Source organism: Gigantopelta aegis, chromosome 8, assembly GCF_016097555.1.
Source record: "Gigantopelta aegis isolate Gae_Host chromosome 8, Gae_host_genome, whole genome shotgun sequence".
In the NCBI taxonomy this organism is placed as follows: Eukaryota; Metazoa; Mollusca; class Gastropoda; order Neomphalida; family Peltospiridae; genus Gigantopelta; species Gigantopelta aegis.
This window is the reverse complement of record NC_054706.1, coordinates 80,718,854-80,790,942: the sequence shown is the minus strand read 5'-3', so window position 1 is coordinate 80,790,942 and position 72,089 is coordinate 80,718,854. Positions and strand designations below refer to the sequence as shown.

At 37.8% G+C, this 72,089-nt stretch overlaps 1 protein-coding gene across 1 annotated transcript; it reads right to left on the bottom strand.

Annotated features, from left to right (window-relative positions):
- Positions 1–20,544: 20,544 nt before the first annotated feature.
- LOC121379135 lies at positions 20,545–70,458 on the bottom strand. The gene is made up of 2 exons (XM_041507620.1): positions 69,000–70,458; positions 20,545–24,284 (listed from the first exon to the last, which is right to left on the bottom strand). Exons 1-2 carry the CDS (start codon positions 69,198–69,200, stop codon positions 23,610–23,612), a joined length of 876 nt encoding a protein of 291 aa, XP_041363554.1. The 5' UTR covers positions 69,201–70,458; the 3' UTR covers positions 20,545–23,609.
- Positions 70,459–72,089: the final 1,631 nt, after the last annotated feature.

Here is a 72,089-nt window from a genome sequence, read left to right as displayed (position 1 = left end):
TTTTGTTTATGTGCGGGTTTTCTTTTTAATTTTCTTTTTTAATTAATATAAATGTTAGTACATAATCTTTATGCTTTGTCTGATATGTGTGTGTGTGTATGTATGGGTGTGCGTCTCTGTGAGTGTGTGTATGTATGTATGTATGTGTGTGTCCTTATGTGTATGTGTGTATGTTGGATCTACTGCTAAAGTATGTCACTGTGTGTATTAGTTATGCTTATGTTACTCTCAGTGTATATTACGGTACTTTAAGTTGGTTGTGTTTAGCCTGGCTTAGTAATAATATCAATACCACTAAATGTACTACTGCTACTATTATTTCTCTCTTTTATTTCATCATTCTTCATTTAATATAAATTATAACAAAAGTGGGGTAAGGGCAAAATAGACATTGCAACGTTTCCCTCTGACCCTGTAGGGTTGTTTTTATTTTTAATACATGTTTATGTATTTGTAATCTATATCTGTATGGCGTGTGAATGTATGTGTAGGCAATTGTATTGTGAGGTAATTGTTTATATACTCCTGTTCAGTGGTCTGTGTAATGTATACGGAATAGTATATTTAATTAATGTGCATCTCCTATGGACCAAATTCAGACAGTCCTAACTTTTACAAGCAAGTTCTACAAGAAGTAAAGGCTCTTAAAAATAAATATTATATTTTTGGTGGAGATTGGAATCTTGTTCTAAACCCACAGATTGATATGGATAACTACATAAATGTAAACAATCCAAAAGCTCGCGATGAAGTGTTAGACATAATAGGTGAATTAGATCTTGTGGACATCTGGAGAGATCATAATCCCGAACTACGTAATTACACATGTAGGAAGAATAACCCAACAAAACAAGGTCGATTAGATTTTTTTCTAATATCAGAAATGTTGTATTCTTATGTCCTTAACTCCAATATACATTGTGGATATAGAACTGATCATTCTATTATAAGTCTAAATCTCGAATTCAGTGAAAACGAAAGGCACAACACCTATTGGAAATTTAATAATTCACTCTTAAAAAATAAATCTTATATATCAATAATAAAAAAAGTTATTTCTGATGTTAAGAGACAATATGCCGTGTCTGTCTATAACTTGGATACTGTTGATGCTATACCCCTATCTGAGATAAATTTTACAATTAATGATCAATTATTCCTAGAAGTATTACTTATGGAAATTAGAGGAAAGACAATTTCATACTCATCGTATTTGAAAAAAGAAAACTGTAAACTAGAAAAACAGCTGATTGAAGAAATAGAGAACAATTAGATTTTGAAATTATACAGACAAAAAGAAAAGACTTAGAAAGCCTGCGTGAAAAGACAATGGAGGGTGTCTACATCAGATCTAGAGCCAAATGGATAGATGAAGGTGAACGAATTTCTAACTATTTTTGTAACTTAGAAAATATGAACTTTATTAACTCAAATTGAGAAAAATGATGGTTCTATCGTTACAAATAAAAATGAACTTATGCATGAGACAAACGACTTTTATGAAAACCTCTATTCTTCAAAAGAAGATACGATATCTGATACTGACCTACATGACTTATTTTTAGGTCAAGATATAAATAAACTTAACAGAGAACAAGCAGACTCTTTAGAGGGTTTATTGACATATGAAGAATTATCAAATGCTTTAAAACGTACAAAGAACAATAAAAGTCCAGTGTCTGACGGTTTATCTGCCGAATTTTAAAAACGATTTTGGAAAGATATTGGTTGTTTTGTTCTTAGATCTGTGACTTATGCTTTTATTAATGGTGAATTATCTATAACACAGAAACTTGGAATAATTACCTGCATACCCAAAGGCGATAAACCCAAACGTCTTCTAACTAACTGGCGTCCCATTTCACTCTTAAATATTGTTTATAAATTAGCATCAGCCTGCATATCAGAAAGACTAAAAGGGGTACTCCATATTCTCATAAGTGAAGATCAAACTGGGTTTATGTCAAATAGATTCATCGGTGACAATATAAGGATCCTGTATGATATTTTGTATTGTACTGAATCTCAAAATATTCCAGGAATGTTTCTAAGAGTAGATTTTGAAAAGGCATTTGATACGATCTCTTGGTCATTTTTACATAAAACTCTTGATTTCTTTGGATTTGGAGAAGATATTAAACGATGGATTTTTGTGTTCTATAAAAATATTCAATCCAGTGTTATAGTCAACGGAAATAAATCATCATCCTTTAACTTTTACAGAGGATGCAGACAAGGAGACCCATTATCTCCGTATATATTCCTCCTCTGTGTAGAAATTCTTGCAGAGCTTATTCGTAAAAATAAGAATATTAAAGGCATTTCAATAAACAGCAAAGAATATCTTATTTCACAATACGCTGATGATACAGATTTTATACTTAATGGTTGCAGAACATCATTTGAAGAAACTATAGCAACTTTAAATAGATTTGCGAATTTATCAGGACTAAAAATGAATTATGATAAATCTGAAGTTATTTGGATTGGTTCCCAAAAGAATAGTTCAGTAAGATATTTACAACATTTAAATCTTAAATGGAATCCTCCAACTTTTAAAGCACTTGGAATTATCTTTAGTACTGATATTTCTGAAATAACTAAACTTAATTACAACTCTAAACTGTTTGAAATTAAACAGATTATAAATAGATGGATGAGAAGATTTGTAACACCACTTGGCAGAATAGCTATAATAAAAGCCTTATTAATATCTAAACTCAACTATTTACTCTTAACTTTACCAAACCCCACTAAGTCGTTTCAGTGTGAATTAAACAAAATATTATTCAGGTTTGTATGGAACCAAAAACCAGATAGGATAAAAAGAATAACTGTATGTAAACCTGTTAAAGAAGGAGGCCACGGTATGATAGATATATTTAATTATATCAAGGCTTTAAAGATTACCTGGATTCAAAAATTGGAAACGAAAGATTCAAAATGGAAACCTATTTTATTTGCTTGTTTTCCTCAATTTCGTAATATTTCTGTATTTGGTAACGACTTCCCCTCAAAATGTTTCAAAAATGTAAATAACCTGTTTTGGAAGGACTGTATTCAGGCTTTTTACGACTTCTCGACAGCAATAAAAGTAACATCCTTTGAAGATTTCTTATCTGAACCAATTTTTTATAATTCCCAAATAAAAATTGATAGGAAAACCTTTTTGAAAAAGAAATGGCTTGAGAAAGGCATTTCTCGGATTTGCGATCTTGTTAATGAGCGAGGAGATTTTTTGACTTTAGATGAATTAATGATATATACGAGTTAGATGTTTCTTTTCTAGAATACCATGGCGTCGTTAATTCCGTTAAGTCATATTTTAGGAAAACAAATATTAAAAAAGTTGAAACAAATATCTCCTTGGACGATTCTCCGGTTCAACGGACACTTTGCTATATTAGAAAAGGCTCAAAATTATATTATTATACATTAACGTTGTCGAAAGTTCCATATATTGCCATACTAAAATGGCAACTTCATTTCACTTCCAACATAAAGTGGTCTGTTATCTATTTAAAGCCATTTATAACCACTCAAGAAATAAAATTAAGATGGTTCCAATATAGAATTTTACACAGGATACTGACTACCAACACGTTTGCTTATAAACTAAAACTTATTGACAGTGAAATGTGTACTTTTTGTTATGAAATGCGAGAATCTATAGAACATCTATTTTGGGAATGTAAAGTTGTTCAGCTTTTTTGGAACAATTTTTTTAATTGGTTATTAAAATCTTGTAATCATATATTTAACCTAAATTTATCATTTGAACTTAAAAGTAATACTAAAACATAATATGTTCGATTTTTTATTATTGTTAGCTAAGTATTTTATATATAAATGCAAAGTGCAAAATGTACAGTTAAACATTACTCATTTCCAAAACGAAGTTAAACAAAGATATCTGATTGAGAAACATATTCACTACAGTAAAAACTGCTTTAATAAATTCGTTACCAAGTGGGCAATGTACCATTCTCTATTTGATATATAATCTTAAAATTACTTTTGTTCATTCATTTGTTTTCATCAGCCCCAACAGGTCACGTAAAATTGATGTAAAGTAAAACACCTTCATATCTGTATGCCTATTGTATATCCTACTTCTTTTTACAGACCACTGAAATGTTGTTATAAATAATGATAAATATGTACATAATCAAAATACGTGCGTGTGTGTGTATGTGTGTGCATATTTGTTCCCCCTCTCTCTCTCTCTCTCTCTCTCTCTCTCTCTCTCTCTCTCTCTCTCTCTCTCTCTCTCTCTCTCTCTCTCTCTCTCTCTCTCTCTCTCTCTCTCTCTCATTTTCATATATCATTATATACTTTCATTTACTCTAGATACTTGTTAAAATCCAGGTCCTTGTGAATAAATTGTTTTAATTAAGTCTGCCTATAAAGTAGTGACTACATTGTGTGTGTATAAATTATATATAAAATTACTGTAACAACCCATGTCTTCTCCCTTTGCATGGGTTGATACTTGTCAACAAGGGAATGGTCAAGAAAAATAAACAGTTATTTAATTTCCAAAAAAACTGCTTCTTTTATTATGACGCGTAACTTGGCCACAAATTCTTCTATGCATAAATTTTCTTGAGATTATATGATGCAGTGCCCAAAAGGTCATTAACTCATTTGACTGAGGCTTTGCGAAAATTTCGAACCCTGCCCAGTAGTTTGCTAGTAATTTCTCATCTTCGTTGGACATCCCCCAACTATTGAAAAGTTCTAAACCTTGTTCAATCTAACAATGTGGCGTTGCCAGTCATTCGACGTTTCGCGTTTTACGTCAAACTTACAATGTCACTTACAACAGTGGAACATTCGTTGACTTGGCGATCACTTTCAGTTTACTTCTGATACCATGTATGAAGCTAACTAATGGTGTAGCATGTGTAATTTGTTTACTTTCTCTTGTTACATTGTGCCAGAGACCATGCCGGATCGGGCCGGTAGTCTCGACTGCGCATGTGTAGCGCGCACTTGTTAGTACCGTAGCTCTTACAATTAATGCACTTCACAACAACAAATGGAGAGAGGTACCTAAATATATTTTTAAAAATGGAACTTCGATAAAGCAGATTGGCAACTGTTTCATAACTTGTGTAAACAAATTAAAATTAAAGATATTAAATCAAATAATATAGATAAATTTAATGACGAATTAATCAATAAAATAATTAATATAGCAGAAAAATCTATCCCAATTTCCACCATGGGGTCTAGAAAACATACAGTCCCTTGGTGGAATAGTAATATAGGAGATTTAATAAAATTACGCAATAAAAATAGAGCAATCATGAAAAACAAAATCTAAGGATAACATTTCCAGTTATAAACGTAGCAAATACTTAGTCACTCAAGCAGTACTAGCTGCCAAAAAAACAATCGTGGGAAAAATTTTGTTCATCTATTTCCCAGGAAACTAATAGTAAAGAGGTCTGGTCCAAAATTAAATGCATACAAGGAAAAAAATATAGTAACCAAATCCCTTTAGCTAACAATAAAGAATTCAGAACCAACCAACAAAAAGCTAATATATTTGCTAAAACATTCGCTCATAATTCAAGTAATAATAACTTTTCCAAACAATTTCAAAAAGGTAGAATTGATAAAGAAAAGAAAAAAAAAATCCATCAGATGCTAAATTTAATACAAAAAATGTAGATATTAATAATAAATTTAATAAACAAGAATTCATCGAGGACTTCATTCATAAGAAAGGTACCGCTACCGGGCCGGACAATTTCAGCTATGTCTTTTTTAAACACATGCCTGATGAAATGTATTCTTAGAACTTTTTAATCAAGTCTGGAGTCAGGGCTATATACCATTAAGCTGGAAGGTGGCTACTGTCTTCAGTTTACATAAAAAAGGTAAATATGCTAGCAAACCTAACAACTATAGACCTATATCTCTGACTTCTAACGTGTGCAAAACCATGGAGGCCATGGTCAACAATAGACTAACGCTTTATCTAGAAAAACATGGGTTAATCACTAAATTTCAAAGTGGGTTCCGTAACAATCATTCTACTATCGATCACCTTGTGCGACTTCAATCAGAAATAAATAGAACATTTTCTAAAAGGCACAAGGTAGCAGCAGTCTTTGTTGACATAGAAAAGGCCTATGATATGGTTTGGCGCCATGGTTTACTTGAACAAGTATACAAAATGGGTATAAAAGGTAATTTATTCAATTTTATTGATACATTAATTTCTAACCGTTCTTTCAAGGTTAATGTTGATGGGTAGTTTTCTCCACTAACCACTCTGGAAAACAGTATTCCACAAGGCTCAGTCATTGCCCCAACTTTATTCAGTATTTTCATCACCAAATACAAAAGTGCAAAATGTAGCATCGGACTATTTGCAGATGATACTGCTTTTTGGCGTTGAGATATGGATCCTAATAATCTTAAAAAAGCAATCCAATCTGATATTGACAAATTGGTAAAATGGTCCGAATCTTGTGGAATCAAACTTTCCGAATCTAAAACTGTGTGTATCTTCTTCAAGCATAAATCTAGAGGTTCAAGCTATAGGCTTAATTTAACCTTAAACAATAAACATTTAACACAAGTTAATAAAGTCAAATTTTTAGGCATAATTTTTGACCAGGCCCTCACTTTTAAAAATCACATAGAAGATATAGTAGCACATAGTGGGTCCTATATTATTATTCTCAGAATCCTATCTGGAACAAATTGGGGCGCAGATAGGAAAACTAATAATGCTATACAACGTTTTTATAGTTTCTAAATTACAATATGGTGCCCAAGCCTTCTGTTGTGCGGATCCCAATATTCTAAATGCTCTAGATTTAGTCCAAAATAAAGCCCTAAGAATTATTTCTAAAGCCTGCATAACCACCCCTACAGTTAATATCCAAGCAGAACTTGGGATTCCCCCCTGACTCAAATTAGAAATAAACTCTGTTTCAAATACTGGATGAAATGTAAATATTTAACGCCCCATAAACCAGTTAATCAAATTGATACTCAACCAGCTAATAAAATTGGATTGGGCTTCAAATCAACGGAAGGAGTGGGTGATTCCTTTGGCATACTAATGGACAAACTATGTAAGGCCCTTAAGATAAATAATCTCCCAATCAGTAATGATTTTTATAAAAAAAAATTCACCTTGGCTACAAAATAGACCGCTAGTACCCCTTCTCATAAGGGAAAAATTACTAACAAATGACTATGAGCCCTTCAAAAACGTAATATTTAGAGCTAATGCTGAAGAAATTTATTCTAACTATATCCATATTTATACCGATGGCTCCAAGGATCCGGTTACTGGAAGAACTGCCATGGCTTTCTATGTTCAACCTAGTCCCCCTCTCAAGCAATTTGTGGGGAGGGCTAGGTTGTCAGACTATGTTTCAGTATACACTGCTGAACTCATGGCAATCTTCCACGCCATTCTTTGGATCAATTCTAACTTTAATGCTAATAACCAAAACAATTATGTTATCTTTTCTGACAGTCTTAGCTCTCTTTTGGCTATAAGGGGAGCTGACTCTGCCAGAAAAGACCTTATCCATAAAATCTATGCCCCCAATGGCTTCCTGGTGGGTAAAGGCATTACCATCACTCTGGAATGCGTACCGGCCCACGTGGGAATCTGGGTCTGGCATTTAACCCAACTAATATACTAAACTCTAACAAACACAATTTTAATAAGGTTTTATCCCTCTTGGGAGAATATGTTATGGACTCTGGGCTGGATATTTAGATGAATTGGTTTGTTTTAGAGGAGATATGGAGGAGGTTCAACCCAGGATGAACCGACACACCGTGCCCAGCCTCTGGCAGGGTTGTCCCGGAGGTTAGACGGGACATGCAGATCAGCCTACAGACCTTTTCTTCTGTTTTAGAGGAGATATGGAGGAGGTTCAACCCAGGATGAACCGACACACCGGGCCCAGCCTCTGGCAGGGCTGTCCGGAAGTTAGACGGGACATGCAGATCAGCCTACAGACCGTTTCTTCTGTTTTAGAGGAGATATAGAGGAGGTTCAACCCAGGATGAACCGACACACTGGGTCCAGCCTCTGGCAGGGCTGTCCCAGAGGTTAGACGGGACATGCAGATCAGCCTACAGACCGTTTCTTCTGTTTTAGAGGAAATATGGAGGAGGTTCAACCCAGGATGAACCGACACACCGGGCCCAGCCTCTGGCAGGGCTGTCCCGGAGGTTAGACGGGACATGCAGATCAGCCTACAGACCTTTTCTTCTGTTTTAGAGGAGATATGGAGGAGGTTCAACCCAGGATGAACCGACACACCGGGCCCAGCCTCTGGCAGGGCTGTCCGGAAGTTAGACGGGACATGCAGATCAGCCTACAGACCGTTTCTTCTGTTTTAGAGGAGATATGGAGGAGGTTCAACCCAAGATGAACCGACACACTGGGTCCAGCCTCTGGCAGGGCTGCCCTGGAGGTTAGACGGGACATGCAGATCAGCCTACAGACCGTTTCTTCTGTTTTAGAGGAAATATGGAGGAGGTTCAACCCAGGATGAACCGACACACCGGGCCCAGTCTCTGGCAGGGCTGTCTGGAGGTTAGACGGGACATGCAGATCAGCCTACAGACCTTTTCTTCTGTTTTAGAGGAGATATGGAGGAGGTTCAACCCAGGATGAACCGACACACCGTGCCCAGCCTCTGGCAGGGCTGTCCCGGAGGTTAGACGGGACATGCAGATCAGCCTACAGACCGTTTCTTCTGTTTTAGAGGAAATATGGAGGAGGTTCAACCCAGGATGAACCGACACACCGGGCCCAGTCTCTGGCAGGGCTGTCTGGAGGTTAGACGGGACATGCAGATCAGCCTACAGACCTTTTCTTCTGTTTTAGAGGAGATATGGAGGAGGTTCAACCCAGGATGAACCGACACACCGTGCCCAGCCTCTGGCAGGGCTGTCCCGGAGGTTAGACGAGACATGCAGATCAGCCTACAGACCTTTTCTTCTGTTTTAGAGGAGATATGGAGGAGGTTCAACCCAGGATGAACCGACACACCGGGCCCAGCCTCTGGCAGGGCTGTCCCGGAGGTTAGACGGGACATGCAGATCAGCTTACAGACCTTTTCTTCTGTTTTAGAGGAGATATGGAGGAGGTTCAACCCAGGATGAACCGACACACCGGGCCCAGCCTCTGGCAGGGCTGTCTGGAGGTTAGACGGGACATGCAGATCAGCCTACAGACCGTTTCTTCTGTTTTAGAGGAGATATGGAGGAGGTTCAACCCAGGATGAACCGACACACTGGGTCCAGCCTCTTGCAGGGCTGTCCCGGAGGTTAGACGGGACATGCAGATCAGCCTACAGACCGTTTCTTCTGTTTTAGAGGAAATATGGAGGAGGTTCAACCCAGGATGAACCGACAGACCGGGCCCAGTCTCTGGCAGGGCTGTCCGGAGGTTAGACGGGACTTGCAGATCAGCCTACAGACCTTTTCTTCTGTTTTAGAGGAGATATGGAGGAGGTTCAACCCAGGATGAACCGACACACCGTGCCCAGCCTCTGGCAGGGCTGTCCCGGAGGTTAGACGGGACATGCAGATCACCCTACAGACCTTTTCTTCTGTTTTAGAGGAGATATGGAGGAGGTTCAACCCAGGATGAACCGACACACCGGGCCCAGCCTCTGGCAGGGCTGTCCGGAAGTTAGACGGGACATGCAGATCAGCCTACAGACCTTTTCTTCTGTTTTAGAGGAGATATGGAGGAGGTTCAACCCTGGATGAACCGACACACCGGGCCCAGCCTCTGGCAGGGCTGTCCCGGAGGTTAGACGGGACATACAGATCACCCTACAGACCTTTTCTTCTGTTTTAGAGGAGATATGGAGGAGGTTCAACCCTGGATGAACCGACACACCGGGTCCAGCCTCTGGCAGGGCTGTCCCGGAGGTTAGACGGGACATACAGATCACCCTACAGACCTTTTCTTCTGTTTTAGAGGAGATATGGAGGAGGTTCAACCCTGGATGAACCGACACACCGGGTCCAGCCTCTGGCAGGGCTGTCCCGGAGGTTAGACGGGACATACAGATCAGCCTACAGACCTTTTCTTCTGTTTCTGATGACCATTTATTCCTTTTTATTTCAGCTTACCACCCATACATTACCTGAAAATTAATAACTCTTTGTTTTGTTTCCGCTGTTCATTTAGGTTACTCTGGACTCTGGTAATCTAATATCATCTTAGCATGATTTTAATATATTGTCCATTTGTAAGTAATGGACAATATCCCTTTTCGTTTAGCCACATAGGAAGGCTTTATATGTTCATATGCTAGCTTGTCCTAATGCTTTGTTTTAATTAACCTGCGTTTTATGTTATGCTTTGCTTTCTTTTTATTTTCTATATAGCTACTGCAAGTCACTTATGGTCTCCTGGCAGAGGCCCTCTGGTGCAGCAATTGCTTATTTTAGCTAGTTTAAACTATGTTTATTTCATAATTACTTATTTCATATTATATATATATATATATATTAAGGCCTTTGGTAAGATTAGGCCCTATTTTTAATGATTAATGTTTAATTAATGACCGACTTGCTTTTTACTAGCGTTCACTACTTAGTGAAGTGATTCCTGGCAGGATCCTTCTCCAGTAAGGCTTTTTATTGTATTATGTGTGTTTTAATTATTTTATGTTGTGCTAATTTTAGCATGTTATTTTTAGTAGAGACATTTTTAACATATTACTAATGTTTTATATGAATTATAAACTATTATGTTATCTTTTAACTAACTGCATAACATGTTTTTGTTTTTACAATTAAAGCGGTCATAGGTTCAGATCGCTCCCCTATCTGCTTGTGTTACTGTATAGTTCCGACGTGCAGACAGGGCATTTGTACATTAATAGCTTGTCAGGGCCATCCGTATATGTGACTCGTAGTACAATGGTAATCTGTACTTGCGGCGAATGTTGAGGAACTCTTTGAGGACTACCCACTCAAAATTACCAACTAGATTGCGTTTTAGTGGTTCTTGGCTTCTATTTTTAACATTTTCTTTTAACTATAGGCAGGAACTACTCACTCCACGACACGAGCTCGGCGGCCGGAATAACAAGGCCATCACCTTATGACCAACCCTTACCAGCCATCACCTTATGGCTAGATAGCAGATGGTGGTTCTCTAACCACCCTTCCTTCCAAAACACACCTAGGTGTTTTAACAGAGCCTCCAAGGCTCACCATATCAACACTGATCACCACTTGCCGGAATGGCCTCCCATGGCCTGGGGTGAGGTGGGGTGGGGGGGGGGGGGGGGGGGCGGCTGGGTATGCCAGAAATAGGGCGGTAGGGCGTTGGTGATTGGGTGTTAGGGTTAGGGCTAGGATTGTCTGGCCTCCCCTGCCCACCTGCCTATCGCCGTGGGCGTCCGGCCCGGTGGGGTGGTGAAAACTCACCCGGGTGTTGGACCGCAAATCTGGATTGGTCGCAAAGCCCACCCCGATCGTTAACCTTTCCTCCAGGGCTAAATTTAATATAATATATTAAGTATATTATAACTTTAGGACGCCCGATCAAAAACAGTGTCTACTAAATGTTTCAAATACCAATAACCTATATATCCTTTTAGAACGACTCATCTAAATTAATTTTAAAAAAACATGTTTAGTATAAAGTCAAAAATATCCCCCCTTTTTCCAACCCTGGCCAGCGATTCGACCGGGGGGGGGGGGGACATGCCTGGACCCCAGCGGATATAGACATGTTAAAACTGGTTTGAAGTTTGAAGTTCTCAGGGTGGAAATGATAACCGGCCTTGGTGGCGCAGTGGTTAAGCCATCGGACTACAGGCTGGTAGGTACAGGGTTCTCAGCCCGGTACCGGCTCCAACCCAGAGCGAGTTCTTAAGGGCTCAATGGGTAGGTGTAAGGCCACTACACCCTCTTCTCTCTCACTAACCACTAACCAACTAACAACTAACCCACTGTCCTGGACAGACAGCCCAGATAGCTAAGGTATGTGCCCAGGACAGCGTACTTGAACCTTAATTGGACATAAGCACGAACATAAGTTGAAATGAAATGAATGAAATGAAAGGAAATTATATTGTCACTGTTGCTGTGATGTCGTATTCTTAGAGGATTACCGGCCAATTGTTACAACCTTAGTTACACACACTTGGAATGTAAATGACTGTGTTATTATATGTGTATATTTTTTTTATGACGTTGTAATGCATATGAATGTATTAAACATTAGTAGTGAATGTATTAGTAAAGTATGGATTGTATAATTGTTTTAAGGATTAACATATGGTGTTGCGTAATGTGCATTGTGAATGTATTGTTTGGTAGGAACCATGTATTAGTAATATGTGATTCGATATATATGTTTGTCATAGTAGTCTAGGAAATGCCATATGTCGAATATATGTATTTATTATCGTAATGTCATGTACTCTATTCTCGTTATATTTTAATTTATTGTTTTGATTGTTTCAGGGTTTTAAAATACTTTGTGTACGATGTTGAATAAAATGCCATTGTCCTGAACCTGCAGCTGTTTGTCAACTGTTTGTCGTCTTTTTGGAACACAAACTTAATGCTGTTACATATGTATGTATGTATGCATGTATGTATGTATGTGTGTATGTATGTATGAACGCACTGGCTCAGGAATTTTTTAAAAACTAAAAAATATTATTTTCTAATTTTGCCCCAGGGATTCGAAATTGACGTTAAATTGACCGTTGTGATATACAACCTATAACTGTTTTTCGGTCAGTCTTGTTTTAAATTTATTTGTCTAGTACTATGTTTTGTTTATCAGTCGAATACGATGCATTTGTTTTTAGAAGATTGTTAGGAAAAGGGATAACAAACAAACCGACCGCTGAAAAATGGACTGGTTTAGAGGCTTAGACGCAGGCTTAGGCGGTGGGTAGTCGTGTGGAGACTAAGATATGCTTGGATTTTTTCTGTATGCAATAACCGGACGTGCTGTAATAGGGGTTTTCATAAGTTTGCAGATTTAGAAACTCCTCCTTAATAAGTTTACCAATATCAACGCTACGTCGACTGTAAATTATTGGAAAAATTATTTTATCTCTTTCTACAGTTTTACCAAATTCAACATTGATTCCAAATGGCTGTTTGTTTGTAATGTACGAATGCAGAAGGCCTCTCGTTCAAGTCTCAAGAGGACTGTTTCGTATTTTGAACCAAGTATCAGGGGTTGTTCAATTGGAATTATTTTAAAATTTTCATTTAACGAATAATCAGGTAGATTGAAGTGATAATTTTGAAAGTCGACTGCATTTTAAGTAAGTTGTGAAGTGTACACCTGGTGTGTTTTGTCACAAGTAGCAGAGGAGCCAGTGCTTATTTGAGGTGATTGGTTATGCTGAAGTTTGTATGGTTTATAGTCTTCAGTTGCCCTAAGGGGATTTTCTAATTCTCGAAAAATTTCAGATTTAATTTTTCTTAAAAACCGTTTTGAATATCCCCAAGGTTTTAAAGCACTAAATAAAAGTGAACAAGCCTCATTGAAATTGTGGCCTTAAGTTTGATATTGTCATCCTGTTGATTTAATAGCTAAAGATGTTCCAAACGATTCTTAACTGAATCAATGCCCGCATCAATACCTATGTTGGTGTACATGGAGTCGATATCAAGGGTAACCAAAAATGAATCTTTTGGGATTTTTGTTTTTGATAATTTTGATAGAAGATCTTCAGTGTTTTTCACAAAACGTTCATGTCTATTTGCAATTGATTTTAAGTGAAAGTCTATGCATTCTGAAATATTGTACGATTCTGATCCACAGTCTGAAATGATTGGACGAGCGGGTGGTGTGTTAATATCGGTACATGTATCGACTGGCTTGTGGATTTTTGAAAGTAAATAAAATTTCCGAGTTTGTGGTTGTGACCTGGCTTCTAAATATTTTACTTATTTTTATTAATATGTCCCTGATCTTTTACACATTGAATAATTGTATTGAACGTTTTACAATTCTCAGGCCAAATAGCTTTGTCTAATTTTTTGTAGTACTTTGAATTATTAAGCTGTCGATGGGCTTCCCGGATATAGTTCTTAATTGATAGAATTACAGTAGCTGACCCTTTATTTGCAGGTTTTATAACAATTTTGCGGTTTTTGCGTAGTTTGGTGAGAGCACGACGTTCCATGATGGAAAGCTTTTGCTGATTTATGTAAACTGTCATATCACCCACTTTTTCCACTATCCTTTTATGAGCTTTAATGATTTCAGGATCTACTCTTGAATGCCGAAAATAGTCGGCCAGTTTCATTCTTAATTTCAGGAAGGCGCCATTGAGATTTGTCCGAAACGTTATGCCGAAATTGATAGAATTTTGTTTGCCGAAAATTTGTATCCCGCCCCGAGTTGCAATTCGGGGCGGTGGGAGACTTTAATGCGTCAGCAAAAGAAGTTCCCAGACGAGGTACTGAACTACATGAGTTAGATAGGATAGGTGGGGTGGGTGGTGGGTTAGCTAGTGGTGTTAGGTGAGGTGCAGTGGACCGTTTGGCAATGGGCGGTGTTGCCTTACGGTCAGGACGTTTGAAAGGGGTATTAACACGTGGGGATTGTGCTCGTTTTTGTCTTTGTGGCAGCGGAGTAGTAGTTTGACAAGAACTACCCACATTATGTATGTATGTATGTATGTATGTATGTATATCTATATATTGTATCTATGTCGAGGTTGACTGTTACATACATAGATATTAACGCACTGGCGCAGGGGATAATTAAATCCTTGCTGGCCTCACAAATTGTCCCGTGCCGTTGCTGGGACTCGAACCTATGGCACCAAATCGCCCGTAACTTTGTAGACTTGCCACAATACCTTTTGAGCTATTGAGGCATCCATAAAAAGGATGCTCTTTAACTCAACTATATGCATGGGGTCTACAAGTTACGCGGTCGATCCCGCTTACGTACATGAAACATTGGGCAGACCTGGCACTGGCTAGCATGTATTGATGTATGAATATCTATATATTGTATGCATGTCGAGGTTGACTGTTACATACATAGATATTAACGCACTGGCGCAGGGGATAATTAAATCCTTTCTGGCCTCACAAATTGTCCCGTGCCGTTGATGGGACTCGAACCTATGGCACCGAATCGTCCGCAACTTTGCAGACTTGCCACGATACCTTTTGAGCTATTGAGGCATTCATGTATGTATGTATGTATGTATGTATGTATGTATGTATGTATGTATCTATCTATCTATCTATCTATCTATATACATACATATGTCTTTGTAGTAGCCTAACCAGTGCAACACAACTGGTTAAAGGCCATGGTATGTGCTTTCCTGTCTGTGGTAAAGTGCATACATAAAAGATCCATACTGCATTAGAACATGATTAATTAATGAATGTGCTCTAGTGGTATCGTTAAAGAAAAAAATAAAGAAAAACGAACATGTATCTCACCAGACCGATCTTGCGTGCTCTAGTGGTATCGTTAAAGAAAAAAATAAAGCAAAACGAACATGTATCTCACCAGACCGATCTTGCCAATGCATCGTTTTATTTTATAAAATAAATAATTTGTAATGTAAAATTGAAGTTTGATTTAGTTCTTTAAAAATAAATTAAACACCTGGGGCGGAATTCACTAAACTCTCTCAACTGTGCGATCTCGAAGTGCAATGCTAAAAGACTTTCAAAGAGTATGCTTTGTTGTCAAGCAGAGCGTAAGAGACCTTTGTGAATTAGGCCCCTGGAGTTATATATATATTGCAGTTGAGCAGTCGCGTAACCCGGTGTCACATATAATTTGCACTCACCTGAATTTGCATTCCCCAGTCAAGATTATACGTAGCATAAGCACTCCCCAGTGCATAGTGCTCGCTTGATGCGCGGTCTTTTTGGGATCGATCCCCGTCAGTGGGTCCATTGGGCTATTTCTCGATCCAGCCAGTTCACCACGACTGGTATATCAAAGGCCGTGGTATGTGCTATCCTGTGTATGGGATGGTTCACATAAAAGATCACTTGCTGCTAGTCGAAAAGAGTAGCCCATGAAGTGGCGACAGCGGGTTTCCTCCCTCAATATATGTGTGGTCCTTAACCATATGTCCGACGCCATATAACCGTAAATAAAATGTGTTGAGTACGTCGTTAAATAAACCATTTCCTTCCTTCCCCAGTGCATATTATACCTGTAATATACACTCCACCAGTCTATATTATATGTACAATATGCACTCCCTCTGTATAATATGCACTCCCCCAGTTTATATTACACGTAGGCTATACTACTTTTTAAGCACTCACATATATTAATTCTATTTGGAGTGTTTTTTATTTTTGTATGGCCAGTGCACATTGTAAAAGTTGGTATAAATCTTAGTGACGAATCTAGAGGGTGTTGGGTATATGAATCAGGGGCGGACCATAGCGGCCAAAACGTTCCTGGATCCGCCCTTCCAAATTTGCAGAATAAAAATAATAACTCATCATGTGTGATGATCGGATGGGTCCCAGAATGTCATGCTTCCCTTACTTCCGGTTAATATGACAGGAATTATGTTGGGATAACATTGCAAAGCTTTGTCTTAAACAGGTTCATATTTTAGAACAGAAAAATAATTATTTCAGACCCATCCTACCCCAGTTAAGTGCCACCTTGTATGCCCATCATCATTGTGTTTGGTCGATATTTAAATTATTATTTACAGACGAACTGACACCTGAACATGGGAGTCCACACAATGCTGTTAGTTAAATCTACTGGTAGACCAGTACAGCTAATTTTAATCAGATTGATAGCACCATAACCTAATCTTTTGATGTGCTAGCTTTATGTATTGCGAACAGAAATAACTCTCATTTAAAGCACAGATTTGTTTCAAATTGAAATAATTAAACTTCGTGACTTTTAGGCCTATATATGAAATTGATTGGGGTTTGGGTTTGTTTTCACACTGAATATGAATATTAGCAAACTACCCCTTAGGCTGTAAACATTTGAGTAGGACTTGCTCTTAGCAAGAAAATAAATTGGAACTTAATTAAAAATCGCTTGGTATTAACAGTAAATGTGAAGTAAATCACAAATTCTGCTGAGTTTTGTAACTGCAAACCCGGAAACACACCACAACGTCTACTTGCTAACTACTTCCTCGTCAATACGGCGCATGTGCGGTCACGTGGTGTCTCCGTTTACTTTTTTACCTGCTGTGTTTGTCTGACGATGTCCTGCATTTCCGTGTTAGTTGTCAATATTTTATCAATCCATGTAGGCAACCAGCCGTTCGCCGTTTTAACGATCGTGTGTTGTGTTAAAGGGAGGTTTCCCAGTTTCATCAGCACTGTCCCGACGTTAATATCTACACAAGCAAGAATCACAAGTTTTCACTTGAACATTGACAATTTGCTACAAAGTTTTATTGATTTTTTTTTACTAACTGTTCAAAAACATTTTTAACCTAATTCACAAATTTGAATATTTCAATTGTTTTTTTATAACTAAAAAAAACAATGTAGCCATAGTAGTGTAACTTTTTAAAATTCAAAAGTACATACACCAACATGTGTCTGTCTGTCTGTCCGTTTACATGCAGATCGAAATACAGACCACGCAACACAACATAATTATGAAAAAGTGAATAACAGTTTTAATTAATCGTAGATGGTTTACATATAATATTAATAGTAAGAAAGGAAACAGTAAATACGTGCACATATATCTGACTAAATGTGTTGGTCGTGTTGGTTTCGCATACCGAGAACAGTACCAGTAGACTGCGGCGCGCTAACCTCGCTGTAGGAAACACGACATATATCTGACTAAATGTGTCGGTCGTGTTGGTTCTCGCATACCGAGAACAGTGCCAGTAGACTGCGGCGCGCTAACCTCGCTGTGGGAAACACGACATATAGCTGACTAAATGTGTCGGTCGTGTTGGTTTCGCATACCGAGAACAGTGCCAGTAGACTGCGGCGCGCTAATCTCGCTGTGGGAAACACGACAGGTAGGGGACATCTACAGGTAATTCAAGTTACGACCACCACCGTACATGATGTGATGGGGGTGGCGGGGGCATTAGGGGACACCATTGCTCTCTGGCCTGTTTGAAACAGCTACATTTTTCTTGTTTAACCTTTTCTTTATTTCATAAGGAGTCATTTTAAAATTTAAAAAGAACAACAGTGCCTCGATAGGAAATGTTTAAACATCCCAGAAGTTCAACTAATGCTACAGACACGGCCAGCATTTTGTATGGGGACAGACATATGTCTACGAAAACCACGAATCCGTTCTTGACACATTTGGCTTGACTTAAAAATCTAGGTTTGGTGACAGGACATATAACCAGGAAGTAGGTATCTCCATGGGCACCAACTGTGCTCCCAGTCGTTTCTCTATGCATATGTATAAGATTTTCAAACTAATCTGGCCAAATCAAAACAAAGGGGTCTGGCGAATTTTTTTTTTAATTACACCTTTCGATATATTGCTGGTCTTGTATCATTCAATAAGAATAAACTCACAGATTACCTTCTATTGATTTACCCACCAGGGTTAGAAATAAAGGAAGGTACGTAAAGTATAAAACCTGTTTCATACCTTAACCTACGTATACCTCTCGTACACACACAGATTCCGAACAAAACTGTATGATACAAGAGATGACTTCAGCTTTGCAATAGTACATTCTTCCTTCATGTCGAGCAATAGTCCTTCTGCTCCAGCTTTATATTTCGCAACTTCTGAGATACAAGAGGGCATGCTCATCATATGCCGATTTTAAAGACCGTCATATCGTTTTGGTAGAGCGCTTGTTTGACCAGGGTTATAACATCCATTTCACGACATGACGATAGACTACAATGACGTCTTATGTAATACCCTATTTTAACCATTTCACGACATGACGATAGACTACAATGACGTCTTATGTAATACCCTATTTTAACCATTTCACGACATGACGATAGACTACAATGACGTCTTATGTAATACCCTAGTTCACGACATGACGATAGACTACAATGACGTCTTATGTAATACCCTATTTTAACCATTTCACGACATGACGATAGACTACAACATGACGATCTACAATGACGTCTTATGTAATACCCTATTTTAACCATTTCACGACATGACGATAGACTACAATGACGTCTTATGTAATACCCTATTTCACGACATGACGATAGACTACAATGACGTCTTATGTAATACCCTATTTTAACCATTTCACGACATGACGATAGACTACAATGACGTCTTATGTAATACCCTATTTCACGACATGACGATAGACTACAATGACGTCTTATGTAATACCCTATTTTAACCATTTCCGACATTAGACTACAATGACGTCTTATGTAATACCCTATTTCACGACATGACGATAGACTACAATGACGTCTTATGTAATACCCTATTTTAACATTCACGACATGACGATAGACTTGTCTTATGTAATACCCTGAACTACAATGACGTCTTATGTAATACCCTATTTCACGACATGACGATAGACCAATGACGTCTTATGTAATACCCTATTTTAACCATTTCACGACATGACGATAGACTACAATGACGTCTTATGTAATGACATGACGATACAATGACGTCTTATGTAATTATTTTAACCATTTCACGACATGACGATAGACTACAATGACGTCTTATGTAATACCCTATTTCACGACATGACGATAGACTACAATGACGTCATATGTAATACCCTATTTTAACCATTTCACGACATGACGATAGACTACAATGACGTCATATGTAATACCCTATTTTAACCATTTCACGACATGACGATAGACTACAATAACGTCATATGTAATACCCTATTTTAACCTTGTACATGCCTTTTAATCTTGTTGGAAAAGATCCTCTACATTTTGAATATGGACTTGATGACTGTGGATTGTTCTCGTGACGGGTGTCACCGGTGCGGCAGGATGACGTTCGCATTGATCACCGTGTTTACAGTGAGTCACGAGTGCATACCACCACAGCTGTATGTATCCCATTGAGCTCTATCCTATGCAAGTTTAGATTTTCTAAGCTGGCATTGGGAGTGGCAGTCCTTCTGCAAGCTTAATTCCTTGTGCGAATGAATCTTAATTTACTGCTCTACGTCAGTAAACTATTTCTAAATTAAAATCTATAAAAGCAACAACATGCGCAACACAATATGTACAAGGCCAGTTTAACAATACTACTAAAGTAGTATACAATGCAACGATATCGACGTGTTGCCTGCTATGAACACTGGGCATTAAACACCTCTGTAACAGAAGACGTTTCACCCTGCAGCCGCTGTGTGTACGCAAATACTATAATGGCCGGAAGAAGAAGTGATGTCGAATTCGACTCTTTTGCATTGGGTCGACAATCAGATCAGTTTCATGTTCTTTACATCATTGATTTCAATCGAAATAGAGCTTTGTGGTGTGCTATAAAAATGTAGTTGATTTACAAATTATGATTTAAAACTACTTTTGAACGTGACTAACAAAGTATTACAAGAAAGAAGTCATTAATCATTTTAATGAAATTATACAAAAACGTGTTTGTTGTTTAGATTGAGCTAGGAATACAATTGATTTTCTCACTCAGAGTTGCAGAATAAAAACAATAACATGTTAATGACGTAGGATATTGGCTTTATCCTGTTCAAGACGGATGGGGAATTCAGCTCGGCAAGTCTCGTGTAGTTCCGTATTCCTACCTACACAGGATAAAGCCAATATCTTACGTCATTAACCTTTTATTTAATCAAATAATCAATCACAACAATCACACATTGTCAACATGTCCTATCGACTATCGATTTGTAGTTCAAATTCAATACAAACCTACAAATCTGTTGACAAGGTCATATTACACAGATGACCACACACTTCCCAATAAGTGGAGTATCGTTGCTACTTGGCCCGTGCTTATAAAACTTAAAGTCTTGATTTTAATAAAGTCCAGACTTTAACGAAATGCTATTTGAATGGCGTTGCCATGACGTTAACGTCTGGACTTTATTAAAGTCTAGACTTTAAGGTTTATAAGCACTTTATTAAAGTCTAGACTTTAAGGTTTATAAGCACTTTATTAAAGTCTAGACTTTAAGGTTTATAAGCACTTTATTAAAGTCTAGACTTTAAGGTTTATAAGCACGGGCCAGTACATCGAACATAAACATATTGCTACCAGTGTTACATTTTACATGTCGCAAATTAAAAGGGAAGTTGTCTAGACGAGCCACTTTCGAATTGACTGGTTTTTCACCCGTCACATTCATTACATTAAGCGCCAAGATCAGTCTAGTCGTTTACAACAATAGAACACAGAGAAAATGTGATATCTGAAATTTCTCCAGATTTAGATCTTTAAAATTAAGCGAGTCCTGTCGGAAAGCATTGACGGAGTCCACGAATCATACCTCGGTCGTACAAGAGAGCGACGTTATGGAGTCTCGATCAGTTGAGACTTGTTTTGTCGTTCCGAATATAACTACATGTACAACCATACCTAAAGTCCACCCCCAATTATATCCCTCCGTGTTTTTGCGATACAAAGCAAACTACACAATATCTGTACATCTGACAGACTTGATCACTACCGCCAGCTGTTTTTGTACAATTTATATCAAAATGATAACTTTTCATCTGTGAATGTGACAGGTCGTAATTAACTAGTTCCCAGACAATATACGTAATCGACATGTTCCTAGACAATACAGGTAATCGACATATTCCCAGACAATATACGTAATCGACATGTTCCCAGATAATATACGTAATCGTCATTTTCCCCGACAATATACGTAATCGACATGTTCCCAGACAATATACGTAATCAACATGTTCCCACAATATACGTAATCAACATGTTCCCAGACAATATACGTAATCGACATGTTCCCAGACAATATACGTAATCGACACGTTCTCAGACAATACTCATTAATAAAATAATTTCCCGCAAAACGTATCCACCGGGATGTGCTACGAAGACAGTCCGATTCCAGTAGTTTATAGGATATCCAATATATTAAGTATTACCTATTATATACATACATGAATTACCATACGTGTTTCTTATAATTTACTAAACGTGTTTGTTATGAATTATTAAACGTATTTGTTATGAATTATTAAACGTGTTTATTATGAACTATTAAACGTGTTTGTAATGAACTACTAAACGTGTTTGTTATGAACTACTGAACGTGCTGGTTAGGAACTACTAAACGTGTTCGCTATGAATTATTAAACGTGTTTGTTATGAATTATTAAACGTGTTCGCTATGAATTATTAAACGTGTTTGTTATGAACTACTAAACGTGTTCGCTATGAATTATTAAACGTGTTTGTAATGAACTACTAAACGTGTTCGCTATGAATTATTAAACGTGTTTGTTATGAATTATTAAACGTGTTCGCTATGAATTATTAAACGTGTTTGTTATGAACTACTAAACGTGTTCGCTATGAATTATTAAACGTGTTTGTAATGAACTACTAAACGTGTTCGCTATGAATTATTAAACGTGTTTGTTATGAATTATTAAACGTGTTCGCTATGAATTATTAAACGTGTTTGTTATGAACTACTAAACGTGTTTGCTATGAATCACTAAACGTGTTTGTTATAACTACTAAACGTGTTTGTTATGAACTACTAAACGTGTTCGCTGTGAATTATTAAACGTGTTTGCTATGAATTATTAAACGTGTTTGCTATGAACTACTAAACGTGTTTGTTATGAACTAGTAAACGTGTGCCCTATAAATTACTAAACGTGTTTGTTATGAACTACTAAACATGTTCGCTGTGAATTATTAAACGTGTTCGCTATGCATTATTAAACGTGTTCACTATGAATTATTAAACATGTTTGCTATGAACTACTAAACATGTTTGCTATGAACTATTAACGGGTTTGTTATGAACTACTAAACGTGTTTGTTAAGAATTACTAAACGTGTTCGCTATGAACTACTAAACGTGTTTGTTATGAATTATTAAACGTGTTCGCTATGAATTATTAAACGTGTTCGCTATGAATTACTAAACGTGTTCGCTATGAACTACTAAACGTGTTTGTTATGAACTACTAAACGTGTTTGTTATGAACTACTAAACGTGTTTGCTATGAACTACTAAACGTGTTTGTTATGAATTACTAAACGTGTTTGCTATGAACTACTAAACGTGTTTGCTATGAACTACTAAACGTGTTCGCTATGAACTACTAAACGTGTTTGTTATGAACTACTAAACGTGTTCGCTATGAATTACTAAACGTGTTTGTTATGAACTACTAAACGTGTTGAGGCTGCCAGGTGTGGTGATCTGCGACGTGTTATTGCTGGTTGTATAATGGGTCACCATTTGTTCCACCTGGTTATCGACAATCAAACTGTTCCAAGACACACACACACATACACACACATACACGTACACACACACACACACACACACACATACACACACACACACACACATATATATATATATATATATATATATATATATATATATATATATATATAAAAACTCTGAAGTATTAGTATAACAATTTGATGCAGCGTATTAATTTCACGAAAGAAGTAGTTCCAGCACGGTCACTAGTAGGAGCGTCGTTCCAACGCGGCCTCCGCAGAAAGGTGTCGCCCCGGAGTCAAAGGGGTCGTCGTCGTCATTGTTGCTGGACACGATCCCCCAGTGCCAGTTCGGGTCCCGGGGCTCTGAGTACCACGGGTGTTTAGGCGGCACGGAGCCCACGTGCACTTCGTCGTGGCCGATCGCAATATCCGCGCAGCCGTAGAACTGTTCCTGCTTGCCACAGCCGATGCACGAGGTTCCGTCCGGGTTTGTTCCCCAACTGTTTCCGGCGTTGTACTTCCACTGGAAGACGCAAGCCGAGCACTTGACGTCTTTAGGCAGCTGGAGCTTGACGCGGATCACCCGGTCGCCCCCCACATTGCCGGGAACTTTGAACCGCACCTCCTCCGTCCCCGCCAATCGGAGCACGTGTTCGTCCAAGCAGTTGTGGGTTATCTTTTGGAAAGGAATGTCATTTTGGCAGAGACGAAACTCGAAATACCCCTTGTGATTGGCTGTCAGCTGAACTCCAGCCTCCATTATTTGACCCGGTTTGTATTTTTTCACAATAATCCCATTTGCGTATTTCCCACCAGGCTCATTTTCGTGTGGTCCTTGCCATGGATCACCACAAACACCGCATTTCCCGCCATTTTGAGCATATTGAATCTGAAATAGAAGAGACAACCTATAATTATATATATATGTACACACACACACACACACACACACACACACACACACGGTGACACACCTGGAGAATAATTCACAAAGCGCTCTTAAAGTCGTTGACCCAAATAGAGCCGTAGTTTATAATGTGTTAGTGATATTAAACAAAATTAATAATAATAAAAAAAAAATTATCTTGGAAGAATTAGAAGAAAACCCCCAAATAAACCCGGGAACACTAGGTCACGATTATAAACAGAACTAAAATAAATAACCTTAATAACTATAATATTTTCCAAAAGCCACAGTGAATAAAGTTGTGTTTGCTGTCGCTGACAGCTCCCCTTTGTTCACACTAAAACACGGACTTCTCGAGCTGCTTCATCTTATTACAGAGACGACCCGCGTTAAATACTCATTCCAAAAGGAATTATATTTCTCTGAACAAACGGAACCTGTATGTGATTTGGCAGCGATCGGCGTGGACTTTAGACAAGTAAACAAGTTCTCGGGTGAAATTCGTTCAGCATGAATCGTTAACATATTACAAAGCACGTGGAGTCTGACACAACCCGGCTGTGGGTGAAACATTCGGTGAATTTATTAATTATCATACAAGTCAAGATGCATCTCACAAACACACTATCTTCCATTACTGTAAAATCATAAACCACGACGGTGCTAGAGTAGCTAGATTCCTTTGACAAACATTATTAAACTATAACATAAATGGGAAATTCCTAGAATTGTCCAAAAATGCTTCAAGACATAAAACGCTCTGCCAGTGTAAATACGAATTCTGATAGTACTGCTAAAGCAATAAATGCCCCCTACCAGGCCCAAGAAGTGTTCGAGGGTCATAACTCTGTGAAAAATGGGTAAATCGCCATGAACGTTAAAGTGTAACAGTACACGACAAGGCTGTGAACACAATTTCATCTCAGTATATTCAGGCATTGCTAAAAATAAAACAGAGCCAGGAAAAGAAATGTGGTGCACTGGTTGGAACGAGATTCATATATGTAAGTTCAAAGGCCATGATTCTGTCACTCGTGATATGTAACAGTACATGATAAAGCTATACATATAAATTTTAGCTCGATATCTCGAAACATTGTGAAAAAAACCCCCATCCCAAGCATGGGCGTACATAGTATTTTGAAAAGGGGGTTCCAAAATAGATTGCAGAGATATTGGGCATATATTTCTATGTTGAGTAAATATAATAATGTCAGATATCAATGTCAGATATATTAAATTTAAAAAAAGCGATTTCAGGTGGGGGGGGGGGGGGGGGGGGGGGGTGGGTGTAATATATGTATCACAGACGGACAGACTGACACACATACAGACAGTTACACAGCCAGAAGGACGGAGATGAAAGCTATAGTGGTCTCCGGTTGTACCAGTAGGTGAACAGACAGACTGACACAAACAGACAGTTAGACAGCCAGAAGGACGGATATGAAACCTATAGTGGTCTCCGGTTGTACCAATAGGTAAACAGACAGACTGACACACAGACAGACAGACAGTTAGACAGCCAGAAGGACTTAGATGAAACTTATAGTGGTCTCCGGTTGTACCAGTAGGTGAAAACAGACAGACTGACACACAGACAGACAGACATACAGCCAGAAGGACGGAGATGAAACCTATAGTGGTCTCCGGTTGTACCAGTAGGTGAACAGACAGACTGACACACAGACAGACAGACAGACAGCCAGAAGGACGGAGATGAAACCTATAGTGGTCTCCGGTTGTACCAGTAGGTGAACAGACAGACTGACACACAGACAGACAGCCAGACAGCCAGAAGGACGGAGATGAAACCTATAGTGGTCTCCGGTTGTACCAGTAGGTGAACAGACAGACTGACACACAGACAGACAGACAGACAGCCAGAAGGACGGAGATGAAACCTATAGTGGTCTCCGGTTGTACCAGTAGGTGAACAGACAGACTGACACACAGACAGACAGACATACAGCCAGAAGGACGGAGATGAAACCTATAGTGGTCTCCGGTTGTACCAGTAGGTGAACAGACAGACTGACACACAGACAGACAGACAGCCAGAAGGACGGAGATGAAACCTATAGTGGTCTCCGGTTGTACCAGTAGGTGACTAATAACAACCGGTTTCACCAAAGTGAAACGTTGTCACGTGTTTTCTATTCCCTTTATTTAATGTTGTAAAAAAACCATCTACTAATTTGAATTGTTCAGGGGTAGCCACCGCCATAGATAAACACGATTGCTTCCTAATATTGCTTTGGTTCCTATATGCCGACGATACTGGAAAGTAACGCTCACGACTTGCAAAAACCCCTATTATACCTATATGCCGACGATACTGGAAAGTAACGCTCACGACTTGCAAAAACCCCTATTATACCTATATACAAGAAGGAAACTTGGTAAATAGTGATAAGAAATGTAAATGCAATTAACTATAAGACGAAGTTCATCCTCGGAGATCAGCTCAAAAATGCTAAAACATACAAATATTTAGGATTGGATAACATATTAACGTGCCTATATCTAACTAAGGTTCAAGCACGTATTTCCTGGGTACAATAGCTGTTTTCGCCAGTGACTGGGTCCAAGACAGACGAGGGGATATATATATATATATATATATATATATATTCTATCTATAAACAACTCGTAAGATAAACGGTATTTAACGACCGCTCATGTAGTATTCTCTATATAAACAACTCGTTGTAAGATAAACGATATCTAACGGCCGCTCATGTAGTATTCTCTCTATAAACAACTCGTTGTAAGATAAACGATATCTAACGGCCACCCATATAGTATTCTCTCTATAAACAACTCGTTGTAAGATAAACGATATCTAACGGCCACCCATATAGTATTCTCTCTATAAACAACACGTAAGATAAACGATATCTAACGGCCGCTCATGTAGTATTCTCTCTATAAACAACTCGTTGTAAGATAAATGGTATCTAACGGTCGCTTATGTAGTATTCTCTATATAAACAACTCGTAAGATAAACGATATCTAACGGCCGCCCATATAGTATTCTCTCTATAAAGAACTCGTTGTAAGATAAACGATATCTAACGGCCGCTCATGTAGTATTCTCTATATAAAGAACTCGTTGTACGGTAAACGGTATCTAACGGCCGCTCATGTAGTATTCTCTCTATAAACAACCCGTTGTAAGATAAACGGTATCTAACGGTCGCTCATGTAGTATTCTCTCTATAAACAACTCGTTGTAGGATAAACGGTATCTAACGGCCGCTCATGTAGTATTCTCTCTATCAACAACTCGTAAGATAAACGATATCTAACGGCCGCTCATGTAGTATTCTCTCTATAAACAACTCGTAACATAAACGGTATCCAACGGCCGCTCATGTAGTATTCTCTATATAAACAACTCGTTGTACGATAAACAAGATCCAAAGACCGCTCATGTATTATTCTCTATATAAACAACTCGCTGTGAGATAAACGGTATCCAACGGCCGCTCATGTAGTATTCTCTATAGAAACAACTCGTTGTAAGATAAACGGTATCCAACGGCCGCTCATGTAGGTTGCATAGTACCAAAGAAGAGAGTTCTGTGTCAAAGTTCGACGTGCACCGTCAAATATGTAATGTGCTTTTTTTCTAGTGAAGTTCTTATCATATGTCCATGAAAGTCTTTCAAAACACAGGGTCACTGTAATAAATGAGTTTTAAGGTAATTATTTATTGGAAATAAGAGACTCTGACTATGTATGCACACACTACATACACGACTAAGCATACACAACCAATCAATAGTATGTATTTTCAAGAGTAGTATTTTTATTTATTATTTGTTTTAAATATGATACATTGCATTTGTATACAACTTTGCATAACACCGATGCTTCCTGAGGTGTACATTGAATCAGGTTGCACTGTAGGAACAACACTTTCGATTATGTTCTCACATCATATCAGAACACAGAAGATCCTGAAAAAATGTTTTTTGGGGTATAGGTTGCATAGTACCAAAGAAGAGAGTTCTGTGTCAAAGTTCGACGTGCACCGTCAAATATTTACGGAGTAAAAGCAGCTGTGTGTGTGATTGGTAGCAATATGTGACATTGATTATTTGTGCAAATACTATTATCCATTGACAATAAATAAATACACTTTTATTTGTTATACAGTTGTTAGGCAGTATATACCAGAGGTTGAAACTAATGCGGGGTACCCCCAAAAATGGAACTGCAATTTTCAGCAAAAATGACGGTTGCTATTAAAAACATTAATTAAATCTCTTAAATGATACGTGACCCCCCATTTTCTTACAGGTAGATTAGATGTGAGGTGCCACATTTTCTATTGCTGTATTTCCTGGGTGTGTTGAAACGCTGCTTATATCAGATTTATTAGTAAACGTTAACATTATCGGCAATAGGAATTGATTTGATCTATTAGAGCCTGTAGTATTCTCTATAGAAACAACTCGTTGTAAGATAAACGGTATCCTACAGCCGCTCATGTAGTATTCTCGATGTGCACGGCAGGATTTGTGTTGTTATATACAAGTATATTAGGTCATGATACAAGCGTCCTTCTAACTTGTTTGAAACTCTTAGTTACTAAACAGTACTTCTGTTATTCAATGACAATATAGTATGGTGCAGTGTCCCTTACATTCTAATGCCTTCTCATTTGCGACACAGAAAGGTCCTATTACTATTAGACAGGAAATCCCATTTAGAAGCTGCGTTGATTTCAGTACCACAACGTAAAGTCATATAAGTAAAGGTTTGTTTGTTTGTTTGTTTGTTTTGTTTAATGAAACCACTTGCGAACATTGATTAATTAATCATCGGCTATTGGATGTCAAACGTTTGGTAACTCTGACATAGTCTTAGAGAGGAAACCCGCTACGTGTCCATCAGTAGCAAGGGATCTTTTATATGCACCTTTCCACAGACAAGAAAGCACATACCACGGACTTTGACCAGTTGTAGTGAACTAGTTACAACAAGAAAAAAATATCCAGTCAGTTGAATGGATCCACCGAGGTGGTTCGATACTGCGACGCAAACACCTCAGGTGAGCACTCAACCGACTGAGCTAAATCCCGCTCGTCCTATAAGTAATAGGTGTCCGTATTTGCAGGGATCTTTCAAAACACGAACCACTATATTGAGAAAAACATTATCAGACGTGCAAACCAGGAATCACGGTCTGAAACATTTAAACGTCATTTAACTAACACGTATTTAAAATATTTGAACGCCATTTAGCTAACACGTATTTAAAACATTTAAACGTCATTTAACTAACACGTAGGCTATTTAAAACATGTAAACGTCTTTTAACGAATACGTATTTAAAACCTTTAAACGTGTTATAAGTAAAACTCATTTAAGAACGGTTAAACGGCTTATAACTAAAATATACTTTAAAACAATTTAACTTCTTTTAAGTAAAACGTATTTAAAAACGTTTAAATGTCTTTTAACTGAAGTTTATTTAAAAACATTTTAATGTCGTAACAAAAACATCAGGATACGTTTAAACATGTTAACAATTTTATTTCTACCCCCCTATCCCCCCAGCATTTAAACGTCTTTTAACAGAGATTTATTTGCGTTGTTATAGTTACAAACTTTCCGCATTTATACGATTTACTGTACCACAGTTTGAAACCCAATAGCCGATGTATTTTTGTGCTGGGCTGTCGTTAAACATTAATTAATTAATTAATTCATTCATTCATTTATACCATTTATTGTACCATAGTTTGACACCCAATAGCCGATGTATTTTTCCTGCTTGGGTGTCGTTAAACATTCATTCTTTGAGAATGGCTAATACAGCACAAATAAATTTTGAGTAAAAGTCAGTATCTATCTGTGATATTTGTGTTTTTGCACAGTTCTTTACACTGTGTTGTTGTTTAAATCTTGAATTTTTATATTGATGTTGATCATCACTTTATTTGTTTGCATTACCATAGTTTGACACCCAATAGCCGATGTATTTTTCGTGCTGGGGTGTCGTTAAACATTCATTCATTCATTCATTCATTCATACGATTTACTCTATTCTGATTGGACGACCTCGAAGAAAAACTGAAAGTTATCCTTCGATAAACCTCAGAAAATTACGTCATTACGGCAGCTGGGAGGTCATTACGTAAAAAGGTCATAGAAAGGACGCCTGAAGCTGATTTATGTGTATTTTAACTAAATATAGTGTATTCAGGCGCTTGTGCATAAATACTGTGGGTAGCGAAATTGATTAGGGTTAAGAGATGCTTCCCCGGAAAAAAGTATTGAAACAAATTGAAAAAAAGAGAACATTTGCTTGATCAAGGAGAGGGATCACCGCCGAACCCCACTCTTTGCGCACGTATTTATATAAGAACCTTTTGTCATTTTTAAATGCATTTATCGATGTACAACTGTTACAAACTACGTAAAATTGCGTGTCGTAGTTTAGGATTTTAAACTAAAAACATCAGAAAATGACGTCATTACATCAACTGGGAAGTCAATGCGTAAATCAGATCATGGGAATAAAGTTAGACACTGATTTATGAATTATGTGTAGTTTTAAAGGGACATTCCTGAGTTTGCTGCAATTAAATGTTATCCACTAACAGAGACTTTTTAACAACTGTAATTAAATATCAAATATATTTTTTGGCATAAAATATTAGTGGCTGTATATTAAACATGTTTCTGATCGTTCTAATATTTGTACTAGGTTAAATTTCATTTTATTTCCTAAATATATATATGATGATGATAATGAAAAGCGGCTTGAACGCCGAAGGCGCTAGGCGCCGTCTATTTTTAGACATTAGGTCATGGTGTGGTGCAATGGTCAAGGTCAAAGGGTTTTACGTGCACGTTCAGAGCAAGCTGTTGTAGCGCACGCCTGTCGTGGGCACAGTTGCCGGCCTTGGCCGGCCTCTCTGTCCAAGACAGGAAAGGTGGTGCAATACGCTATTGTTCTATAAATAAGTACGCGTCAGTGGCTAGGTCAGATCAGGTCACGCTGTAGTAAATACACGCTATCGGCCGAAAACCAGGTCACTGTTGTAGTGTATGCACTTTACTGTTTTTGCCAGCGTACTGGTTTAAATAAACTAATACAGCGTTTGTTTAACAGATAATAACGCTTTTGTGTTACATTGCCAAGATAATAATGAGTGAGATATACTGAGCGATCTGTGCAAATGAAGTTGTAATGCAAACATTATATGGCGAAACAGGGTCACATTTCTAAGCTGACGTCTGGTACGTACAGCTTGGTCGCGTGCAGGCAGCTGTGTAAACAAAATGTATTGTACACTATGTACCGGCCGAATCGAGGTCACGGATTCTTGCATTTTAAAAAAAAAAAAAAATTGTATTCACAGTATTGTCATTGGTTTAATTTGGCTTATAATACGGCCAACGTACCTCTTTAGTCAACTGTGCCACAAACAGAAAGTCCACATGTGAGATGGATATCACTGTTGTGAAGTGTTTGCAAGGTCATCCGTAGACATAAGCAAAACGTATTGTAAGCTATTAAGTGTATCTAATATAAATATGATCAAGCCTTCGTTTTTATTTCATTTAATCCAAAACCATGCCCATTGAAAGGTGGAAGGAGTATTTGTCAGAGATTTATTATAATTCAAAACATGCAGCTTCCTTTTCGGGAGTCAATAAACTGTATCGCATTGTGAAAAAGAAAGGTAAATTTGAAATTAGCTTTGACCATATCAAGCAGTGGCTAGCTTCCCAAGACGCTTACTCGCTTCAGCGATCGTTGCGCTACAAATTCAAAAGAAACAGACTCGTGGCGACTGGATTGAATTCCCGATGGGATGTTGACTTAGCTGATGTGTCTAATCTTTCTTCGGATAATAATAGTGTGAAATTCCTGTTGATCGCTGTCAATGTATTTACAAGATACTTGTGGGTTGAACCATTAAAAAACAAAACACCCGAATCTGTGATTACAGGACTGAAAAACATATTTTCCACTGCACCTCTACCTGAGATCATAAGATCTGATAAAGGGCGTGAATTCAATAACAATAACGTGAAATCTTTTTGAAAAGCAAAGGTATAACATACTACGTCACTCAAAACGAAACCAAAGCTTCCTATGCTGAACGAGTCATACGAACTCTTAAAGTTGCTATGTACAGATATTTTACTTACAAACAGACTTATCATTACCTGGATATTCTCCAAGATCTAGTAGATGGTTATAATCATAGACCACACAGGTCATTAAACCAACGATCCCCTTCAGACATAGACGAGGGAAATGAAGCTACTGTGTGGAAAGAACAGTACATTGATCCTTTGAAAACAAAGTCAAAACATAGGAAGTGTTATTTATATATGTTGAATATCTGTTTCTTGAATCCAACTGTTGAACTTTTTAGGATAGCCCATCCACTTAAACACCTCTTTTTCTGCTCTCCTCTTTCTTTGCTTAAGCACTTTCTCCACCTTCCAAATCCTATCATTTGTTTTGAAAACTTGTTGTAAATCATTTTCATAGAAAGTACCTTGAATGGAATCGCCTGCATAATCTTCCAACTGGTAGATGGGAAACCCATCTCTATAGTATCTCCTCTTAATGATAAATATTTCTTCAGTCCACTTTTCTTGATAATCTCGTTGAAAAGTGTATCTCAAATGAGACATTCTCACAGTTTGAATTTAAATTGCACCACACCATGACCTAACACTCTGGAAGACTTAAAGAAATCAACTGGTTCACAGCTTGCCGGCGCCCAACCCGGTAAGTGTTTTTGGTTTGGTTTTATATTTACTTTATGGTGTGAACTATGGAGTGTGAATCTATGTATTTGGCCATAATATTTGGCATGAATGAATGGATATGAGTGGTATCCGGGTCGGGCAGCAGCGGGGCACGTACCTGGCAGTGGGTGCACCGCTTGTTGGCTGACCGGATTGAATGATGTGAGTGAATCTGGGAAGAAAGCGTGAGGAGGGAGTGGTCAGTGTGATTAAATTGAGTGGACCACTCCCCTCTCTTTTAATATTAGTATGAGTTTACTTTCCTCTTAGCCTTTTAAGTATTGTTTTAATGATATATGTACCCTTTCCTTTTATATAACATTTTTAAACTGGTATTAACTTGAGCAGTCCATATTTAATGTATTAAATGAAAATAACCGGACTGCTACCGGGGCAGTCCACCTGACGAATAAGTGGTCATCTGGACTGTCCTAGGGCTTATATAGCAATGACTATGTCATGTGTATGGGTGACGCACCCTTGCGGGTGTAGGCGTACGAATGCTGAAGAGATCCTTTGGACACCTCGGAGCCAATAACTGAAACAACTGTTCGGAGATACGTTTCCACCTCGGCGGTCCGGACGTGATTGGCGGGTTTTCATTACATATCATTCCTACCCTCATCACTCCCTCCTTCCCTACCCTTCATATTAACATTGTTAACCTAGACCAGATTGCTGTATGGATAACTTTGGGTTAGGCGGGATGGGGGGGGGGGGGGGGGACGCCGTGGTAGGGTGCTGTTTTGGGTGCGGTAGGGCGTAGGCGGTTTTGACCAATAGAATGCCTGGTAGGATGCCTCCCCCCCCCCCCCCAGCGCGCCTTCCCCGTGGAAATCCGGCCGGCTTCTGGCCTACCCTGGGGTTACGCGCGGGCTGGATTGGACGCGATGCCCCGCCCGCCTATACCAACCTCCTTCTCTAGGGCTAAAAAGATAGGTTAATAAAATGTATAATTTGTTTTAATTTATGATTATTTTAATAACAATATTGGAACAGCCCGATCAAAAATAACACCAACTAAAGATAAAAGTAATTAAATGATATAGCCTGTCTACAAAATTTATGGTGTTTCTAAACAATAAAGAAATATAGATAATATATCATTTTGATATATATAAGTAAAGTTAAACACAGTTGTCCCTGGTAATAGAATTTTATAGTTAAGGTCTTACCAATTATTATATGTCCCCATCACACAAATACATCCCCCCCCCCCCCCTCCGCCATGGAACCGTGGGCTGACGAAGTCAGAACGCGGATCCATGGTGGACGTGCCTGAACCATGTTGGATAGGGGCACGCGAAAATAGTTCCCACTCCCACTCCATGACCTAATGTCTAAAAATAGACGGCGCCTGGCACCTTCGGCGTTCAAGCCCCTTTACATTATCATCATCATATATATATATATATATATATATATATATATATATATATATATTTTTTTTTTTTTTTTTTTTTTTTTTTTTTTCGTACGTACGAAATTATTTGAAGACGAAATCCAGTTTGAACTTCTAACTAATATTAAGACGACCAGAAACACATTGAATATACAAACATCGATATTCTAAACAAGAAAACATATTTAATATGTAAGTTTAATCGTAGAAATATTTTATTAGTCGGAAACATGTCACAATGCAGCAAATTCAGGAATATCCCTTTAACTAAATAAGTTGTGCTATTTGTAAATATAAGAATTTTTTGTCATTTTGTTGTGAATTTATCGATGTATAAGAGTCACAAATTTTGTATCAAAGCGCTTCGCTACGCTAAGCGATTTTACACAATTTGTGACTTATACATCGATAAATTTACAAATTAACGTACGTAGGCCTACGTGGGCGGGACGTATCCCAGTGGTAAAGCGCTCGCTTGATGCGCGGTCTGTCTGGGATCGATCCCCGTCGGTAGGCCCATCGGGCTATTTCTCGTTCCAACCAGTGCACCACGACTGGCATATCAAAGGCCATCGTGTGTGCTATCCTGTCTGTGGGATGGTGCATAAAAAATATCCCTTGCTGCTAATCGAAAAAGAGTAGCCCATGAAGTAGCGACAGCAGGTTTCCTCTCTCAATATCTGTCTGGTCCTTAACCATATGTCTGACGCCATATAACAGTAAATAAAATGTGTTGTGTTAGTCGTTAAATAAAACATTTCCTTCCTTCCTTACATAAGCATACGAACTAGAGGGGCAGTGTGTGTGTGTGGCCAACTGCCCCCTAGTGCTGGAGCAAAACCTCAAATTCGGGCAAAAATTATACAAAATGTGCTAATCTGAGACGTTTTTACCATGTATTTACATCATTCTACCCTCAACATTAGTTGTACAATTGCGTAGTGATTCGTTTGCAACCATATGTAGCTGTTTGGTAGTAATGCTGATATGAATAAATGTTGTTATCCAGATTCGGTCATTTTCGTATAATTCGGGCAAAAGCCTGCCAGACACCCCCCCCCCCCCCCCCCCACACACACACACAAACCCTACAAAAATGGGAGTCCGTACGCCTATGCCTGGCACAACGGCAATTTGAGAAAGCAAAAACTTGTATACAGTTAACACGGAGCTGTAGAATTTAGCAGACCAACAAAACCCAGCTAAGTGTCATTCTTTCCAATTACTACCAACATCTGGGAGATAAAAGCATTTGTAACAGTTTTAAAAACACTGAAACATGTTTTTCTTTTCACAAGAAATACCGCACGAGATGTGGAACGCAACACCGGAAGTAAATTTTTATACACAGTTAGAACAAGCAAATGTTGGGTATTGAAAATCAGGACATGTAGAACTTTATTTTACTATTGGTTATCCTTTGAATCTAATCTTCATACTGAAATAAGCATGCCCAAACTGACATTATCATGCTAAAAATTATACTAACATGAATTGACATTAACAATAATAAACTGTCAATAACATACCACAGATGACATTAACAATAATAAAATGTAATTAACATACCACAGATGACATTAACATGAATACATTGGCACTCTAGCTTTAATGAATAGTATTCAAAAGTACACCAATATATATTACACACTAATGTGTGACAATCGTCACAACTTGGGGCGGGGTTTAGCTCGGTCAGTTGAGTTCTCACCTGAAGTGCTTGGATCGAACCACCTCGATGGATCAATTCAGAAGATTGGGTATTTTTTTCGTTCCAACCAGTGCACCACAACTAGTCAAAGGCCGTGGTATGTGCTTTCTTGTCTGTAGGACAGTGCATATAAAAGATCCATTGCTACAAATGGAACAATATAGCAGGTTTCCTCTCTAAGACTCAATCTCAGTTACCAAATATTTGACATCCAATAACGCATGATTAATTAATCAGTTCTCTAGTGGTATCGTTAAACAAAACAAACTTTTTTTTCGTCACAACTAAACCAATAAAAGCATTGTATTCATCTGTTGTACGTGACATTTACGACGCAAAATAAAAATTCCGGGTTGCGCACCCCATCACCCTTCTTTTGGATTCTTCACTGGAAAATGCATGTAATAAATATTTACTGAATCACTTGTTTAAAAATCTGTCAATAACAGGAAAGGTAACCGTAATTAAAACAGTAGCATTACCTGTTCTGATTCAGATTTTAACACTTGTCTCATAGGAAGTTGCCAGAAGTGAATGCGCTAGATCTGAACTGGGTATTTGCTATATATGCATACCAATACACTATTTTCTAAAACTACCAAACACCGAAAATAATAGATTACCTAAACAATGTTATAATATGTTATTTCAAATTCACCTGTATGGGAAGAAAAACTAGTGTACTAATGATAAAAGAACTGTTATGTATGGGTATTTCAAGGGGCAGGAAACAACTGCTTTTATAATATATTTAAAAGAAAGGTTGAAAGATGTTTATTAGCAAAAGTGGCAAAAACCTATATCAAAATGAACAAGATGAATTGTATTAGATACGCATTAGCAACATTGCGTTGTTCTACACACAAGCTAGAAATAGGGAAAGGTCGAAGGTTGGGCATTGTGAGCAGGGACAGGACATGTCAGATTTGTATCAACGGGCTTATAAAAGATGAATTTTGTTTCATCCTTGTGTGCCCTGTAGGTGATTTAATATCTAAACATGAAAAAGTTAGCTATATACATCAAAATACTAGTAGTAGTAGTATACATGTGTACCTATCAATACAGTATATAATATGAAAGTTTGAATATAACCCATATTTATTTATAATGTGTAAACGTGAATATATGTCTTGTTTGCAACTGAGCAAAATAGAACAGCTGTAGTTCTAATTGGAGTAACACTAATAAGAAATACAACTTGTAGGTCCCATCATGTTCTGCATAGAGTATCTCTAAACGGTGTAATATATTTAATACAAATGTTAATAGCGTCGTGTGGGTCCCATCACGTTCTGCATAGAGTATCTCTAAACGGTGTAATATATTTAATACAAATGTTAATAGCGTCGTGTAGGTCCCATCACGTTCTGCACAGAGTATCTCTAAACGGTGTAATATATTTAATACAAATGTTAATAGCGTCGTGTGGGTCCCATCACGTTCTGCATAGAGTATCTCTAAACGGTGTAATATATTTAATACAAATGTTAATAGCGTCGTGTAGGTCCCATCACGTTCTGCACAGAGTATCTCTAACCGGCGTAATATATTTCATACAAGTGTTAATTGCGTCTTGTGGGTCCCATCACGTTCTGCAAAGAGTATATGTAACCGGCGTAATATATTTCATACAAGTGTTAACTGCGTCGTGTGGGTCCCATCACGTTCTGCATAGAGTATATGTAACCGGCGTAATATATTTCATACAAGTGTTAATAGCGTCGTGTAGGTCCCATCACGTTCTGCACAAAGTATCTCTAACCGGCGTAATATATTTCATACAAGTGTTAATTGCGTCTTGTGGGTCCCATCACGTTATGCACAGAGTATCTCTAACCGGCGTAATATATTTCATACAAGTGTTAATTGCGTCTTGTGGGTCGCATCACGTTCTGCACAGAGTATATGTAACCGGCGTAATATATTTCATACAAGTGTTAATTGCGTCTTGTGGGTCCCATCACGTTCTGCATAGAGCATCTCTAACCGGCGTAATATATTTCATACAAGTGTTAATTGCGTCTTGTGGGTCCCATCACGTTCTGCATAGAGTATCTCTAACCGGCGTAATATATTTCATACAAGTGTTAATAGCGTCTTGTAGGTCCCATCACGTTCTGCACAAAATATCTCTAACCGGCGTAATATATTTCATACAAGTGTTAATAGCGTCGTGTAGGTCCCATCACGTTCTGCATAGAATATCTCTAACCGGCGTAACAGACAGACAGACAGACAGAGAGCAAGCGAGCGAGATAGAGAGAGAGATAGATAGATAGATAGAGAGAGAGAGAGAGAGAGAGAGAGAGAGAGAGAGAGAGAGAGAGAGAGAGAGAGAGAGAGAGAGAGAGAGAGAGAGAGAGAGAGAGAGAGAAAGAGCCATGGTCACGACTTGTCAAATTGTTTTCATCAAAATGATGAATTGTCATGTTAAAATACAAATAAGGTATATGCGTCAGACATATTTCAATTAGTGATGCGTCACATCAAAATACTAATAAGGTATTACGTCCGACGTATTTCAGTTAATGAGAATGAGGCGTCACATCAAAATACTAATGAGGTATTGCATCCGACGTATTTCAGTTAGTGAGGGTGAGGCGTCACATGAAAATACTAATGAGGTATTGCATCCAACGTATTTCAGTTAGTGAGGGTGAGGCGTCACATCAAAATACTAATGAGGTATTGCATCCGACGTATTTCAGTTAGTGAGGGTGAGGAAAGGAAATGAAGGAAATGTTTTATTTAACGACGCACTCAACACATTTTATTTACGGTTATATGGCGTCGGACATATAGTTAAGGACCACACAGATATCGAGGGAGGAAACCCGCTGTCGCCACTTCGTGGGCTACTCTTTTCGATTAGCAGCAAGGGATCTTTTATATGCACCATCCCACGCACATACCACGGCCTTTGATGTACCAGTCGTGATGCACTGGCTGGAGCGAAAAATAGCCCAATGGGCCCACTGAAGAGGATAGATCCCAAACCGACCGCGCATCAAGCGAGCGCTTTACCACTGAGCTACGTCCCGCCCCGTAAGGGTGAGGCGTTACATGAAAATTATAAGGTATTGCGTCAGATGTATTTCATTTAGTGAGGGTGAGGCGTCACATCAAAATACTAATAAGGTATTGCGTCAGATTTATTTCAGTTAGTGAGGGTGAGGCGTCACATCAAAATACTAATAAGGTATTGCGTCAGATGTATTTCAGTTAGTGAGGGTGAGGCGTCACATCAAAATACTTACAAGGTATTGCGTCAGACGTATTTCAGTTAGTGAGGGTGAGGCGTCACATCAAAATACTAATACGGTATTGAGTCAGATGTATTAAGTTAATGAGGGTGTGGCGTCACATCAAAATACTAATAAGATATTGCGTCAGACGTATTTGAGTTAGTGAGGCGTCACAACTAAATACTAATAAGGTATTGCATCAGATGTATTTTAGTTAGTGAGGCATCACATCAAAATACTAATAAGGTATTGCGTCAGACGTATTTCAGTTAGTGAGGGTGAGGCGTCACATGAAAATACTAATAAGGTATTCAGTCAGATGTATTTCAGTTAGTGAGGGTGAGGCGTCACATCGAAATACTAATAAGGTATTGCGCCAGACGTATTTAAGTTAGTGAGGCGTCACATCTAAATACTAATAAGGTATTGCGTCAGATGTATTTCAATTAGTGAGGCGTCACATCAAAATGATAATAAGGTATTGCGTCAGACGTATTTCAGTTAGTGAGGGTGAGGCGTCACATGAAAATATTAATAAGGTATTGAGTCAGATGTATTTTAGTTAGTGAGGGTGAGGCGTCACATCGAAATACTAATAAGGTATTGCGCCAGACGTATTTCGGTTAGAGAGGCGTCATATCAAAATACTAATAAGGTAAATGCGTCAGACGTATTACAGTTAGTGAGGGTGAGGAGTCACATCAAAATACTAATAAGGTATTGCGTCAGACGTATTTCAGTTTAGCATCAGAATCGAACAATGTGGATTTTCTGAGAATTACAAGTCTTTTGTAAAGATCATGCGAACGCTTAATATATTTTACTATTGTACACTGTGCAAATTAACATATGCAATGTTACGCATGTGTAAATTTTGTTCATGTGAATAAGTCTAAGTGTTTGATGTTTCAAATATTTTGTTATGTTGGTCGTAATATATAAGTATATTGCTTTGGATTAAACGCTGTACATTATAAAAACATGAGTAGTAAACAGCCGTTGTTAAAATTAAAGTTTATTTTCTTTAACGACACTACGAGAGCAGATTGATTTACGAATGATTGTTAAAATTAAAGTTTATTTTCTTTAACGACACTACGAGAGCAGATTGATTTACGAATCATTGTTAAAATTAAAGTTTATTTTCTTTAACGACACTACGAGAGCAGATTGATTTACGAATCACTGGATGACATTTGATAACCGGGACTCGTAACATTTTTCCATTAGCAGTAAGGAATCTTTCACATGCACTTTCTCAAACCATTTGTGACACCCAATAGCCGATGTGTATTTTTGTGTTGGGGTGTCGTTAAACATTCATTCATTCATGCACTTTCTCAAACCATTTGTGACACCCAATAGCCGATGTGTATTTCTGTGTTGGGGTATCGTTAAACATTCATTCATTCATGCACTTTCTCAAACCATTTGTGACACCCAATAGCCGATGTGTATTTTTGTGTTGGGGTGTCGTTAAACATTCATTCATTCATGCACTTTCTCAAAGGAAGGACAGCACATACCATGACCTTTGAGAGAATGGGTCCAGCGAGGAGGTTCGATCCTACAGCCAAGCACTACAGCGGAGCACTCTACCGACTGATCTAGATACCGCCCCAAAACAACAAACATCCTAGCAACAAACGCAATGTATATGTGAGAACACAAACAAAACCTTGTTATGAATAAACGTAGACGTATTTGAGCATCAACAAGAACAACAAAAGGAAGGGGAAACAAAAGAAGGAAGTAAAATGAACATATGTTTAGTTTTATATTCATTGATTTACTTCATAATTAATTAATTAATTGGTTCATTCATACAACCATCCACCATCGATTCATCCATCCATCCACCCACCCATCGATTCATCCATCCGTCCATTCATCCATTCATGTATTCATCCATCGAGACAGACATAAGCGAATTGTTAGGTTTTTCAAATATTTTGTGCCGTTAGTTATAAGGTATAATTACCCTGGGGCCATGTTCCCGAAGTTGTCGGTCGTTATGCCCTAGCGACGTCGCAAAAGTACAATAACGACACCACAACGATACGTTAGTCGAACGTGCAGTTACAGTATCGTTATACTGTCGTTGGAAGCATTTCGTAACATGGGAAATCCCTTTGTCGTTTAGTACAGAGGTGCGAAATAGATCTCAGAAATTAAATTTTATAAGACCTATTATATTATATTCAGTTTTTATCGTACGTCTAGGCCGCCTTTAGTGGCTAGGTTAAACATGATAAGAGTCATATTGCGTGCTTATATATAAAGAAAGAAAGAAATGTTTTATTTAACGACGCACTCAACACATTTTATTTACGGTTATATGGCGTCAGACATATGGTTAAGGTCAACACAGGTATTGAGAGAGAAAACCCGCTATCGCCGCTTTATGGGCTACTCTTTTCGATTAGCATCAATGGATCTTTTATATGCACCATCCCACAGACAGTGTAGTGCATACCACATATACCAATCGTGGTGCACTGGCTGGAACGAGAAATAGCCCAATGGGCCCACCGACGGAGATCGATCCCAGACCGACCACGCGTCGAGCGAGCGCTTTAAAACTTGGCTACGTCCCGCCCCTATTTCATATGATTTATCACAATTGCATTTTTATATTACAGTGAACCGACTGATCATAAATCTCTTGCGTCATCACCTAGGAAAACAGCCCCTTTGCCTGATGACCCTGCTGTCGAACTCGTCACCATCAAAAGAGAAAGGCTGAAGACTGACCAACAAAGACTTGCGATGGAAAAGGAACGTCTAGAAGTTGAAAAATGTCACTTAGCTGTAGAAAAACAAAAACTGGCCGCAATAGAAAGGTTTATCTCTGTAAAACAAGGATGAGATGGGAGTGATACTGAAACAGCTTTATCATGTTATTGTAATATTGGTTCGTTATCACAATGTCCATGCTACTTGTATTTATGATAACTAATGAAATGTTCAGACAAAGCCACATTAGTTGTTGAAGTGCACCAATAACAGTTGACTCCGACTCTATCTCCGCAATTGATCGTCTCTAGCATCGTTGACTTCGTGATCTACCACCTCACCTTGTACGTCACTTGTGTCATCAATGAAGTCATTTGGGGGATCTGGGATCAACATGTCTTTGCAAATGATCTCAAGAACAGCAGTTGCAACGATGACAAGGACACATCGCTCTGGAATAAACATCATGCTTCTTCATGACCTATGTAGGCAGCGCCATCTTGATTTCCACACACCAAATGCCCTCTCGCAGGAACTTCTAGTTGTTTTATGGGCTCTGTTGTATGCTCTTTCTTGTAGTGATGCCGGCTGCAAGAACGGAGTCATTAGCCATGGTCTAATAGGGTATCCTGAATCTCCTAATAACATACCGCCATCAACTTGACCATTCTTAAACAATTCCGCAATTCCACTATTTCTCCATATCAATGCATCATGTGTTGCACCAGGCCATTTTGCCACGATGTCCAAGAAAACACCATTAGCTGACATTATGCACTGAACGTTGATAGCATGATATCCTTTGTGGCTGGAACAAAAGTGTTCGTCACGTGAAGGACCTTGCTCTGGGATGAGAGTTCCATCTAAGGCCCCGAGAACGTTGGGGGAATTTGTCAATTTAAAGAAATCTTCTTTTGTGTTTCTCATTTCAGCATCCGTGTAAGGGAATTTTACATGTACGTTCTGCAATTTGGTGACAATAGACTTTGAAACTGCATGTATGCACCTAGAAACAGAGTACCGGCTAATACCATGTACCTCACACGTTACTGCCTGAAAATGTCCTGTAGCATAATAACGTAGGGCTGCTACAATTTGTATCGACACCGGTAACGCACCACTTCTGCGCGTCTGTCTCTCGAGATCCATTTGCAATGTACTGCATAGATACAATATTCCTCTCCTATCCATTCTGTATCTGTCTTGTAATTCAATGTCATCCATGTAATCAAGACGATTATTTCTATCCCTGAAGACTCTTGGCACCGTCAGTCTTCTTCCAAAGCATTACAACCATCGCAGTTGTCATTGTGCAGGATGTCGAATGTTGACACCGAATCGTACGATTAAAACAATATTCCGTGTTTTACATGCTCAACTACAACAAACATTTTACTTTACGACACTCTAACAACAGGGTAGGAGCTGTTGTTAAAATAACGATATCGCTAGTAATTAACACCCGGAACGACACTTCCTGGCACATCAGCTGTTCCTCCACGACGCCTTAACGATGTCGTTATGTACAACGATAGCTTCGGGAACATGGCCCCATGGTTCGGACTGTACAAAATAAAAACTCAACTAACAAAACTAAAAGAGACAAACACAGAAATAAGATAACATGATTCTTATGTACATAAAAACTCAAAGGAAACTTTTAATTAATGAACTTAGACGATTCCGTGTAATTATGTACCATACAGACTTCCTTAATCCTGTCAATATTGACGACGGAAATTTAATTGGAATTTGAGAGTTAAATTAAACAGACGATGTTGTTTCTTTCCAAACAGTTGTAGCTAAAATAAGGAAATCAATTTTATCCCACTTTAATATTTACACGCAGAGTAGAAATACTTGTATGTATTGATTAATCTCGGACAGTGTGTGGTCGAACCTGTCATAAGGGGCCACGTATAGTACAAACACCTGTTATAAAGGGCGCTTCAGTTGCGAACCCAAACCACATTTAGTATGTTTATTTACTGGCCTAAATAAATTAGTTGCACTGCACTTTATTTATGTTCTAATAACCGCGAATTATTTACGATATCATATTCCAAAGAGCGGCACGTTAAAGATGGGACTCCATAAAAGGAAGTGCTATAAATGATTTTTAATTTTAAAACTAATTTTCCGGATCCTCTTCCTGGTGATGACCTACATATGAAATCCCAACTATCCACTGCAATTAACACAACTGATTTTTAATACTGGCGAGAATACACGTGCTAACTGTGCAAGCCAAACACTGTAATACTGGCGAGAATACACGTGCTAACCGAGCAAGCCAAACACTGTAATACTGGCGAGAATACACGTGCTAATCGTGCAAGCCAAACACTGTAATACTGGCGACAATACACGTGATAACCGTGCAAGCCAAACACTGTAATACTGGCGAGAATACACGAGCTAACCGTGGAAGCCAAACACTGTAATACTGGCGACAATGCACATGCTAACCGTGCAAGCCAAACACTGTAATACTGGCGACAATGCACGTGCTAACCATGCAAGCCAAACACTGTAATACTGGCGACAATGCACGTGCTAACCGTGCCAGCCAAACACTGTAATACTAATACTGGCGACAATACACGTGCTAACCGTGCAAGCCAAACACCGTGCAAGCCAAACACTGTAATACTGGCGACAATACACGTGCTAACCGTGCAGGCCAAACATTGTAATACTGGCGACAATACACGTGATAACCGTGCAAGCCAAACACTGTAATACTGGCGAGAATACACGTGCTAACCGAGCAAGCCAAACACTGTAATACTGGCGAGAATACACGTACTAATCGTGCAAGCCGAACACTGTAATACTGGCGACAATACACGTGATAACCGTGCAAGCCAAACACTGTAATACTGGCGAGAATACACGTGCTAACCGTGGAAGCCAAACACTGTAATACTGGCGACAATGCACGTGCTAACCGTGCAAGCCAAACACTGTAATACTGGCGACAATACACGTGCTAACCGTGCAAGCCAAACACTGTAATACTGGCGACAATACACGTGCTAACCGTGCAAGCCAAACACCGTGCAAGCCAAACACTGTAATACTGGCGACAATGCACGTGCTAACCGTGGACGCCAAACACTGTAATACTGGTGACAATGCACGTGCTAACCGTGGACGCCAAACACTGTAATACTGGCGACAATACACGTGCTAACCGTGCAAGCCAAACACTGTAATACTAATACTGGCGACAATGCACATGCTAACCGTGCAAGCCAAACACTGTAATACTGGCAACAATGCACATGCTAACCGTGCAAGCCAAACACTGTAATACTGGCGACAATACACGTGCTAACCGTGCAAGCCAAACACTGTAATACTGGCGACAATACACGTGCTAACCGTGCAAGCCAAACACCGTGCAAGCCAAACACTGTAATACTGGCGACAATGCACGTGCTAACCGTGGACGCCAAACACTGTAATACTGGCGACAATGCACGTGCTAACCGTGGACGCCAAACACTGTAATACTGGCGACAATACACGTGGTAACCGTGCAAGCCAAACACTGTAATACTAATACTGGCGACAATGCACATGCTAACCGTGCAAGCCAAACACTGTAATACTGGCGACAATACACGTGCTAACCGTGCAAGCCAAACACCGTGCAAGCCAAACACTAATACTGGCGACAATACACGTGCTAACCGTGCAGGCCAAACATTGTAATACTGGCGACAATACACGTGATAACCGTGCAAGCCAAACACTGTAATACTGGCGACAATACACGTGCTAACCTTGCAAGCCAAACACTGTAATACTGGCGACAATGCACGTGCTAACCGTGCAAGCCAAACACTGTAATACTGGCGACAATACACGTGCTAACCGTGCAAGCCAAACACTGTAATACTAATACTGGCGACAATACACGTGCTAACCTTGCAAGGCAAACAATGTAATACTGGGGACAATGCACGTGCTAACCGTGCAAGCCAAACACTAATTAATTTGGTTGAAAAGACGTTTTATTTCATTTCTAAAAAGCTAGTTTTTCAGGATACGTAAGAAACTGTTAAAGCTATCTTAGCATTAAACCGTCGTAGGATATAAGGTCACAACGACGCATGCCATAGCCTACGACTGATATACGATATCGTAGCGCTAAGACAGCTTCGACAATCTGGGTCCATGGGCTTGTAACTCGAAGGAGTCGTAAATATTACAAGGCCCAGATTACTAGTTGCGTTCGTTATTTTAAAGATGTAAATACATGTTTAAAATAACGAGCACAAGTAGTAAACTGAATTCAGTTGGCGTTCGCTCGTGATACACATTATAAAATAGTATTTTGTATTCTCGGAAAGCACGACACTGTGTTAGAATAGGTTTATTCACATATCCACCTGTTCCCCCATCAAAGAAATCGCTATCTCCGCCCATGTTTACTTTAGTATGCAGCGCATTGTATTAAAAGATGTTTATTCACTTATCCACCTGTTCCCCCATCAAAGAAATCGCTATCTCCGCCCCTGTTTACTTTGGTATGCAGCGCACCGTGTGCGGAGTCCTGTCCGGTATATGTTGTCCGACCTGTTTCTAGGGAGATCGAGCGTAGTTAACAGTCATCACGTTAAGTCTGTTTCCTCGAATGATACTTTAACTTGGAACGGTCATTTCAGACGTCCCTTCATTATACGGCATCTACTACAGTTTTTACTGTCGCCTGACCTACAGTTTTTATGTTGTAGACTATACACGGCATCTACTACAGTTTTACTGTCCCGTGACCTAGTTATGTTGTAGACTATACACGGCATCTACTACAGTTTTTACTATCCCCTGACCTACAGTTTTTATATTGTAGACTATACACGGCATCTACCACAGTTTTTACTGTGCCCTGACCTACAGTTTTATAGTGTAGACTATACACGGCATCTACTACAGTTTTACTGTCCCGTGACCTAGTTATGTTGTAGACTATATACGGCATTTACTACAGTTTTTACTGTCCCGTGATCTAGTTACGTTGTAGACTATACACGGCATCTACTACAGTTTTTACTGTCCCCTGACCTACAGTTTTTATATTGTAGACTATACACGGCATTTACTACAGTTTTTACTGTCCCCTGACCTACAGTTTTTATATTGTAGACTATACACGGCATCTACTACAGTTTCACTGTCCCGTGACCTAGTTATGTTGTAGACTATATACGGCATTTACTACAGTTTTTACTGTCGCCTGACCTAGTTATGTTGTAGACTATATACGGCATTTACTACAGTTTTTACTGTCCCCTGACCTAGTTATGTTGTAGACTATACACGGCATCTACTACAGGTTTATTGTCCCCTGACCTACAGTTTTATATTGTAGACTATACACGGTATTTACTACAGTTTTTACAGTCCCCTGACCTACAGTTTTATATTGTAGACTATACACGGCATCTACTACAGTTTTACTGTCCCGTGACCTAGTTATGTTGTAGACTATATACGGCATTTACTACAGTTTTTACTGTCCCCTGACCTAGTTATATTGTAGACTATACACGGCATCTAGTACAGTTTTTATTGTCCCGGGACCTAGTTACGTTGTAGACTATATACGGAATTTACTACAGTTTTTACTGACCCCTGACCTACAGTTTTTATATTGTAGACTATACACGGCATCTACTAAAGGTTTTACTGTCCCCTGAACTAGTTATAGTGTAGACTATACACGGCATCTACTACAGTTTTTACTGTCCCCTGACCTACAGTTTTTATATTGTAGACTATACACGGCATCTACTACAGTTTTTACTGTCCCCTGACCTACAGTTTTTATATTGTAGACTATACACGGCATCTACTACAGTTTCACTGTCCCGTGACCTAGTTATGTTGTAGACTATATACGGCATTTACTACAGTTTTTACTGTCGCCTGACCTAGTTATGTTGTAGACTATATACGGCATTTACTACAGTTTTTACTGTGCCCTGACCTAGTTATGTTGTAGACTATACACGGCATCTACTACAGGTTTTACTGTCCACTGACCTAGTTATAGTGTAGACTATACACGGCATCTACTACAGTTTTATTGTCCCCTGACCTACAGTTTTTATATTGTAGACTATACACGGCATCTACTACAGTTTTTACTGTCCCGTGACCTACAGTCTTTATATTGTAGACTATACATGGCATCTACTACAGTTTTACTGTCCCGTGACCTAGTTATGTTGTAGACTATATACGACATTTACTACAGTTTTTACTGTCCCCTGACCTAGTTATATTGTAGACTATACACGGCATCTACTACAGTTTTTACTGTCCCGGGACCTAGTTACGTTGTAGACTATATACGGAATTTACTACAGTTTTTACTGACCCCTGACCTACAGTTTTTATATTGTAGACTATACACGGCATCTACTACAGGTTTTACTGTCCCCTGACCTAGTTATAGTGTAGACTATACACGGCATCTACTACAGTTTTTACTGTCCCTTGACCTACAGTTTTTATATTGTATACTATACACGGGAAAGTTTTTATGTTGTAGACTATACACGGCATCTACTACAGTTTTACTGTCCTGTGACCTAGTTATGTTGTAGACTATACACGGCATCTACTACAGTTTTTACTTTCCCTGATCTACAGTTTTTATATTGTAGACTATACACGGCATCTACCACAGTTTTTACTGTCCCCTGACCTACACTCTTTATATTGTAGACTATACACGGCATCTACTACAGTTTTACTGTTCCGTGACCTAGTTATGTTGTAGACTATATACGCCATTTACTACATTTTTTTACTGTCCCCTGACCTAGTTATGTTGTAGACTATACACGGCATCTACTACATTTTTTACTGTGCCCTGACCTACAGTTTTATAGTGTAGACTATACATGGCATCTACTACAGTTTTACAGTCCCGTGACCTAGTTATGTTGTAGAATATATACGCCATTTACTACAGTTTTTACTGTCCCGTGATCTAGTTACGTTGTAGACTATACACGGCATCTACTACAGTTTTTACTGTCCCCTGACCTACAGTTTTTATATTGTAGACTATACACGGCATTTACTACAGTTTTTACTGTCCCCTGACCTACAGTTTTTATATTGTAGACTATACACGGCATCTACTACAGTTTCACTGTCCCGTGACCTAGTTATGTTGTAGACTATATACGGCATTTACGACAGTTTTTACTGTCGCCTGACCTAGTTATGTTGTAGACTATATACGGCATTTACTACAGTTTTTACTGTGCCCTGACCTAGTTATGTTGTAGACTATACACGGCATCTACTACAGGTTTTACTGTCCACTGACCTAGTTATAGTGTAGACTATACACGGCATCTACTACAGTTTTATTGTCCCCTGACCTACAGTTTTTATATTGTAGACTATACACGGCATCGACTACAGTTTTTACTGTCCCGTGACCTGCAGTCTTTATATTGTAGACTATACATGGCATCTGCTACAGTTTTACTGTCCCGTGACCTAGTTATGTTGGAAACTATATACGGCATTTACTACAGTTTTTACTGTGCCCTGACCTAGTTATATTGTAGACTATACACGGCATCTACTACAGTTTTTACTGTCCCGGGACCTAGTTACGTTGTAGACTATATAGGGAATTTACTACAGTTTTTACTGACCCATGACCTACAGTTTTTATATTGTAGACTATACACGGCATCTACTACAGGTTTTACTGTCCCCTGACCTAGTTATAGTGTAGACTATACACGGCATCTACTACAGTTTTTACTGTCCCTTGACCTACAGTTTTTATATTGTATACTATACACGGGAAAGTTTTTATGTTGTAGACTATACACGGCATCTACTACAGTTTTACTGTCCTGTGACCTAGTTATGTTGTAGACTATACACGGCATCTACTACAGTTTTTACTTTCCCTGATCTACAGTTTTTATATTGTAGACTATACACGGCATCTACCACAGTTTTTACTGTCCCCTGACCTACACTCTTTATATTGTAGACTATACACGGCATCTACTACAGTTTTACTGTCCCGTGACCTAGTTATGTTGTAGACTATATACGGCATTTACTACAGTTTTTACTGTCCTCTGACCTAGTTATATTGTAGACTATACACGGCATCTACTACAGATTTTACTGTCCCCTGACCTAGTTATGTTGTAGACTATACACGGCATTTACTACAGGTTTTACTGTCCCCTGACCTACAGTTTTATATTGTAGACTATACACGGCATCTACTACAGTTTTACTGTCCCGTGACCTAGTTATGTTGTAGACTATATACGGTATTTACTACAGTTTTTACTGTCCCCTGACCTACAGTTTTTATATTGTAGACTATACACGGCATCTACTACAGGTTTTACTGTCCCCTGACCTAGTTATAGTGTAGACTATACACGGCATCTACTACAGATTTTACTGTCCCCTGACATAAACAGGTGTTTAAAGTTTGTAAATGTATGTAGTTACACGTGTGTAAAACACAAACAGGTGTTTAAACATTGTAGATGTATGTAGTTACACGTGTGTATAACGGGTGTTTAAACATTGTAAATGTATGTAGTTAAAAGTATGTAAGACATAAACAGGTGTTTAAGCATTGTAAATTTATGTAGTTACACGTGTGTAAGACATAAACAGGTGTTTAAACATTGTAAATGTATTTGTTACACACCTGTAAGACATAAACAGGTGTAAATGAATGTAGTTACACGTGTGTAAGACATAAACGGGTGTTTAAACATTCTAAATATATGTAGTTAAACGCGTGTAAGACATTAACGGGTGTTTAAATATTGGAAATGTACGTAGTTACACGCGTGTAAGACATAAACAGGTGTTTAAACATTGTAAATGTATGTAGTTACACGTGTGTAAGACAAACGTGTTTTAACATTGTAAATGTATGTAGTTACACGTGTGTAAGAAACAAACAGGTGTTTAAACATTGTAAATGTATGTAGTTAAAATTGTGTAAGACATAAATAGGTGTTTAAGCATTGTAAATATATGTAGTTACACGTGAATAAGAGATAAACATGTGTTTAAGCATTGTAATGCTAATACTGGCGACAATGCACGTGCTAGCCGAGCAAGCGAAACGCTGTAATACTGGCGACAATGCACGTGCTAACCGTGTAAGCCAAACACTAATTAATTTCGTTGAAAAGACGTTTTATTTCATTTCTATAAACCTAGTTTTTCAGGATACGTAAGAAACTGTTAAAGCTATCTTAGCGCTACGATTTCATTAAACCGTCGTAGGATATAAGGTCACAACGACGCATGCCATAGGCTACGACTGATATACGATATCGTAGCGCTAAGACAGCTTCGACAATCTGGGTCCATGGGCTTGTAACTCGAAGGAGTCGTAAATATTACAAGGCCCAGATTACTAGTTGTGTTCTTTATTTTAAAGATGTAAATACATGATTAACGTAACGAGCACAAGTAGTAAACTGAATTCAGTTGACGTTCGCTCGTGATACACATTATAAAATAGTATTTTGTATTCTCGGAAAGCACGACACTGTGTTAAAATAGGTTTATTCACATATCCACCTGTTTCCCAATCAAAGAAATCGCTATCTCCGCCCATGTTTACTTTAGTATGCAGCGCACTGTATTAAAAGATGTTTATTCACATATCCACCTGTTCCCCCATCAAAGAAATCGCTATCTCCGCCCCTGTTTACTTTGGTATGCAGCGCACCGTGTGCGGATTCCTGTCCGGTATATGTTGTGCGACCTGTTTCTAGGGAGATCGAGCGTAGTTAACAGTCATCACATTAAGTCTGTTTCCTCGAATGATACTTTAACTTGGAACGGTAATTTCAGACGTCCCTTCATTATACGGCATGTAGTTACACGTGTGTAAGACATAAACAGGTGTTTAAACATTGTAAATGTATTTGTTACACACGTGTAAGACATAAAGAGGTGTTTAAACATTGTAAATGTATGTAGTTACACGTGTGTAAGACATAAGCAGGTGTTTAAACATTGTAAATGTATGTAGCTACACGTGTGTATAACGGGTGTTTAAACTGTAAATGTATGTAGTTACACGCGTGTAAGACATAAACAGGTGTTTAAACATTGTAAATGTATGTAGTTACACGTGTGTAAGACATAAACATGTGTTTAAACATTGCAAATGTATGTAGTTACACGCGTGTAAGACATAAACAGGTGTTTAAACATTGGAAATGTATGTAGTTACACGCTTATAAGGCATAAACAGGTGTATAAACATTGTAAATATATGTAGTTACACGTGTGTAAGATATAAACAGATGTTTAAACATTGCAAATGTATGTAGTTACACGCGTGTAAGACATAAACAGGTGTTTAAACATTGTAAATGTATGTAGTTACACGTGTGTAAGACACAAACAACAGGTGTTTAAACATTGTAAATGTATGTAGTTAAAAGTATTTAAGACATAAACATGTGTTTAAGCATTGTAAATGTATGTCGTTACACGTGAGTAAGACATAAACAGGTGTTTAAGCATTGTAAATGTATGCAGTTACACGCGTGTAAGGCATACAGGTGTGTTTAAACATTGTAAATATATGTAGTTACACGCGTGTAAGACATTTATGGGTGTTTAAACATTGTAAATGTATGTAGTTACACGTGTGTAAGACATAAACAGGTGTTTTAAACATTGTAAATGTATGTAGTTATAAGTGTGTATAACGGGTGTTTAAACATTGGAAATGTACGTAGTTACATGCGTGTAAAACATAAACATATGTTTAACATTGTAAATGTATGTAGTTACACGTGTGTAAGACAAACAGGTGTTTAAATATTGTAAATGTATGTAGTTACACGTGTGTAAGACATTAACGGGTGTTTAATCATTGTAATTGTATGTAGTTACACGTGTGTAAGACATAAACAGGTGTTTAAGCATTGTAAATGTATGCAGTTACACGCGTGTAAGGCATACAGGTGTGTTTAAACATTGTAAATATATGTAGTTACACGCGTGTAAGACATTTATGGGTGTTTAAACATTGTAAATGTATGTAGTTACACGTGTGTAAGACATAAACAGGTGTTTTAAACATTGTAAATGTATGTAGTTATAAGTGTGTATAACGGGTGTTTAAACATTGGAAATGTACGTAGTTACATGCGTGTAAAACATAAACATATGTTTAACATTGTAAATGTATGTAGTTACACGTGTGTAAGACAAACAGGTGTTTAAATATTGTAAATGTATGTAGTTACACGTGTGTAAGACATTAACGGGTGTTTAATCATTGTAATTGTATGTAGTTACACGTGTGTAAGACATAAACGGGTGTTTAAACATTGTAAATATATGTAGTTACACGTGTGTAAGATATAAACAGGTGCTTAAACGTTGTAAATGTATGTAGTTACATGTGCGTAAGACATTAACGGGTGTTTAGTCATTGTAAATGTATGCAGTTACACGGGTGTATAACGTGTGGTTAAACATTGTAAATATATGTAGTTACATGTGAAACATTGTAAATGTATGTAGTTAAAATTGTGTAAGACATAAACAGGTGTTTAAGCATTGTAAATGTATGTAGTTACACGTGAATAAGACATACACAGGTTTTTAAGCATTGTAAATGTATGTAGTTATACGTGTGTAAGACATAAACAGGTGTTTAAACATTGTAAATGTATGTAGTTACACGTGTGTATAACGGGTGTTTAAACATTGTGAATGTATGTAGTTACACGTGTGTAAAACACAAACAGGTGTTTAAACATTGTAAATGTATGTAGTTACACGTGTGTATAACGGGTGTTTAAACATTGTAAATGTATGTAGTTAAAAGTATGTAAGACATAAACAGGTGTTTAAGCATTGTAAATGTATGTCGTTACACGTGTGTAAGACATAGACAGGTGTTTAAACATTGTAAATGTATATAGTTACACGCGTGTAAGACGTGAAGAGGTATTTAAACATTGTAAATGTATGTAGTTACACGTGTGTAAGACATAAACGGGTGTTTAAACATTGTACATGTATGTAGTTACACGTGTGTAAGACATTAACGGGTGTTTAATCATTGTAATTGTATGTAGTTACACGTGTGTAAGACATAAACGGGTGTTTAAACATTGTAAATATATGTAGTTACACGTGCGTAAGATATAAAGAGGTGCTTAAACGTTGTAAATGTATGTAGTTACACGTGCGTAAGACATTAACGGGTGTTTAGTCATTGTAAATGTATGCAGTTACACGGGTGTATAACGTGTGGTTAAACATTGTAAATGTATGTAGTTACATGTGAAACATTGTAAATGTATGTAGTTAAAATTGTGTAAGAAATAAACAGGTGTTTAAGCATTGTAAATGTATGTAGTTACACGTGAATAAGACATAAACAGGTGTTTAAGCATTGTAAATGTATATAGTTACACGTGTGTATAACGGGTGTTTAAACATTGTAAATGTATGTAGTTACACGTGTGTAAGACATAAACAGGTGTTTAAACATTGTAAATGTTTGTAGTTACACGTGTGTATAACGGGTGTTTAAACATTGTAAATGTATGTAGTTACACGTGTGTAAAACACAAACAGGTGTTTAAACATTGTAAATGTATGTAGTTACACGTGTGTATAACGGGTGTTTAAACATTTTAAATGTATGTAGTTAAAAGTATGTAAGACATAAACAGGTGTTTAAGCATTGTAAATGTATGTCGTTACACGTGAGTAAGACATAAACAGGTGTTTAAACATTGTAAATGTATGTAGTCACACGCGTGTATGACATAAACAGGTTTTTAAACATTGTAAATGTATGTAGTTACACGGATGTAAGACAAAAACAGGTGTTTAAACATTGTAAATGTATGTAGTTACATGCGCGTAAGACATAAAGAGGTGTTTAAGCATTGTAAATGTATGTAGTTACACGCGCGTATGTCTAAAACGGGTGTTTAAACATTGTAAATGCACGTAATTACACATGTGTAAGTCTAAAACAGGTGTTTAAACATTGTAAATGTGTGTAGTTACATTGGAAATGTGTTTAAACATTGTTGTGACACGTGTGGAAGACATAAACAGGTGTTTAAGCTTTGTAAATGTATGCAGTTACACGTGTGTAAGGAATACAGGTGTGTTTAAACATTGTAAATGTATGTAGTTATAAGTGTGTATAACGGGTGTTTAAACATTGGAAATGTACGTAGTTACACGAGTGTAAGACATAAAAATGAGTTTAACATTGTAAATGTATGTAGTTACACGTGTGTAAGACAAACAGGTGTTTAAATATTGTAAATGTATGTTGTTACACGTGTGTAAGACATAAACGGTTGTTTTAACATTGTAAATGTATGTAGTTACACGCGTGTGAGAAATAAACGGGTGTTTAAATATTTTACAAATATGTATTTACAGGTGTGTAAGACATAAACAGGTGTTTAAGCATTGTAAATGTATGTAGTTACACCCGTGTAAAACATAAAGAGGTGTTTACACATTGTAAATGTATGTAGGTACACGCATGTAAGAGAAACATGTGTTAAGCATTGTAAATGTATGTAGTTACACGTGTGTAAGACATAAACAGGTGTTTAAACATTGTAAATGTATGTAGTTACACGTTTGTAAGACATTAACGGATGTTTAATCATTGTAATTGTATGTAGTTACACGTGTGTAAGACATAAACGGGTGTTAAACATTGTAAATGCATGTAGTTACACGTGTGTAAGATATAAACAGGTGTATAAACGTTGTAAATGTATGTAGTTACACGTGCGTAAGACATTAACGGGTGTTTAGTCATTGTAAATGTATGCAGTTACACGTGTGTATAACGTGTGGTTAAACATTGTAAATGTATGTAGTTACATGTGAAACATTGTAAATGTATGTAGTTAAAATTGTGTAAGACATAAACAGGTGTTTAAACATTGTAAATGTATGTAGTTACACGTGTGTATAACGGGTGTTTAAACATTGTAAATGTATGTAGTTACACGTGTGTAAGATATAAACAGGTGTTTAAACATTGTAAATGTATGTAGTTACACGTGTGTATAACGGGTGTTTAAACATTGTAAATGTATGTAGTTACACGTGTGTAAAACACAAACAGGTGTTTAAACATTGTAAATGTATGTAGTTACACGTGTGTATAACGGCTGTTTATACATTGTAAATGTATGTAGTTAAAAGTATGTAAGACATAAACAGGTGTTTAAGCATTGTAAATGTATGTCGTTACACGTGAGTAAGACATAAACAGGTGTTTAAACATTGTAAATGTATGTAGTTACATGCGCGTATGACATAAAGAGGTGTTTAAACATTGTAAATGTATGTAGTCACACGTGTGTAAGACATAAACAGTTTTTTAAACATTGTAAATGTATGTAGTTACACGGGTGTAAGACAAAAACAGGTGTTTAAACATTGTAAATGTATGTAGTTACATGCGTGTAAGACATAAAGAGGTGTTTAAACATTGTAAATGTATGTAGTTACACGTGTGTAAGAAATTAACGGGTGTTTAATAATTGTAAATGCACGTAATTACACGTGTGTAAGTCTAAAACAGGTGTTTAAGCATTGTAAATGTATGTAGTTACACGCGTGTACGACATAAACAGGTTTTTAAACATTGTAAATGTATGTAGGTACACGCATGTAAGACAAACATGTGTTAAGCTTTGTAAATGTATGTAGTTACACGTGTGTAAGACATTAACGGGTGTTTAGTCATTGTAAATGTAAGTAGTTACACGTGAATAAGACATAAACAGGTGTTTAAGCATTGTAAATGTATGTAGTTATACGTGTGTAAGACATAAACAGGTGTTTAAACATTGTAAATGTATGTAGTTACACGTGTGTATAACGGGTGTTTAAACATTGTAAATGTATGTAGTTACACGTGTGTAAAACACAAACAGGTGTTTAAACATTGTAAATGTATGTAGTTACACGTGTGTATAACGGGTGTTTAAACATTTTAAATGTATGTAGTTAAAAGTATGTAAGACATAAACAGGTGTTTAAGCATTGTAAATGTATGTCGTTACACGTGAGTAAGACATAAACAGGTGTTTAAACATTGTAAATGTATGTAGTCACACGCGTGTATGACATAAACAGGTTTTTAAACATTGTAAATGTATGTAGTTACACGGATGTAAGACAAAAACAGGTGTTTAAACATTGTAAATGTATGTAGTTACATGCGCGTAAGACATAAAGAGGTGTTTAAGCATTGTAAATGTATGTAGTTACACGCGCGTATGTCTAAAACGGGTGTTTAAACATTGTAAATGCACGTAATTACACATGTGTAAGTCTAAAACAGGTGTTTAAGCATTGGAAATGTATGTAGTTACACGCGTGTACGACATAAACAGGTTTTTAAGCATTGTAAATGTGTGTTGTGACACGTGTGGAAGACATAAACAGGTGTTTAAGCTTTGTAAATGTATGCAGTTACACGTGTGTAAGGAATACAGGTGTGTTTAAACATTGTAAATGTATGTAGTTATAAGTGTGTATAACGGGTGTTTAAACATTGGAAATGTACGTAGTTACACGAGTGTAAGACATAAAAATGAGTTTAACATTGTAAATGTATGTAGTTACACGTGTGTAAGACAAACAGGTGTTTAAATATTGTAAATGTATGTTGTTACACGTGTGTAAGACATAAACGGTTGTTTTAACATTGTAAATGTATGTAGTTACACGCGTGTGAGAAATAAACGGGTGTTTAAATATTTTACAAATATGTATTTACAGGTGTGTAAGACATAAACAGGTGTTTAAGCATTGTAAATGTATGTAGTTACACCCGTGTAAAACATAAAGAGGTGTTTACACATTGTAAATGTATGTAGGTACACGCATGTAAGAGAAACATGTGTTAAGCATTGTAAATGTATGTAGTTACACGTGTGTAAGACATAAACAGGTGTTTAAACATTGTAAATGTATGTAGTTACACGTTTGTAAGACATTAACGGATGTTTAATCATTGTAATTGTATGTAGTTACACGTGTGTAAGACATAAACGGGTGTTAAACATTGTAAATGCATGTAGTTACACGTGTGTAAGATATAAACAGGTGTATAAACGTTGTAAATGTATGTAGTTACACGTGCGTAAGACATTAACGGGTGTTTAGTCATTGTAAATGTATGCAGTTACACGTGTGTATAACGTGTGGTTAAACATTGTAAATGTATGTAGTTACATGTGAAACATTGTAAATGTATGTAGTTAAAATTGTGTAAGACATAAACAGGTGTTTAAACATTGTAAATGTATGTAGTTACACGTGTGTATAACGGGTGTTTAAACATTGTAAATGTATGTAGTTACACGTGTGTAAGATATAAACAGGTGTTTAAACATTGTAAATGTATGTAGTTACACGTGTGTATAACGGGTGTTTAAACATTGTAAATGTATGTAGTTACACGTGTGTAAAACACAAACAGGTGTTTAAACATTGTAAATGTATGTAGTTACACGTGTGTATAACGGCTGTTTATACATTGTAAATGTATGTAGTTAAAAGTATGTAAGACATAAACAGGTGTTTAAGCATTGTAAATGTATGTCGTTACACGTGAGTAAGACATAAACAGGTGTTTAAACATTGTAAATGTATGTAGTTACATGCGCGTATGACATAAAGAGGTGTTTAAACATTGTAAATGTATGTAGTCACACGTGTGTAAGACATAAACAGTTTTTTAAACATTGTAAATGTATGTAGTTACACGGGTGTAAGACAAAAACAGGTGTTTAAACATTGTAAATGTATGTAGTTACATGCGTGTAAGACATAAAGAGGTGTTTAAACATTGTAAATGTATGTAGTTACACGTGTGTAAGAAATTAACGGGTGTTTAATAATTGTAAATGCACGTAATTACACGTGTGTAAGTCTAAAACAGGTGTTTAAGCATTGTAAATGTATGTAGTTACACGCGTGTACGACATAAACAGGTTTTTAAACATTGTAAATGTATGTAGGTACACGCATGTAAGACAAACATGTGTTAAGCTTTGTAAATGTATGTAGTTACACGTGTGTAAGACATTAACGGGTGTTTAGTCATTGTAAATGTAAGTAGTTACACGTGAATAAGACATAAACAGGTGTTTAAGCATTGTAAATGTATGTAGTTATACGTGTGTAAGACATAAACAGGTGTTTAAACATTGTAAATGTATGTAGTTACACGTGTGTATAACGGGTGTTTAAACATTGTAAATGTATGTAGTTACACGTGTGTAAAACACAAACAGGTGTTTAAACATTTAAATGTATGTAGTTACACGTGTGTATAACGGCTGTTTAAACATTGTAAATGTATGTAGTTAAAAGTATGTAAGACATAAACAGGTGTTTAAGCATTGTAAATGTATGTCGTTACACGTGAGTAAGACATAAACAGGTGTTTAAACATTGTAAATGTATGTAGTCACACGTGTGTAAGACATAAACAGATTGATTAAACATTGTAAATGTATGTAGTTACACGTGTGTAAGACATAGACAGGTGTTTAAACATTGGAAAAATATGTAGTTACACGGGTGTAAGACAAAAACAGGTGTTTAAACATTGTAACTGTATGTAGTTACATGCGTGTAAGACATAAAGAGGTGTTTAAACATTGTAAATGTATGTAGTTACACGTGTGTAAGAAATTAACGGGTGTTTAATAATTGTAAATGTATGTAGTTACACGTGTGTAAGTCTAAAACGGGTGTTTAAACATTGTAAATGCACGTAATTACACACGTGTAAGTCTAAAACAGGTGTTTAAGCATTGTAAATGTATGTAGTTACACGCGTGTACGACATAAACAGGTTTTTAAACATTGTAAATGTATGTAGGTACACGCATGTAAGACAAACATGTGTTAAGCATTGTAAATGTATGTAGTTACACGTGTGTAAGACATTAACGGGTGTTTAGTCATTGTAAATGTAAGTAGTTACACGTGTGTAAGACATAAACAGGTGTTTAAGGATTGTAATTGTATGCAGTTACACGCGCGTATGTCTAAAACGGGTGTTTAAGCATTGTAAATGTATGTAGGTAATGGCGCAGTAATTCTTTTAAGACAGAACATAAAGCTACACTGAACATGTCTGTATGTTCCAGGCTTCTACACTGCGTTATCAACAGTCCATTATTGATATGTATGTGTCATGCTATGCCGTCATTTTTCAAACATTCGTGTTCCAGGCAAATATGGCTTGCACACAAAATGATTTGTGACGGAAATAGTTCTGTAATTGTTCAGCAAACACACGGCGGGTGATAGTAATTCAATTCGGTTTGCAGGTAACAACATGTTTAATCAGCTAAGGCCAGATAGCGACTGTCTATCCGTGAAGTTATCTTTTAACCACAATACCTAAGATTACATGAAAACATTGAATTTGTTTACCAATAAACTGAAACACGGACGGCTGGGTCAGATACGACGATTCTGACAGTGAATGTGTTTTCGTTTACTATATTCGTCATTGTTTTAGAGCAAATAAACCAGAATGACAAAACTGTTACCACAATCAAAACTCGTACTGTTTTAATCCTGTGAAGGACAGTAATAGAGAAATATGCAGTGTCTCTGTGGTGCCTTGAACGTGGGAATAAGTGGAAAGAGTGACGATGTCAGGAGACGTGATGAGCATACCCACATCTGTTATGTCATTGTGAGCATACCTACATCTGTCATGTCATGATGAGCTTACCCACATCTGTCATGTCATGATGAGCATACCCTAAATCTGTCATGTCATGATCAGCATACCCTAAATCTGTCATGTCATGGTGAGCATGCCGTACATCTGTCGTGTCTTGATGAGCATACCCACATCTGTCATATCATGATGAGCATACCCTACATCTGTCATGTCATGATGAGCATACCCACATCTGTCATGTCATGATGAACATGCCCCCATCTGCATGTCATGATGAGCATACCCTACATCTGTCATATCGTTATGTGCATACCCTACAGCTGTCATGTCATGATGAACATACCCTACATCTGTTATGTCATGATGAGCATACCCTACATCTGTCGTATCATTGTGAGCATACCCTACATCTGTCGTGACATGATGAGCAACCCTACATCTGTCGTGACATGATAAGCATACCCACATCTGCCACATCATGATGAGCATATCCTACATCTGTCGTGTCATGATGAACATACCCACATATGTCATATCATGATGAGCATAACCTACATCTGTCCTGACATGATGAGCATACCATACATCTGTCGTGACATGATGAGCATACCCTACATATGTCATGTCATGATGAGCATACCCAACATCTGTCATATCATAATGAACATACCCTACATCTGTCATGTCACGATGAGCATACCCTACATCTGTCATGTCATGATGAGCATACCCTACATCTGTCATATCATTATGAGCATACCCTACATCTGTCATGTCATGATGAGCATACGCTACATCTGACATATCATTATGAGCATACCCTACATCTGTCGTGTCATGATGAGCATACCTACATCTGTCATATCATTATGAGCATACCCTACATCTGTCATGTCACGATGAGCATACCCTACATCTGTCATATCGTTATGAGCATAACCTACATCTGTCATGTCATGATGAGCATACCCTACATCTGTTATGTCATGATGAGCATACCCTACATCTGTCGTATCATTATGAGCATACCCTACATCTGTCGTGACATGATAAGCATACCCACATCTGCCACATCATGATGAGTATAGCCATATTTGTCGTGTCATGATGAGCATACCCTACATCTGTCATATCGTTATGAGCATACCCTACATCTGTCATGTCATAATGAGCATACCCTACATATGTTATGTCATGATGAGCATACCCTACATCTGATGTATCATTATGAGCATACCCTACATCTGTCGTGACATGATGAGCAACCCTACATATATCGTGACATGATAAGCATACCCACATCTGCCACATCATGATGAGCATACCCACCATCTGTCATGTCATGATGAGTATAGCCACATCTGTCGTGTCATGATGAGCATACCCTACATCTGTCATATCATTATGAGCATACCCTACATCTGTCATATCATTATGAGCATACCCTACATCTGTCATATCATTATGAGCATACCCTACATGTGTCATGTCATGGTGAGCATACCCTACATCTGTCATGTCATGTTGATCATGCCCACATTTGTCATGTCATGATGAGCATACCAACATCTGTCATGTCATAATGAGCATGCCTACATCTGTCCTGACATGATGAGCATACCCTACATCTGTCATATCATTATGAGCATATCCTACATCTGTCGTGTCATGATGAACATACCCACATATGTCATATCATGATGAGCATAACCTACATCTGTCCTGACATGATGAGCATACCCTACATCTGTCGTGACATGATGAGCATACCCTACATATGTCATGTCATGATGAGCATACCCAACATCTGTCATATGATAATGAACATACCCTACATCTGTCATGTCACGATGAGCATACCCTACATCTGTCATATCATGATGAGCATACCCTACATCTGTCATATCATTATGAGCATACCCTACATCTGTCATGTCATGATGAACATACCCTACATCTGTCATGTCATGATGAGCATACGCTACATCTGTCATATCATTATGAGCATACCCTACATCTGTCATGTCATGATGAGCATACGCTACATCTGACATATCATTATGAGCATACCCTACATCTGTCGTGTCATGATGAGCATACCTACATCTGTCATATCATTATGAGCATACCCTACATCTGTCATGTCACGATGAGCATACCCTACATCTGTCATATCGTTATGAGCATACCCTACATCTGTCGTGACATGATTAGCATACTCTACATCTGTCATATCATTATGAGTATACCCTACAACTGTCATGTCATGATGAGCATACCCACATCTGTCGTGACATGATGAGCATACTCTACATCTGTCATATGATGATGAGCATGCCGTACATCTGTCGTGTCATGATGAGCATACCCACATCTGTCATGTCATGATGAACATACCCCCATCTGCATGTCATGATGATCATACCCTACATCTGTCATATCGTTATGAGCATAACCTACATCTGTCATGTCATGATGAGCATACCCTACATCTGTTATGTCATGATGAGCATACCCTACATCTGTCGTATCATTATGAGCATACCCTACATCTGTCGTGACATGATAAGCATACCCACATCTGCCACATCATGATGAGTATAGCCATATTTGTCGTGTCATAATGAGCATACCCTACATCTGTCATATCGTTATGAGCATACCCTACATCTGTCATGTCATGATGAGCATACCCTGCATATGTTATGTCATGATGAGCATACCCTACATCTGATGTATCATTATGAGCATACCCTACATCTGTCGTGACATGATGAGCAACCCTACATATATCGTGACATGATAAGCATACCCACATCTGCCACATCATGATGAGCATACCCACCATCTGTCATGTCATGATGAGTATAGCCACATCTGTCGTGTCATGATGAGCATACCCTACATCTATCATATCATTATGAGCATACCCTACATCTGTCATATCATTATGAGCATACCCTACATCTGTCATATCATTATGAGCATACCCTACATCTGTCATGTCATGGTGAGCATACCCTACATCTGTCATGTCATGTTGATCATACCCACATTTGTCATGTCATAATGAGCATACCAACATCTGTCATGTCATAATGAGCATACCTACATCTGTCCTGACATGATGAGCATACCCTACATCTGTCATATCATTATGAGCATATCCTACATCTGTCGTGTCATGATGAACATACCCACATATGTCATATCATGATGAGCATAACCTACATCTGTCCTGACATGATGAGCATACCCTACATCTGTCGTGACATGATGAGCATACCCTACATATGTCATGTCATGATGAGCATACCCAACATCTGTCATATCATAATGAACATACCCTACATCTGTCATGTCACGATGAGCATACCCTACATCTGTCATGTCATGATGAGCATACCCTACATCTGTCATATCATTATGAGCATACCCTACATCTGTCATGTCATGATGAGCATACCCTACATCTGTCATATCATTATGAACATACCCTACATCTGTCATGTCATGATGAGCATACGCTACATCTGTCATATCATTATGAGCATACCCTACATCTGTCGTGTCATGATGAGCATACCTACTTCTGTCATATCATTATGAGCATACCCTACATCTGTCATGTCACGATGAGCATACCCTACATCTGTCATATCATTATGAGCATACCCTACATCTGTCGTGACATGATTAGCATACCCTACATCTGTCATATCATTATGAGTATACCCTACAACTGTCATGTCATGATGAGCATACCCACATCTGTCGTGCCATGATGAGCATACTCTACAACTGTCATGACATGATGAGCATACCCTACATCTGTCATGTCATGATGAGCATACCCTACATCTGTCCTGACATGATGAGCATACCCTACATCTGTCGTGACATGATGAGCATACCCTACATATGTCATGTCATGATGAGCATACCCAACATCTGTCATATCATAATGAACATACCCTACATCTGTCATGTCATGATGAGCATACGCTACATCTGTCATATCATTATGAGCATACCCTACATATGTCATGTCATGATGAGCAAACCCAACATCTGTCATATCATAATGAACATACCCTACATCTGTCATGTCATGATGAGCATACGCTACATCTGTCATATCATTATGAGCATACCCTACATCTGTCATGTCATGATGAGCATACCCTACATCTGTCATATGATGATGAGCATGCCGTACATCTGTCGTGTCTTGATGGACATACCCACATCTGTCATATCATGATGAGCATACCCTACATCTGTCATGTCATGATGAGCATACCCACATCTGTCATGTCATGATGAACATACCCAATCTGTATGTCATGATGAGCATACCCTACATCTGTCATATCGTTATGAGCATACCCTACATCTGTCATGTCATGATGAGCATACCCTACATCTGTTATGTCATGATGAGCATACCCTACATCTGTCGTATCATTATGAGCATACCCTACATCTGTCGTGACATGATAAGCATACCCACATCTGCCACATCATGACGAGTATAGCCATATTTGTCGTGTTATGATGAGTATACCCTACATATATCGTGACATGATAAGCATACCCACATCTGCCACATCATGATGAGCATACCCTACATCTGTCATGTCATGATGAGTATAGCCACATCTGTCGTGTCATGATGAGCATACCCTACATCTGTCCTGACATTATGAGCATACCCTACAACTGCCATGACATGATGAGAATACCCTACCTTTGTCATGTCATGATGAGCATACCCTACAACTGTCCTGACATGATGAGCATACCCTACATCTGTCATGCCATGATGAGCATACCCTACCACTGTCATGTCATGATGAGCATACCCTACATCTGTAATGTCATGATGAGCATACCCTACATCTGACATATCATGATGATCATAATCTACACCTGTCATATCATGATGAGCATACTCTACATCTGTCATATCATGATGATCATAACCTACATCTGTCATGTCATGATGAGCATACCCTACATCTGTTATGTCATGATGAGCATACCCTACATCTGTCGTGACATGATAAGCATACCCACATCTGCCACATCATGACGAGTATAGCCATATTTGTCGTGTCATGATGAGCATACCCTACATATATCGTGACATGATAAGCATACCCACATCTGCCACATCATGATGAGCATACCCTACATCTGTCATGTCATGATGAGTATAACCACATCTGTCGTGTCATGATGAGCATACCCTACATCTGTCCTGACATTATGAGCATACCCTACAACTGCCATGACATGATGAGCATACCCTACCTTTGTCATGTCATGATGAGCATACCCTACAACTGTCCTGACATGATGAGCATACCCTACATCTGTCATGCCATGATGAGCATACCCTACCACTGTCATGTCATGATGAGCATACCCTACATCTGTAATGTCATGATGAGCATACCCTACATCTGACATATCATGATGATCATAATCTACACCTGTCATATCATGATGAGCATACTCTACATCTGTCATATCATGATGATCATAACCTACACCTGTCATATCAAGATGAGTATACCCTACATCTGTCATGACATGATGAGCATACCCTACATCTGTCATGACATGATGAGCATACCCTACATCTGTCATGTCATGATGAGCATACCCTACATCTGTCATGTCATGATGAGCATACCCTTCATCTGTCATGACATGATGAGCATACGCTACATCTATCATGTCATGATGAGCATACCCTACATCTGTCGTGTCATGAACACAGCCACTATCCAATAGGGTATTATATTTATGCAGTGTTTGTTGTGTGCTTTTTTTTGTAACCACACCCGCTTCCACACACGCCCATAGTCCATTTTAGGGGTGAACGAATACATCTGCCAGGGAGTGTGTTGGCAAAATGACCGTCTGCACATTGGCATATTGAAAATACTTTCTTTTCAAGTTAGAAGTCACAAACGCAGTTCAAATGTATGCAACCCAAATACAACATTAATTTCGATGATGATATATTGGTTTTAAAAAGGAAAAACAAGAAGAGAGAAACCTCGATTAGAAGAAGGTTGCTACACCATGCTACTACCACCAAAGGCAGTAAACACGGCTGGTGTGACGTTCCTGTCTGAGTATTTTCCAGTGTCGACAAAACAGTGCGAGTCCCACACCACCACGTGGAACCCCCAAACCCCACACCCACACACCTGAGTATTAAACGGTGAAACATAACTATCCATGTAGAAATGCTATCATGGTATTTATTTAAGTACAACACCTCGTCTGCGAACAATAACAATATAACTGTAACACTTAACAACAAATAAATAGATGACTAAGAAGTCAAGAGCCATATACCATTAATTATTTTGAACATAGTACATCATACTCAATCCTGTTTCTAAATATAATACGTTTCAAGATGCAAACAGTGGTAGACTGGTTATTATCCTTGCTGCTTCAAGTTGAACTTTTTTAAATTCTCAGAATTCATTAATGCGCACCCATCCCAAACTTCAGATGCATATTCAAGTACTGGTCGAATACAAATTGTATGTATTTGTCAATCCAAAGAGTATTTATATTTCCTTAGAACAGAGATCATAGTTAATTAACATATACAAATTGTATGTATTTGTCAATCCAAAGAGTATTTATATTTCCTTAGAACAGAGATCATAGTTAATTAACATATATTGTATGTATTTGTCAATCCAAAGAGTATTTATATTTCCTTAGAACAGAGATCATAGTTAATTAACATATATTGTATGTATTTGTCAATCCAAAGAGTATTTATATTTCCTTAGAACAGAGATCATAGTTAATTAACATAAATTGTATGTATTTGTCAATCCAAAGAGTATTTATATTTCCTTAGAACAGAGATCATAGTTAATTAACATATATTTTAATGTAATTGGTTAATTTTCCATTATTTGTGAAAGTTAAACCCAAATACATATGTGTTTGTGTTATATTAATAGGGGTGATACCAAAATACAAATTGGTTACTTGACGGTGAATTGATGTTAGTTTTTGAAAATACATGTAATATGAGTTTTATCAGGATTGAAAGTGACTAGCCATTGCTTTGACCATATGAGCAGTTTCTTTAAATTTTCATTAGGGTTAGATTCTATAATCGTTATGTCATTTGATGATGCTGTTAAACTAGTATCATCTGCAAATAATCTGGTTACACAGTTAAGTTCATCAGTAATATCACTGACGTATACTAAAAAGAGAAATAATCTGGTTACACAGTTAAGTTCATCAGTAATATCACTGACGTATACTAAAAAGAGAAATGGGCCGAGTACTGAGCCTTGGGTTATTCCGGCCGTTAATTTACCATAGTTGGACAAAGAACCATTAATAAAAAATCTTTCTGTTCTGTTTGATATATAATTTCTTATTCATTCAAGTAGATGTCAGGCAATATCGTAATATTCTAGTTTATAAATCAGTAGATGTCCGGCAATACCGTAATATTCTAGTTTATAAATCAGTAGATATCCGGCAATACCGTAATATTCTAGTTTATAAATCAGCAATACCGTAATATTCTAGTTTATAAATCAGGAGTTTGTGCCAAACTCATTGGACATGTCGCAGAAAACAGCACAGAATTATTTCTTATTATCAAGAGATTCACATATTTTGGTGTACAAATCTATTAATTGATATAAGACAAAATGATTTGGACGGTAAGCACACTGAAATTTATAAAAGAGATTGTTAGATATAAAAAAATTATAAATACAATTCATTCAAATATTTTTCTGACACTTCTAATTAATGAATTCATTTGAATACACGACCTAACGTGTAATAGATGTATCATGTGTCATGGGACATACAAACATACAGACATACACACACATACACACACACACACAATGAGCGAGAGAGAGAGAGAGAGAGAGAGAGAGAGAGAGAGAGAGAGAGAGAGAGAGAGAGAGAGAGAGAGAGAGAGAGAGAGAGAGAGAGAGAGAGAGAGAGAGAACTTACGGAAACTCCTCCACAGTACAGTTGGTTGTCATCGTAATTAGGCGGCGTTTTAAAACCGTATCTCCACATACTGGATCGTGACGGAGGGTCCACCAGTCGACCATGACCAGACACTGCACGTGCAAACAACGTCAGCAAAAGAGGAACGAACCCAATGAAAACCGAGCAGAACAGCTCATCCTTCCCCGCCAGCACGACCATGTTTGTGAGAGAGTTAGTGACACATCAAACTCGCAGATACTGAGTGATGACGGAAGTGTGCACACCTATTTATGATACGTCTGGAATGTGGGTGCACTGCGATATTGTTCTCACCGCATCACAACACAGAATCAGACTGGATTGTGGAAGTATTAACAAGCTTGTCGTCACTAAACTATACGAGACAACTAGACTGAGTGACTTAGCACAGCGACTGACCGAGTGCGACCACGCTAACCCTTCCTCCTCCCACTGGTCGTACGTGCCGCTCGCGACCACGAACTTGTTAACTGTTGATTCAAGTGAGCCAGGAGCGACCTGACAGGATCAGTGCAATGATAACACTAAACACTATCTGTTGGTCCAATTATATCATTCACCCTATCTAGCTCGCCCCGTCTCTATAGTGGCCTCGTCTCTATAGTGGCTGCTACTGAATGCGTTTAACCTGTTCAAACAAACGTGCTGCGTGCTTAAAAAGATATTTTCAGTGTCGCGCGGATGTCCTACAAAAGAACGATGTTACTAATCCGTTATCCAACATCTGATTATTGTAAACTGCGGGTCTCGCCGCGACCTAGGTGTTCAATGACACTCCCTTTGACTCGAGATCCGCCGTTGATGTTGCTGCTGCTGAAGGTTGAGTTCCTATCACCCTACTGCTGCTGTCGCCCCTGATGTTGCACTCGGGGAAGCCTTCAAAAAATCACCTTCCACTCCTGATGCATGCGTTGTGCTCTTGCAGCGGGTTTCGTTCGATTTTCGCCTTTGACAAATGCACTGTAACCAACCGATTTGTGTGGGTATTTTCAGAAATGTTTAAAGCATTTAGCAAGCAATTCTTTGTCTGTTAGCCTCACAAAGAACTCCACTCTCAGGCTCGAGCATGGTTCGTTGTCTTAACGCATTTATTTGTCAGCCGGCCCAACTTCAAATATTTACAGTTTACCTGTACGAGCTCCGCGGCCTCACGTTAGTTTGTACGAATAGGAGGAGTTTTGGCGACAGATCAATAACGGGGAAAAACATCCACGGCAGTTTGTTGTCAAGCCTCGGGCCATTGAGCGTGTATACTGCAAAACACCAGCACGCGGAAGTATTGTAGATATATGTAACACATTTATTTGCATTCACATAGGAAAGCAGACTGATCCAGATTAGGACTTTATAAATTACGAAAGACTGTATGAACAATTAGGTTGCGAAATAACTGATGATGAATTGTTTGAAGCGTGATTAAAGTCCTGGCTTTGATGCTATTTTAAATGAAATTTTCATTGAATTCAAGGAGCTTTTAATCCCTACCTATCATTTAAAAACAAAAATAATGTAATTTTAAATTCGCGTATATTCCCTGCTTCCTGAAGTGTCGCTGTGAGTGTCCCAGTGTTTTAAGAAAGGTGATACGTCTAACCGTAATACTTACAGAGGCATTAGCTTACTAAGTGTTCTTGGAAAACTATTTACTTACACATTAATAAGAGATTGTTAGATTGGTCGGATGAGTTTAATGTTATAACTGATGCACAGTTTGGCTTTTGTAGAGGAATGGGAACAACAAATGCTATTTTATAACTGATGCACAGTTTGGCTTTTGTAGAGGAATGGGAACAACAGATGCTATTTTATAACTGATGCACAGTTTGGCTTTTGTAGAGGAATGGGAACAACAGATGCTATTTTTTCATTGTTTACCATTGTTTCGAGGACGGTTGCTAGTAAGAACAGGCTATATTGCTGTTTCATTGACTATATAAAGACATTTGATTCTGTAAATATATTAAACTTGAGGTTAAGTTTTCTAAGACTGGTTACCAGTGGCATTGAACGTATGTATTCGTCTGTAAAATCATGTGTTACGCTAAATGGATTTCGATCTGAGTTTTTTTTAAATAAAGATATCAGTCTAATGTAGGGAGAAATGTTGTTCTCCATATTGTATTCTTTTTATGTTAATGATCTAGAAAATGAATTTATTTATAGCTCGTGTCCTGAGTATGAACTAAAGGATTTAAGCCTTTTTCTATTATTATATACTGATGATATGTTTATTTTTTCTAAAAGCGTTGAAAAGGTCTCCAATTATTAACAAAATACGTTACGTCAATTTAACACCAAATGGAGTCTTTGTTTCAGTATTGCAAAACCTAAGACTGTAGTTATTCAGAAACGGCGGTATTATAAAAGATTATGAGAGGTGGTATTAGAATGGTGTTGTGCGTGATACTGTAGAACAGTTCACTTATTTAGCGTAAACGTTTAATTATAATTGTAATTGTAAATTTACTCATGCTGTTAAAATCGTCACAGACTAAGGACGGAAAGCCAAGTTTTCACATACTAAACATTTAATGTTGAATTTAGAAACCTTCTCATCTCTATTTAATTCATACATTTCAAGTATTTTGTATTACTGTTGTGAAATATGGGGATACTATAAAGCTGATTCAACAGAAAAGTTACATTTAGATTTTAGTAAGGATATTTTAAAAGTTAAAGGCTCCACAACCAATATTATTTATCCCCTGTACTATGTACGCAAGTATCGTCTGTTAAAATACTGATTCAAATTACTTAATACAAATAATTGTACATTGCATACTGCCTATGATAAACTCAGGTCTAAATGTGAAAAGGATAGTAATTGTACATTGCATACTGCCTATGATGAACTCAGGTCTAAATGTGAAAAGGATAGTAATTGAACATTGCATACTGCCTATGATGAACTCAGATCTAAATGTGAAAAGGATAATAATTGTACATTGCATACTGCCTATGATGAACTCAGGTCTAAATGTGAAAAGGATAATAATTGTACATAGCATACTGCCTATGATGAACTCAGGTCTAAATGTGAAAAGGATAATGATTGTACATTGCATACTG

Excerpts from the sequence above, each read along its gene's own strand:
- LOC121379135 (XM_041507620.1), bottom strand. The coding sequence starts at position 69,200 with ATGGTCGTGCTGGCGGGGAAGGATGAGCTGTTCTGCTCGGTTTTCATT. Across the intron at positions 24,285-68,999 it reads TGTACTGTGGAGGAGTTTCC|ATTCAATATGCTCAAAATGG; the intron begins GTAAGTTCTCTC and ends CTTCTATTTCAG.